Genomic DNA, 53,020 nt, shown 5'->3' on the forward strand with positions numbered 1-53,020 from the left:
AACTGTATTTATAATTAGTTCCGATACATTCCAGTGATAACATACGTTTATCTGATGTAAATAGAGATCCATTATATTTAGAAGTCGCATTGTAGGTATGATCATATCAAAACAACAGCAAAGTCTTCTGGTTTTGGTCTCATAAATTTTCAATGCTTTTTTCACTAGCCTCCCATAAACCCATTTTTTCAAACTTATTAAAAATTTTATCTATTCTATGCCAAATAAGCTCATTTGTTTCTTGCTGTTTTTGTAATACTATTTCTTCATTCTGAAATATTCTCCTCTAAAATCTCTTCCTTATAAGTTGGTCTTTTATTGTTTGTTTGTTTGTTTTTGACAGGCAGAGTAAGACAGAGACAGAGAGAAAGATCTTCCTTCCATCACTTCACTCCCTAAATGGCCACTACAGCCGGTGCACTGTGCCAATCTGAAGTCAGGAGACAGGTGCTTCCTCCTGGTCTCCCATGCAGGTGCAGGGCCCAAGCACTTGGGCCATCTTCCACTGCCTTCCCAGGCCACAGCACATAGCTGGACTGGAAGAGGAGCAGCTGGGACAGAACCCGGCGTCCCAACCGGGACTAGAACCTGAGGTTCTGGCACCACAGGCAGAGGATTAGCCTAGTGAGTTGCAGCGCCAGCCATATTGGTCTTGTTGATATCAAAAATTTCCTTTTCTACAAAGCTTTTTCATTCTATGTCAGTATATTCACTATCCCTCCGTTTGAGATCCAATAACCCAAATGAGCTACTTTCCATACTTTCTTATGTATCCCTTTATTTTCCATGTATTTTTAAAGCTTTATTTTATTTATTTGATAGGCAGTTTAAGAGACACAGAATTAGGCTCACAAACACACATAGAGAAACAGAGAGAAAGAGAAAGGAAGTGGAATAGGAGAGTGAAAAATTTTTCCAAACACTTTTTCACTCCCTGGTACAGGCGATGAAGAAATTGGGCCATCAGCCATTGCTTTCCCAGGCACTTTAGCAGGGAAGTGGATCAGAAACAGAGCAGCTGGGACTTGAAGCAGCACTCCAACACTGGATGCCAGCTTAACCAGCTGTGCCACAACACTGGCCCCTATCTTCCTGTATTTTAGTGTTTTTTGTACTCAAGCATGAGTAATACATCTCAAAGCACCTAAAAAAGTGCTGTGAACTCATACACATGTGTTGGATTGTGGGTCTTCGTAGTAACGTATAAATTTACTTAATCTTTACTTGTGGCCCTAGAACACCCATAACATACCTGATAACATGCAAAACTGAGGCTGAGACTTGAGTGAGAAATTCCTATGAATCATATGATGTAGAAATGAATTAGAATCAATACTGGACTCAAAACAGGAATTTTCTGTAAGTTACATTTCCCCTAAAGGAATAAATTGAACATGGCAAGATCTCACAAAGAGCTAATTGTAAAATTACTTCCTATTCCTGGTCCAATGATTTTGATTTGATTTTCTTTGTATTAGGTATTATGAGAGTATCAGATTGCTAATTCTTAGTATTCCAAAAAAAGACACATGTTACTGAAGAGACAAGATAGTATGTATTTAGCTTGAAACATTGCTTAGCACATTATATAAAATTTATCATTTAATACAGCAAATGAAAAGAGTAGACATTAATTTCATATTATAGTTAAGCTAACTGAGGTTTCTTAAAAGTGTCCTCTGATGGAATTCCTATGGAAATATAATCATTTTGTGACTCAAAAAGTCTTTAAAGATCTTTAAAAATGTGAGTTGCATTTGGCAAATTTGATTTTGAGGGAAATAATGGATATCATTTTTCATGAAAGTTTAAGCAGTCTCTTTATAGCTAAAACCTTTCGATGCATACATTTCTACCTAGAATCATATATTTGAATGAGTCTGAGCCAAACATCTCTTTATTTTTCATTTCAGAGTTTATGATCAAGGACAAAATAGTGCAAACAGACTGTGTATTTAGCCATCTGTTCAATTTCTTGTGGAAGACCTTTAAAAAGCTTTTAATAACTCACTTCTTCAGCTGTCTTTTTTTTCCATTGTTTTCCTTGGAGCTCTTAAATAATTTCTCCCGAAATTTCATGATTCTCAGCAACAAATTGAAAAGCACATTTTTTCATCTAGACATTTTTCTTATATTTGCCTTTCAAAGTTGCATGAGTCATTTAAAAATGAAACTGGGAAATTCAAACAAAACAAAAATGATTGAGACTCATTTAATCTATCTCTGAAATTTTTTCAAATTACTTTCAAAATTAAAGTTTATACCTTGATATATTTATTAATACAAACTATCAATAGTATAAAAATTGTCTTTGTGAATAGACATTTTTCTATCTTTTGCAAAATCTGTCTTGTTTTTTTCTTTATAATACAGAAATGATCTATTTAAACACTTAGCTTATTGAATGTAAGCGTTTTGTGGAAGTTCTTATCTATATTGATCTAATATCTGAGTCAATTTTTTTAAACTTTTATTTAATGAATATAAATTTCCAAAGTACAGCTTTTGGATTACAATGGCTTCCCCCCCATAACGTCCCTCCCACCCGCAACCCTCCCCTTTCCCGCTCTCTTTCCCCTTCCATTCACATCAAGATTCATTTTCGTTTCTCTTTGTATACACAAGATCAGTTTAGCATACATTGAGTAAAGATTTCAACAGTTTGCTCCCACACAGAAACATAAAGTGAAAAATACTGTTTGAGTACTAGTTATAGCATTCAATCTCAATGTACAGCATACTAAGGACAAAGATCCTACATGAGGAGTAAGTGCACAGTGACTCCTGTTGTTGACTTAACAAATTGACACTTTCGTTTATGGCCTCAGTAATCACCCTAGGCTCTTGTCATGAGCTGCCAAGGCTATGGAAGCCCCCTGAGTTCACTGACTCTGATCATATTTAGACAAGGCCATGGTCAAAGTGGAAGTTCTCTCCTCCCTTCAGAGAAAGGTACCTCCTTTTTTGATGACCCGTTCTTTCCACTGGGATCTCACTTGCGGAGATCTTTCATTGAGGTTTTTTTTTTTTTTTTTTTTTTTTTTTTTTTTCCCAGAGTGTCTTGGCTTTCCATGCCTGAAATAGTCTCATGGGCTTTTCAGCCAGATCCGCATGCCTTAAGGGCTGATTCTGAGGCCAGAGTGCTGTTTAGGACATCTGCCATTCTATGGGTCTGCTGTGTATCTCACTTCCCATGTTGGATCGTTCTCTCCCTTTTTGATTCTATCAGCTAGTATTTGCAGACACTACTCTTGTTCATGTGATCCCTTTGGTTCTTAGTCCTATAATTATGATCAATTGTGAACAGAAATTGATCACTGGGACTTGTGAGATGGCATTGGTACATGCCACCTCGATGGGATTGAATTGGAATCCCCTTGTATGTTTCTAACTCTACTGTTTGAGGTAAGTCAGCTTGAGCATGTCCCGAATTGCTCATCTCTTCCCTCTCTTATTCCCACTCTTATATTTAACAGTGATCACTTTTCAGTTAAGTTTCAGCACTTAAGAAGAATTGTGTATTGATTACAGTATTCAACCAAAAGTATTAAGTAGAACAAACAAAAAAAATACTTAGAGGGATAGCATATTAAGTTGCTCATCAACAGTCAGAGTGAGGGCTGATCAAGTCACCGTTTCTCATAGTGTTCATTTCACTTTAACAGGTTTCCTTTTTGGTGCTCAGTTAGCTGTCACCTATCAAGGAGAACAAGTGGTATTTGTCCCTTTGGGATTGGCTTATTTCACTCAGCATAATGTTTTCCAAATTCTAACAGGGATCACTTTTCAGTTAAAATTTAAACACCTAAGAATAATTGTGTGTTAATTACAGAGTTCAACCAATGGTACTAGAACAAAAAAAAATACTAAAATGGATAAAGTATTACATTGTACATCAACCGTCAGTACAACAGCTGATCAAGTCACTATTTCTCATAGTGTCCATTTCATTTCAACAAGTTTCCCCTTTGGTGCTTAGTTAGTTGTCGCTGATCAGGGAGAACATGTGATATTTGTCCCTTTGGGACTGCCTTAATTCACTCAGCATGTTTGCCAAATTCCTCCATCTTGTTGCAAATGTCCGGGTTTCATTGTTTTTGACTGCTGTATAGTATTCCATAGAGTACATGTCCCATAATTTCTTTGTCCAGTCTACTGTTGATGGGCATTTGGGTTGATTCCAGGTCTTAGCTATTGTGAATTGAGCTGCAATAAACATTAAGGTGCAGACAGCTTGTTTGTTTGCCAATTTAATTTCCTTTGGGTAAATTCCAAGGAGTGGGATGGCTGGGTTGAATGGTAAGGTTATATTCAGGTTTCTGAGGAATCTCCACACTGACTTCCATAGTGGCTTAAGCAATTTGCATTCCCACCAACAGTGGGTTAGTGTCCCTTTTTCCCCACATCCTCTCCAGCATCTATTGTTGGCAGATTTCTGAATGTGAGCCATTCTCACCGGGGTGAGGTGAAACCTCATTGTGGTTTTGATTTGCATTTCCCTGATTGCTAGTGATCTTGAACATTTTTTCATGTGTTGTTGGCCATTTGGATTTCGACTTTTGAAAAATGTCTATTGAGGTCCTTGGCCCATCTCTTAAGTGGGTTGTTTGTTTTGATGTTGTGGAGTTTCTTGATTTCTTTGTAGATTCTGGTTATCAACCCTTTATCAGTTGCTTAGTTTGCAAATATATTTTCCCATTTTGTTGGTTGCCTATTCACTTTCCTGACTGTTTCTTTTGCAGTACAGAAACTTCTCAATTTGATGCAATCCCAAAAGTTAATTTTGGCTTTGACTGCTTGTGCTTCTGGGGTGTTTTCCAAGAAGTCATTGCCGGTACCTATATTTTGCAGGGTTTTTCCAATGGTCTCTAATAATTTGAAGGTGTCAGGTCGTAGATTTAAGTCTTTAATCCCTGTTGAGTGAATTTTTGTTAAGGTGAAAGGTAGGGGTCTTGCTTCATGATTATGCACGTGGAAATCCAATTTTCCCAGCACCATTTCTTGAATAGACTGTCCTTACTCCAGGTATTGGTTTTGGATCCTTAATCAACTATGAGTTGGCTGTAGACGTTTGGATTGATTTCTGGTGTTTCAATTCTGTTCCATTGGTCTATCCATTTGTTTCTGTTCCAGTACCATGCTGTTTTGATTACAACTGCCCAGTAGTATGTCCTGAAATCTGGTATTGTGATGCCTCCAGCTTTGTTTTTGTTGTACAAGATTGCTTTAGCTATTCGAGGTTTCCTGCATCTCCATATGAATTTCAGCACCATTTTTTCCTGATCTGAGTAGAAGGTCTTCGGTATCTTGATTGGTATTGCATTGAATCTATAAATTGCTTTTGGGAGAATGGACATTTTGATGATATTGATTCTTCCAATCCATGAGCATGGAAGATTTTTCCATTTTTTGGTATCCTCTTCTATTTCTTTCTTTAAGGTTTTGTAATTTTCATCGTAGAGATCTTTGAGTGAATTTTATGTGCAAGGTTAATAGCAATAATCATAATCATTTTTAACTTACTTTGGACTGATACTGCGCTGATATCCACCTGGACTGCCCTTTGAGGTCAGTCACATTCTATGATTATAAGTCTTGTTATTCAGTTTTTATTTATAAATGAATATTAAATCATGAACAATAATCCTTTTCAACACAGAAGGGAATTTTATCCTCTGCATGAAAGACAAGATAAATTCCTCAGTAGTGACACAGATTGAATGAGTTCTTTAAATAAAAAGAATTAAAGGAGGAAACTTAAAGAATAAGAGGCTATGGAGATTGTATTAAGATGGCAGAGTAGGGAGGGAGCTTACTGCTATAGTCCAGGAGAAGGAAGTTTTAAGAAGTGGAGAGAGTACAGTCTCATGAAAGAGTTAATGGGAAAATGGCAGAAGAAACTCCACACAAATTAGAGGGATACAGTGGATCTATGTGGAGGGCATGGATACACACAACTCAGGAACCCAGCATCCGAGAGCCTCTGCACCAGCTTTGGAGAGTAAGGTGAGACCAGACTGCAGCAGCCCAAGCCACTGGCAATAAAGGTGCAGGTTGAACCCTGAGAATCCGTCTCAGAGCCCCATGGGGATAGTGTACCTTCCCAACTTGTGGAGAAAAAAAGGGGAGGCACATTTCCAACTCCTTTATCACCCTGTAACTGAATCATGTAACAAGCCTATGGAGAGGAAAACAGTGTAACCGGCATCATTTTGGACATATATAACAGCTGCACCAGCTGCTGTCCATGCCCAGCAACCAGCCGAGTGGAGACTCCTGTGTCTGGCAGGAAGAACTGACAGAGGGCTGATTCTCATGACTGTGGAAGGCTTGTGTACTAGGACTGCGAAAACAGTGAGTTTTCATGGGAGGACTCAGGGTGTGCTAAAACTTTGGGCAGTCACTATGGGAGTCTCCACATGTTCCAAGGCCCAGTGGTCACTGGTGAAGAACACTGCTGTGAAATCTGTGCTTAACCAAGGACTGCACAGATATATTCTGTGGTTTTTGTGAAGCGCAGATGATTATATCCACTGGGGCTAACAAAAGGCACTGGTCTTGAGGACAGAGGGTGAGCTGAGTCTATGCCAATAGAGCAGAACAAACCTTCCCTAGGATTAAAAAAGGAAGAGAGAGAGAGAAAGAGAGAGATTTCCGTGCCCAAGCTGGCTGTCACCTTAGACACTATCTTCAAACCGGAGCTCCCTGGCCATACTCACCACATGTCTCTAGTTATTCATTGAAAAAGTAAGCTCTCCACTAATCCACAGAGGTGTAGTACAAATATAAAATAGAGAAGAAACAAAGAAAAACCAATGAGTATTCCACAAATACTGAATAATAAATGCATCAATTCAAGAAACAAGAATAATGAACACTACATGAGTTCCCCTGAAGAATACAACATTTAATACTTAATTGTGAATATGAAGAGACTGAAAAATGCCAGATATGGAACTCAAAATATTGATCATAGGATTACTTAGAAGAAATGAGAAGCAAATGCAGGAACTGATGAATTCTATACATGATATGAAAGGAAATTTCTCCCATGAAATTGAGATCTTAAAGAGAAATCAAAATGGAGGCTTCCTCCAAGATGGCAGAATAGGGAGGGAGCACACTGATAGTCTGGGAAAAGATATTTAATAAAAGTGGAGATACTGTAGTTTCAGGGAAGAGTTAGGTAAAAAAACTGCAGAGGAAACTCTTCCAGAACTAGTGGGACATGGTGGACCTACGTGGAGGGCATGGGCACCTATGGCTCGGGACCCCAGCCACTGAGTCTACGCACCAGCGCTGGAAAGGGAGGTGAGGCAAAATGTCAGTAGCCCGAGACACTGGCGGGGAAGTGGCAGGAAGAGCCTAGAGGGAACGAGGCTTGAAGGCCAGTGGGGGAAAGTCCACCAGCCTAACTAGAGGAGAGAAAATAAATAAATAAATAAAAGGGATTGGTACAAACACAATTCTCTCTCTCCACTCACCTTACAAAGGCAAGCAAGACAAAGTACAGGTGCAATTTTGAACATATATAAAAGCTGTGCCCGCCATCAGCAAAGCAGAAAAACCTGATTCTGGTGGGGCAAAGAAACAGGAGGTTAGGAACTAGTGAATGTGTGGAACTAATGAACTGAGACTGTGAAAGAAAAGAAAAAAACACTGCGAGTGTGTGAGAGGACTCACAGAGTACCTGAGACATGAGTACTCTTGCTGGGAGACACCACAATCTTGGTAACCTTGGCAAGCCAGTAGGGGATTGCAGAGGAATTTCAGCTTACACTGAAGACTGCACAGATCCTTTGTGTGGTCCTTGGGACAGAGCAGACAAATATTATACCCACAAGGAGCAGATCTCAGAGCTCAGTACTGCGTTCAACTTCGCTCAGCTGTGCGGATTTACTTCCCTTCTGAATAAAAAAAGAGAGAGAGAGAGAGATTTACAAGCCGAACTTGGGTGTGTCAACTTTAGCACACCCTTTACCCTGAAGAACCAGAACTGACAGAGCTCGCTGGCCACAACCATCACTAGCCTCAAAGGATCCATCAAAAGCAGACAGTCCACATAATCTAGGGTCATAGTATACCGAGAAAACCCATCACAGCGATGGAAAAAAAAAGAAGAAAGCAAAGAATATCTCCACAATGCCAAGCAACAAACGCAGAAACCAAGGAAATAAGAACAAGGAAGACACTATGACACCCCCAAATGAACAAGACACCCCAATTCAAGATTATGAAGATTATGAGAGGGAAGAAATGCAAGAAACAGATTTCAAAAAATTGATGATAAGAACATCCAGAAGTTCTAAAAACAAATTATTGAACTACAGAAATCCTTAATGGACAAGATAGAAAATCTCTCTCATGAAAATGAAATATTAAGGAGGAATAAAAATGAAATGAAGAAACTAGTAGAACATAAAACTGTGATAGTGCAGAGAAATCATAATGAAATGAAGAATTCAATAGATCAAATGACAAATGCATTAGAGAGCCTTAAAAACAGAATCAGTGAAGCAGAAGAGAGAATATCAGACTTAGAAGACAGAGCACAGGAAAGTATACAGTCAAACCAAAGAAAAAAAGAGGAAATTAGAAATCTAAAAAATATACCAGAGGATTCCAATTCAATCCCATCAAGGTGGCATGTACCAATGCCATCTCACAAGTCCCAGTGATCAATTTCTGTTCACAATTGATCGTAATGATAGGACTAAGAGTCAAAGGGATCACTTAAACAAGAATAGTGTCTGCAAATACTAGCTGATAGAATCAAAAAGGGAGAGAACAATCCAACATGGGAAGTGAGATACACAGCAGACCCATAGAATGGCAGATGTCCTAAACAGCACTCTGGCCTCAGAATCAGCCCTTAAGGCATGCAGATCTGGCTGAAAAGCCCATGAGACTATTTCAGGCATGGAAAGCCAATACACTCTGTCAAAAAAAAAAAAAAATGACCTAAATGAAATCTCTGCAAGTGAGATCCCAGTGGAAAGAACGGGTCATCAAAGAAGGAGATACCTTTCTCTGAAGGGAGGAGAGAACCTCCACTTTGACTATGACATTGTCTAAGTATTATCAGAGTCGGTGAACTGAAAAAGCATCCATAGCCTTGGCAGCTCATGACAAGAGCCTAGGGTGATTACTGATGCCATAAGCAAGAGTGTCAATGTGTTAAATCAACAACAGGAGTCACTGTGAACTTACTCCTCATGTAGAACCTCTGTCCTTACTGTGCTGTACATTGTGATTTAATGCTATAACTAGTACTCAAACAGTATTTTTCACTTTGTGTTTCTATGTGGGTGCGAACTGTTGAAATCTTTACTTAATATATACTAAACTGATCTTGTGTATATAAAGAGAAACGAAAATGAATCTTGATGTGAAGGGAAGGGGAGAGGGAGTGGGAGAGGGGAGGGTTGTGGGTGGGAGGGAAGTTATGGGGGGGAAGAAAGCCATTGTAATCCATAAGCTGTACTTTGGAAATTTATATTCATTAAATAAAAGTTAAAAAAAATATTGTCAGGAATCTACAGGATGCTATAAAAAAACCAACATCGGGTTCTAGGAGTTCCTGAAGGCATGGAGAGGGAGAACGGATTAGAAGGCCTATTTAGTGAGACACTAGCAGAAAACTTCCCGGGTTTGGAGAAGGACAGAGACATCCTAGTACAACAAGCTCATAGAACCCCTAATAAACATGACCAAAAGAGATCACAACATGACATGCTGTAATCAAACTCACCAAGTGAAACATAAAGCAAAAATCCTAAAATGTGCAAGAGAGAAATGTCACATTACTCTCAGAGGATCTCCAATCAGACTCACAGCAGACTTTTCATCAGACCCTACAGGCTAGGAGGAAAGGGCAAGATATAGCCCAGGTACTGAGAGAGAAAAACTGATACCAGCCCAGAATATTATATCCTGCAAAGCTCTCATTTGTGAATGTAGGTGAAATAAAGACCTTTCATAGCAAACAGAAATTGAAAGAATTTGTCGCCACTTGTCCAGCCCTGCAAAAGATGCTTAAAGATGTGCTACACACAGAAACACAGAAATACGGGCATCAATATGAAAGAAGGTAAAGGAAGAAAACCTCACAGTAAAAAAATGCCAGGAAGTTCAAAGCATACACTATAAAACATCTTTAGGAAAATGGCAGGGCAAAGTCACTACTTATCCATAGTCACATTGAAGGTTAATGGCCTCAACTCTGCAGTTAAAAGACACAGACTGGCTGAATGGATTAAGGAACAAAACCCATCTATTTGCTACTTACAAGAAACACATCTTTCCAACAAAGATGCATGCAGAGTGAAAGTGAAAGGCTGGAAAAAGATATTCCATACCAACAGAAACCAAAAAAAAGCAGGTGTGGCCATATTAATATCAGACAAAATAAACTTTAATACAAAAACTGTTAAGAGAGACAAAGGGAGGCACTATATAATGATGAAGTGTTCAATTAAACAGGAAGATGTAACTATTATAAATGTATATGCACCTAATTACAGGCACCAGTTTATTTAAAAGATATGTTAAGGGACTTAAAGGGAGACTTAGATTCCAATACAATAGTACTCGGGGACTTCAATATTCCACGCTTAGAAATCGACAGATCAAGCAGATAGAAGATCAACAAGGAAACAGCAGATTTAATTGACACTATAGCCCAAATGGATCTAACAAATATCTACAGAACTTTCAATCCTACATTTAAAGATTTTACATTCTACTCATCAGTGCATGTAACTACTCTAGGATTGACCACATACTAGGCCATAAAGCAAGTCTCAGTAAATTTGAAAGAATTAGAATAATACCATGCAGCTTCTCAGACCACAGCAGAATGAAGGTGGAAATTAGCAACTCAGGATTCCCTAGAGCATATGCAAACACATGGAGGCTGAACAACATGCTCCTGAATGAATACTGCGTCATAGAAGAAATGTTCTCTCTTGCTTGCTCTCTCTCTCTCTCTTTTTTTTCTTTTGACTTAAAAGGGAAGTAATTCCACACAGTTGAGTGGAATTGAGGGTAGTCGATCTATGGAATCTGGCCCCTGTGTGTATTCCTCTGTTCTACCCGCAAGGACCACACAAAGTATCTATGCAGGCCTCAGTGTGGTCTCCAATTTCTCTGCAGTCTCCCATCAGGTTGCCAACATTACCGAGTTTGTGTACTCTGTGAGTTCTCTCGCCCACCCTCATATTTTCACAGTCTCAGTTCATTAGTTCCATACCTTCACTAGTCCTAATCTCCTGTTATTTCTCCCCACCAGAGTCAGGTTTTTCTGCTTGGCTGATGGTGGGCGCCACTTTACGTATGTCCAAAATGGCACCTGCTCTTTGTCTTGCTTGACTTTGTAAGGTGAGTGGAGAGAGAGGCTAGTGTCCGGGCCAGTTCCCCTAATTTATTCATTTTTTTCTCTCCTCCAGTCAGCCTGGTGAACTTTCCCCAGCGGGGCTTCAAGTCTTGTTCCCTCTAGGCTCTTTCTTCCATTTTCCTGCAAATGTCTCGGGCTACCGAGGTTTTTGTCTCACCTCCCCTTCCAGCACTGGTGTGCAGACTCTGAGGCTGGGCTTCCGAGTTGTGGGTGTCCTTGCTCTCCCTGTAGGTTCTCCATGTCACATCTCCTAGATCCGCAAGTGTTTCCTCTGCAATTTTTTTCCCGAGCCTTTCCCTGATACTACAGTAACTGCACTTTTATTAAACTATCTTTTCCTGGACTATCAGTGCGCACCCTCACTATTCTGCCATCTTGGCTCTGCCCACTAGGTTTCTGACTTTAGATTGACGCAACTCCAACCTATGTGGCCATTTGGGGAGGGAACCAGCAGATGGAAGATCTCTCTCCTTCTCTGCCTCTACTTCTCTTTTTCTGTAATTCTAACTTTCAAATAAATAAATAAATCTTTTTTTAAAAAATTGTATTTAAACAACAAGAGCCACTGTGCACTAACTTCCTCAGCAGGACCCATGTTCTCAAAGAACTATATCATGAGACTTAATAGTAATACTTACTCTCAAGAATCACTTTATTTTAGTTTATTAATTGGAGTATATTTTTAAGTATCATAAATTAGGTATGTCTAAGAACTCATAAAAGATGTATCATTCTTGGATTCTTCTTTAAAGACAAGTAAGTTTCTACAAGGAAAGAAGGAGGAGGAAGAAAGGAAAAAGACGAAGTCAAAAAAGTGAAATCACCTTTGAGAAGAAATAACATTGAACAGCCCTTGTCTAGAAGTTGAGGGGCAGTTTTAAAGGTTTTTTATCTTATTTTTTTCTCTTTTTTTTTTCCTTTCTTTTTTTTCCTTTTCCTTTCTTGGACTAAACAGGAGAAGCAGGAGACAGAGGGTTGGGAGAATGCATGGGAAGGTGGATAGGGTAGGTGAGGGGGTGGGAGTGTGGGTAAGAATTACTGTGTTCCTCTTTATTTTCAGTTTTCATGAATATTGTGTAAGGAAGACTGATATGGATGTTCTATGCTGTCCTGGATGATGTGAATTACACTTATGATGTATTTTTGCACATCACAAAGATTTGTGCCCATGACCATGTTGTCCTTTCTAGGCACATTTTTGCAGATGTTGTTGCAGTTTCCCTTTGAATTGTATTGCTTTGCCAACTGTAATTTGAATGAGATCTGAAAAATGTCCAGAACAAAATATAGTTTGATATTTAAAAAAGAATTATTACATTCCTAATGTTGTATTTATGAGATTCATATAAATAAAAAAAATACTAGTGGATTAGGAAGAAAATTCAGAGGACATGTCACAAAGGTCCTAGATGAACATCAATGTTAGAGAATAAGAGGAGTAAAAAGCCAAACAATCGTAAGTCAAAGCCATTCAGAAGAAAATGAAAAAGAGAATATAACTAAATTATTCCTGTTAATTAAACATGATACATTGTGTAATTTAGATTTCTTCTATTATTCAGCTCTACAACAGTGTTTTCACTTTGCACAAACAATACAGACTTTATTTCCATATAATCATTACTATACCAACTCTCTCTAAGTAATTGATAAAAGTACTCTATTATAGATACAGACATAAATTAGAGACATATAGCACGAAAAATAGGATTAATGACAACTGTATTTCTCAGGATATCATTCTGCATTCTTAGACATTCTGTTGAAAATAGATTAAAGTGATTTAAAATATCCAGCATGTTAACTGCAATTATTTCATTTATATTGTGGAATTTTTTATGCTTTTATAAATTTTTCAATTTGGATACTTATAGCTTTTTAAAAAGAGTATTTATTTATTTATTTATTTGAAAGAAAGAGTGACAGATACAAATCAAAAGGGTAGAAAGAGAAACACACACATGCACACACACACACATAAACACAGAGAGAGAGAGAGAACGCGCGCTTCCTTCCGCTGTCACTGACCAAATGTCCACAACAGCTAGTTCTGAGACAAGCCAAAACAAGAAGTGTCCACCATTGGATGGCAGTCAACAAAGGATATAGGCCACCTTCCACTGCTTTTCTAGGCACATTACAGGAAACCAGATAATAAACAGAGCAGCCGAGACCTGCAAGGCACTCCTGTATGGAACGCCAGCATCACAAATGGCAAATTAACCCATTGCCCCATGCTACCCCCTAGTTATTACAGATTCTACTAAAGATTAATGAGGAAATGGAACACAGTCATTGCTTTGCTGAATTCACTTTATTTGAATTTTATAATTTTGCACCAACATGAATTGCAATGAATGGATCTTCAGCAGAGTTGCTAATAGAAAAGTAAGCTTTGCCATCACTGGAAACAGAGACTTTAATTCCTGTGCAACTGTTACCACTTTTATCTCCAGAAATGACATCACAATACGTGCCACCAGGAAGACCAGTTTGCAAAGTTGAAGATAATGACCTGTAACATAAAATTGAACATTTACTTTCAGTTCACTGTAATTAAATGCAAAAATGCAGACCATCTCCCAAGCAAATAATTAACTTTGTGCCAAATAACTCTAAGTAGTCAAAGTTTCAATAAGAAAAATATCCAAAAAAACCACAATTCCACTATATGTGAAAAGCGCTCTCAGGACCAAAGGACTTCTAGCAGAAGAACCAGGAATTATGTACTCAGAAGAGAATGTCACTGAAAGACGAAGGCTGAAGAATATAAGTAAAGATTTGCAGAAATTGCCACCTTTATATAAATACTAACTGGTAAATATAAATATATTAAATTTTTCTTCAACAGAATTTAAGAAAATACTGCCAGGCTGGCATCGCGGCACACTAGGCTAATCCTCTGCCTTGTGGCGCCAGCACACCGGGTTCTAGTCCCACTCGGGGAGCCAGAATCTGTCCCAGTTGCCCCTCTTCCAGGTCAGCTCTTTGCTGTGGCCAGGGAGTGCAATGGAGGATGGCCCAAGTGCTTGGGCCCTGCACCCCATGGGAGACCAGGAGAAGTACCTGGCTCCTGCTGTCGGATCAACGCGGTGCTCTGGCCACAGCGTGCCAGCCGCGGTGGCCATTGGAGGGTGAACCAACAGCAAAGGAAGACCTTTCTCTCTGTCTCTCTCTCTCTCACTGTCCACTCTGCCTTTCAAAAAAAAAAAATTACTGCCATTTTTAAGAATTAAATGGGATTCTATCTTCAAAAGGTTCTTTGTTTTTCAAGATGCTAAAAATAATTTGTGTGGAGGTTAAAATAATCTAACATTTCTGTGAAAGACCTAGTTTGGAATATAAAGCTTTCCTGAATAATTTGGTTTTACACTACATAAATAACCAATATTAAAGAATTAGCTAGGGGCTCCTGTGTTGAAAGGAGAAAGGTTTGTCTTATTTATATAGTTATTTATTTCTTAGCCAGTAAATATAATTTAGGCTAGAGTGAGTTCAACATGGGTAGAAGTTGGCTTGGCTGAGACATTTCAACTGCTGACAAAGAAGTATTTCGAGCTGGGATTCTATATGTCAGGTCATCACTGTTTTAGAGGCAGAGGATTCAAGAATCACTAATACAAGGCCAACAATGAGAAGTTTCAGAACTGTAATACTTTATCCATTTTAGTATTTTTTTTTGTTCTAGTACCATTGGTTGAACTCTGTAATTAACACACAATTATTCTTAGGTGTTTAAATTTTAACTGAAAAGTGATCCCTGTTAGAATTTGGAAAACATTATGCTGAGTGAAATAAGCCAATCCCAAAGGGACAAATACCACTTGTTCTCCTTGATAGGTGACAGCTAACTGAGCACCAAAAAGGAAACCTGTTAAAGTGAAATGAACACTATGAGAAACGGTGACTTGATCAGCCCTCACCCTGACTGTTGATGAGCAACTTAATATGTTATCCCTCTTAGTATTTTTTGTTTGTTCTACTTAATACTTTTGGTTGAATACTGTAATCAATACACAATTCTTCTTAAGTGCTGAAACTTAACTGAAAAGTGATCACTGTTAAATATAAGAGTGGGAATAAGAGAGGGAAGAGATGAGCAATTTGGAACATGCTCAAGCTGACTTACCTCAAACAGTAGAGGTAGAAACATACAAGGGGATTCCAATTCAATCCCATCAAGGTGGCATGTACCAATGCCATCTCACAAGTCCCAGTGATCAATTTCTGTTCACAATTGATCATAATGATAGGACTAAGAACCAAAGGGATCACATAAACAAGACTAGTGTCTGAAAATACTAGCTGATAGAATCAAAAAGGGAGAGAACGATCCAACATGGGAAGTGAGATACACAGCAGACCCATAGAATGGCAGATGTCCTAAACAGCACTCTGGTCTCAGAATCAGCCCTTAAGGCATGCGGATCTGGCTGAAAAGCCCATGAGACTATTTCAGGCATGGAAAGCCAAGACATTCTGGGGGAAAAAAAAAAAAAAAACCTAAATGAAAGATCTCCGCGAGTGAGATCCCAGTGGAAAGAACAGGTCATCAAAGAAGGAGGTACCTTTCTCTGAAGGGAGGAGAGAACTTCCACTTTGACCATGGCCTTGTCTAAATATGATCAGAGTCAGTGAACTCAGGGGGCTTCCATAGCCTTGGCAGCTCATGACAAGAGCCTAGGGTGATTACTGATGCCATAAGCAAGAGTGTCAATGTGTTAAATCAACAACAGGAGTCACTGTGAACTTACTCCTCATGTAGAACCTCTGTCCTTACTGTGCTGTACATTGAGATTTAATGCTATAACTAGTACTCAAACAGTATTTTTCACTTTATGTTTCTGTGTGGGAGCAAACTGTTGAAATTTTTACTCAATGTATGCTAAACTGATCTTGTGTATATAAAGAGAAACGAAAATGAATCTTGATGTGAATGGAAGGGGAAAGAGAGCAGAAAAGGGGAGGGTTGAGGGTGGGAGGGACGTTATGGGGGGGGAAGAAAGCCATTGTAATCCATAAGCTGTACTTTGGAAATTTATATTCATTAAATAAAAGTTTAAAAAAAAAAAAACCTCTAGAAGCAAATCATTAGTCATAAGGTACTTCTTACATATTTGCTTGCATACTTCTTACATATTTGCTATAAAATATAAATTTGTCATAGAAAAGTAAAGAAGGGGTACCAATCATATTGAGGAGGCGTGGAGAAAAACTGCCAGGGAAAAAGATCATATTCCCGTACTAAAGAATAATTTTTCTGTGATAAAAATAATCAGGACTACATGGGATTGCAAAACTCCTACATTAACTATATTAAGAATTTGTAGATTATGTGTGTGTGTGAGCATTTATTGGATTTTTATATTGTATAAGCACATGATTTTGCAAGGATGCAGAAAATAATTCTTGAAAGAAAAAACATTATAAAAAGAGGAGAACAAAGGAGTAAGAGCCATCAGGATATTGTTTTCTTCCTACTTTATGTTTCCTTAAATACCACATTAAAAGAATTTTCAGATAAAACAAGTTAATAAGCACGAAACAGATAAACCAACAATACACAAGTTTAAGCTGCACTCTTAAATTGACATCTACTTACCAGTCATCATTGTTAAAGACAATGAATCCTTTGTTTCCTCTTCCAAAAGCCACTTGATTGCTACCATTATCCCACCAGTTACTGAAAGGCTGGCCATCGACTACATTACGGAAAATGACCATGTTCCTAAAAGCAAGCACAGCATCATTTAAAATGGTTGTATCCTTACACTGCTACAGCTTACATTTTACTATTAGAGAAAATCTCAACATAAATAGTCCCACCTTATTTGGCGCCACCGATGCTCACAGACCCAGTCATTGCCACAAGTAGTGTCTGCATTAATAGTCACTTCCTTAGTTACACCATTATTGTTTGGTGGCCCAATCCAATCGTTAGTATCCTTAATTAGAAACACAAATAGCAAATAATTCACAGTTTTAACAAAGTGTATTTTCTTTTTTATTTTCTATTATACCAAACCCAATCCGTCCTGATTCTTACGTCTCCTATTGTCTTTATTTAGAATATCAACCCTTTAGTTAGAGAAGCACATATTTTATTTCCTGATGTTTATCTTATTTTTAAATGTTTTTTTCTTACTGGGGAATGAATATTTGTCATATTTCTGTAACAGTTTCTACACTTTCGAAAATGGAAAACATGACTTACTTCTTTAATATCCACTATATTACAAAGATCCATGTACTACATTATGTTTATATTTAATAAATATTTAAAGAGTAAATTTCAATGCAATAGGTTCATGTAAAATCAAAACAAGTCTTCCTTTTTTCTAGAGAAAAAAGGTATCTTGAACAACTTAAAGCTTACTTGTCCATTCACAAAATTTCTTGACCACCGGTAGCTTGACATTACTCGTGTGACTCCATAGGGATGAGCAAGCATAAATCCAACTGCCATTTTATACAGTCTGAAAGTTACAAAATGACATTATCATGGGATACCATGTTAACAAGTGGGTTTAAAAATTAAAAACGTATTCTGTTTCCTACCTAGCATCCCAGAAGGTAAGAATAGATGCTCCTCCAGCGCCATGTCCTCGCTGATTGTCGTGGTTATCCACAAAGACAAGTGCTCTGTCAGAAGGCATGAAACCCCAGCCTTCTCCCCAGTTCCTAATTTTAAAGTAATAAGACATGTAAATATAAGTACTCCTTTACAATAGCTTTAGAGTAATCCAATTGAGTATCTATATAACACTGTCAAATAAATTTTCTCTAAATAAATGCATATTCTGTGAGTTTTTCTAATACACATGCAGGTTTAAAATATTTCCTATTTTGATACATATGTGAATTACCTATATTCCATTCTTGTCACAGAGACCATGTGTTTTGTTATTAAATAGTTCTTATAGAGGCTTCAGTATATTGCAATTTGGATAGGCTTCAGAAAGGTCAACATTCCTATCACATTATACAGATTACCAAAATGGGGTAGAATGAGACTTCAATTCTAATTTTCCATATATAAACATTTTTGTATATCAAAAAAATTGATATGGTACATTTCAATTCATAGTGTGGCCACATTTTAAGTACTTTAAAAATGTTATGTTCATTTTAATAATCCAGTTTTATTTTATCATGTATGAAAACATTACACTATCACTTCTCGGCCTTTTGGCTAAGATCAAGTGAAAACATTACACTAGTATACTCGTATCACATGTATGTAAAAAAAATGCAGGTAATATATTGTGTTTCTAGACAAACTTCTTTGTGATATGCATTCTAAATTTTAAAAAAAGATGATTACTTGCAGCTTGGGGAACACTAACCCTTAAAATAATTGACTCTTTGACATTTGTCCAAAATAGGGAGCTTCTAAGAAGATAATTTTCATTAGGCAGTAACACCAGTAGGTGTGAGACATGACTCAAGTGACAAATAATACGTCATTTACTTTAGGTAAGACATCTTCTCTCCATTCCACCGGCGAATAACCGTGCCTAGTTTTGCACCATACTTGAATTCTGTCACACGGCCATTTCCGAAGTACTCACTACTTTTAATTGGCTCACCACCCAGATCAATCACCTAGTAGAAATATAGGGGAAAATATTATTTACATGAGAAATTGAAGCATTTTAGAGAACACATTAACATTGATAGAGAAATGGTTAAGAATATGTAATTTTAATTGTCTAAAACGGTTATGCTCATAGGGTGATTCTGACTTTTTGGATAACACGTATGTTACAATATTGAAAGAAAAATGATAACAAGGTGATCTGTTGTCCTGAGAGAATACCGACCTAATTTAGTCTCCCACATAAATGATAATAAGAGTTCAAACTAACACAGCATTTATTATTTGACTGACAACAATCCTCAGGGTTTGATGAATATCAACTCATTGGTAATTCCCCAAAAACAACCAAGATAAAAACTTTATCATTAACCCAGTTCTTTATGGAAAAGAATTGTTCTCAGGAAGATTAGTAAAGTTGCCTAAAAAACATAAGGTTATTAGTTGCATAGTCAAGATTCCAACCCAGATAGACTGGCTTCAGACAAGACCTATTTGATTCTCTGCCTTCCATAATGTTTCCTGGGGGCTTGGAGGCCTCTTTAAATTGTTTGCACTTCCAATACAATGACTGTGAGAAAGAATTGCTGTCTCCGAGATAAAGAGTTTAAAGAACACTGCTGTATATAAAAGACCCCATCATCAACTGCCATACATTGTGTATTTAATTAAATCTGTTATTTAGTTTCTAATTAGACTATTTTATCTTCACGTGTATACGTGAAGTATACATACCTCTTGGTAAATGAAAGGTTTACTTCCTGAAGGGAACCACTTTGTGTTTAGATTGTTCAGCTTGTCCAAAACTGCCTTTATGTCTCCAGGCCACATATGCTTACATGCATCCAGTCTGAACCCTGCTACACCAATGTCAATGAGACGGTTCAAGTACGCAGCAAGAGTGGAACGCACATAATCTTTTTCCAATGCAAGATCAAGAAGACCAGTCAGACGACAATCTCTGACCTGTTGAGGTTGAAATTTTGTGATTCATAAAACATCACCTTTAACTTGAGAATCTATTTGGTTTTTGATGAACAGGTTCACCAACAGATACATCTATAGTGCCTTCTTTGCATTGGACACTACAGACATATCTTTTAAAAATTTCCTAGTATAAAAATGGGGAATTTATGAAATGTAGCAGATGAGATTTTTAATTGGGGTAACTTTTCAAATATTGATTTGAGTGTGTATTTTCAAACAGTCAAACTTGGTAACATGTTCTCCCAAAGAATCTACACTCATAATTGAAATGGAGTTCAATGAACTACATGTGTCTAATTTAAGATACAGATAATACTTTACTCATATTACTAATTTTTGAGAAATTACCTGATAAATGTCTTGATAGCTCTCAATGCCTCCACTTCCACTTTTACATTTACCATCATTAAAATCCCAACCAGAGTATGGGACAGCTGGAAAATCCCTGTTTTGAGCATTGAAGTAACTCCCACAGGTACTGTGTGTTCCTGCACCTCCACCTTCTCCACACATATGATTAATTACAGCATCCACATAAATACGGACCTGAAAAACAAGGTTTCCACTCCAGTTTGACTTACAGAGAGGCACTAATCGAAACCATTACTGAATATGAAATACAGCATACAAATAAAACTCAAAATTATTTCTGATATTTTATAAATTTTCTACAAAAACAAAGGTAAAATATGAAACAAAACTAATGTGAACTGAGGATCAACAACCCTTATCAACATTTGATCAACTGTGTATTTACATGAATGATAACTTGATAGATAAGAAACTGTCATAATAAAGAAGACATAAAAATTGCAATTTTTGAGAAATAGGTTTCAATTGTGACAGGTGAGATTATTAGAAAAGAAGAAGTTAGCCTCTACCCTTTACTGAGTACCTGAAAACAAGATAGTAGATATTAGTCTCTCATTACATTCCTCATTAAAGAGGGAAGATAACTATTTTGTATGAAAAACCAATGTTGAAAAAAACCTAGGAATTTCAGATGGAGACATAGTCATTTAAAAGTGATTGTAAAGGGAATCCATTTGCTAGAAAGACAAATGTTTTTAGAAATTGATTATGCTGGGGCCGGCGCCATGGCTCACTAGGCTAATCCTCTGCCTTGCGGTGCCGGCACACCGGTTTCTAGTCCGGGTCAGGGCGCCGGATTCTGTCCCGGTTGCCCCTCTTCCAGGTCAGCTCTCTGCTGTGGCCAGGGAGTGAAATGGAGGATGGCCCAAGTGCTTGGGCCCTGCACCCCATGGGAGACCAGGAGAAGCACCTGGCTCCTGCTGTCGGATCAACGCGGTGCTCTGGCCACAGCGTGCCGGCCGTGGCAGCCACTTGAGGGTGAACCAACGGCAAAGGAAGACCTTTCTCTCTGTCTCTCTCTCTCACTGTCCACTCTGCCTGTCAAAGAAAGAAAGAAAGAAAGAAAGAAAGAAAGAAAGAAAGAAAGAAAGAAAGAAAGAAAGAAAGAAATTGTTTATGCTGGGGCCGGTACTGTGGCTCAGCAGGTTAACACCCTTGCTTGTAACGAGGCATCCCACACGAACACCGGTTCTAGTCCTGGTTGCTACTCTTTGAATCCAGCTCTCTGCTGTGGCCTAGGAGAGCAGTAGAGGATGGACCAAGTCCTTGGGCCCCTGCACCCGTGTGGGAGATCTGATAGAAGCTCCTGGCTCCAGGCCTCAGATCAGCACAGTTCTGGCCATTGTGGCCATTTGGGGAGTGAATCAATGGAAGAAAGAACTTTCTCTCTGTCTTTACCTCTCACTGTCTGTAACTCTTCCTCTCTAATAAATGTATAAAATCTTTTAATAAAAATAAATGAATTCTACTTTAACAAATTTCTACTTTGGTAGATAAATTGTGGCTACAAAAAGATTTATGCAATTTGAACATAGCACAATGCAAATTTTGAGTTACAGCTAAGGTATGGAGTGAAATTTAACAGTTTAAAATATGGAAATCTTTCTGCTCAAAACAGCAAGAGATGACACAGAAAAATTACTTTCCTCCAAATTTTTAAAGGAAACTTTACTTACACCGACATTGTTGCATCTCGACACCATGTCTCTAAATTCAGCTTCATTTCCAGATCTGGTGCATAATTTATAACTAATTGGTTGGTATCTTTCCCACCAAGGTCTAAAAGGATTGGTAACTACAATGTTTTCATTGGGTGGAGAGACCTAAAATATAAAATGTATCAATAAGTATCAAATTATACTTTAAGGTATACTATTGAATGTTCCAGAAACTGGTCAACAAGTATTTCTCAACTTTTATGTAGCTGCATTTCTAAAGAAACAACAAAACTATTATTAGCACATTAAAGATATCCTGCTGGGGAAAGATTCTATCAGAAACCAAAAAAAAAAGTCACCAAAAGTACCAAATTTTTTCTCCTACACAAAACTGTTTTATTGAGAATACATTCACATAAAACTCCACAATACCCACTTTAGAGATGTTGATCAGAATACAATTCATTATAAGCATAGCAAACTATGCAATTGGTCCCATGAACAAAACTCACCTGAACTCCTCCATATCCATTGGGAGCCAAGTATCGCTCACATTCCTTGGCAATATCAACCCAGCGCCATTCAAACAGGTGGACAATAGATGTGCGTCCCTGTTGGGTATGTGGGCTATACTGTGCCCAGCAGAACCCAAGGGCAGAAAGCAACAGAAAGATCTTCATTTTGCTCTCAGGTGATAGATGTTCTTTCTAGGAGCTATTTATATTCCTGTAAAAGCACATGATGCAAAGTAAATATTAATATGAATAAATACTTGGAGTACAAGTGGCGTATTCATTCTCTGAAAAAGATTATCAATGATAATGTCCATGCAACAGCTGAAGAACATTCATAAGATCTCCCAGGAAAATAATCTAAATGGCTTCAAAGATCTACTGATTTTTCTTACACAGGGAATATTGGCTTTTTCAAACACCTGGCATTATGTATATCTAAAAAGTAATTATTCATGTTTTATTTAATTAGGATTAGATCATCCATTTACCTTCAATAACAGAAGGAAAATAACTAAGCCAACAGAAACATATTCAAAATATTGCTTTTACATTAGATTTTTTTAAACTTCAAAACATAGTCATTTATAACATAATTATTAAAACAATATAATTAATAAACATAAAAGAATAGAATATCCTATCTAATTCTTATTTCCACCCCAACCTAAATTTTTAGCTACTAAAATGTCTGCATTAGGATTTAGGAAACTACTTGGAATTTAAATGTTTATAAGAAAGAGAACAAGAACTTGGTTCTCTTGCATCAAATCATGTCTTTATTACTGGGGCTACAGTAGTAGGGTTTGTGGTGGAATTGGTTGTTTTCTTCCTATTGTCAAATATTTCTTGTACCTGATACAATACTAAATAATTGTATTCACATCCATCTTCATTCTTATAGTAATTGAAATCCTAGGAAACATGATAATAGTCCAGCTGAGAAAAATTTTATCCATTCATTCAACAAGCAATGCTCAAGTGTCTGCTTTTCGCCAAGGGCTGGGGATGGCATAAGGATACAATGATGGGCAGACAGTTTCCGTTTTCAGGAGCTTACAATCTAGTGAATGAGAATAAATACATGAGTAAATAATAAATACAATAGTAATAAAAGGGGAAATAAAATAATGTCAGGTAGTAAAAAGGATTAGTATGAAAAACAGTAAATAAAATGGACAGTGCTTGCACCATCAAGATATTTTACATTGGATCAAAAGTAAGGCATCGCTGAAGGAGATACTGTCAGCTGTGACTTGAATCATTTGATGGAGTCAGTCATTTCAAGGTCACAAAAAGAGCAAGATGGCAGAAGAAAGAACAAGAGGGGCAAGTGTCTGGGTGCAGTGGCGCAGTGGGTAAAGCTGCCTCCTGAGACGCATGCATCCCATGTGAGAGCTGGTTTAGTCCCAGCTACTTCATTTCCAATCCAGCAGCAGAAAAAGACTCAAAAACTTTGGCCATTGCCACATATTTGGGTCTCCCAGATGGAGTTCCATGCTTCTGGTTTTAGCCTGGCCCAGCCCAGAATATTGAGACCATTTAGAGAGTGAACCGGCAGATGGCAGATTCACTCACTTTCTCTCTAACTCTCCAATTTTATAAATAAAATATTTTTTTCTAAAGAGAAAGAGCAAGCATAAGCCTTAAGGTAAGAAAAAGATGAGAATATTCAGTGAACATTTAAAAAAAGATAACATAGCTGAACTTTGACACAACAGAAGTAAAATGGAGTGATATGAGGCAAGAGAGGTAGGATAGACCAGATGTGACTCTGTAGACCATGAAGAAATCTAGAGCCATGGAGTCTCTAAAATGGAAGCTGAACAACTCCACTGCACTTTAAGAATCAACCAATGTTTCTTCTGAAAAGAAATCAGAGTGTAGGAGAGCAACAGTGGAGAAAGAAAGATCAAATATTTGAATTTTGAGTTTTACCACTGTCCAAGAAAAGAAGAGTGGCTTGGACTAGGACATAGACAGGATGTATTTCAGAGGCAGACAGGCAATAGACTATGTCTAAATTAGCACTGGGGAATGAGGAAAAGAAAAACATTAAAGATAAGATCATTGGGTTGTCAAGTTATTTCTTACCATAAGGAAAACCAAGTAAGTACCAGCTTTGGGAAGGGTTTCAGGGTGCTATGGACCTTAATTATTCCTCTATCAATCTTTTTTAAAGATAACTTTTATTCATTTTGAAAGACAAAGTGTTTGAAGGAGAGAGGGAGAGCCAGAGAGAAAGATCTTTCACCTGCTGGTTTACTCAAAAAAGGCCGCAATGACTAGGGCTGTTCCAAAATGAAGCCAGAGCCTAGAACTCTATCCTGGTTTCCCATGTGAGTAGCAGGGGCCCGAGCCCTAAGACCATCTTTTGCTGCTTTCCTGGTACATTAGAGGAAGTTGGATTGAAAGCATAACAGCCAGAACTGACTCTATGACATGGGATGTGGTGTTCCAAGTGGCAGCTTAACCCACTGTTCGACAATGCCAGCCACTCTCCATCAATCTTAATGCTCTTCTTTGCTCTTTCCCCAACCAACCATATGAGAACAATCCATTGCAGAGCTAGAAGTTCATCAGTTCATTATGTTTTATGCACAATTTCATACCTCCATGACTTACCAATTGCTTCCCTTCATCCTGTAATTTCCTCCACCATCTTTGAGAACCTGTCAGATACCGTTCCTCCCACATTCAGCATGAACAACATTGTTTTGAAGATTGCCTATACATGCTCAGCAAAGTCAATAACTCTTCTACTATATAATAACTTCAAGCACATATGACATTAGTAAGCTGATTTGATTTGAATTACAAATTTTTCTATATAATTGAATGTTTATATGCCCACCATTTGATGTTAACTTCTCAAAAGTAGATTTCCCATTTTATAACTAAAGCTAGGAAATGATTGTTGTAATCCCTTAGGTGCCAAATAAACAGCTATAACATACAAATTGTAGGTTTCAGGTATTGTTCAAGAATATGGCGTAACATGGGTTACATTTTAATGGATTTTTTGGAAATAAGTGAAGACTATGGCAGAAATTCTGTAATGCATTTAACTTCAATCATTGCAAGTACTTTGTAAACATGAAGGAACTAAGATCTGGAAGACTAAAAAAAATTTAATTATAAACTTGAATTTACTTTCCTTTTTGCTTCTTTTAATGTCTCATAAATTGTTACATTACATATGTGAATTATGTTAGATTTCTCTTATGGCTATTCTACAGGATATTTTATGTCAGATGTACTGAAACTGGGTTAACAGTCCTCATAAGAGGGTCAGGTGCATAGACCTTCCAACCCTCTGAGTTAACCAACCAGCTACAGGTGGATCAAGTAACAGCTACCCATGGTTAAACCAGCAGAAAATTCACCTGGTAAACCTGCAGATCTGTGAGACATGAGCTTTTATCATTATTCCCCAATAATTCAATAATACAGATACAAGAAACACTGTTGAGTTGGTGGGCATTGTCTCTCTAGGAAATGCTCATTAATCAGGAAATAGAAGAAAGATCCAAAGTAGACTCTGATTGGAAGTTTGAGTGTGTGAAAAAATGTTTTTGTCACTGATACTGCAAATTAAGGGTTATTTTGCTTTCGGCAAACTAAGTAACAAATATGTGAGGCATACTTAGTTTAAGGTACCACTTTACAAGTAAAAGGAAGTATAAAAGTAATAATTAACAAAACAACAAGTATGAGAAAATGAGTAGACAGCTTTGTTAATTTTCCACAAAGCAATCATAGTCTGGGAAAAGGCACACAAGGTATAACAACTGATTTAGCACAGACGTTGATCAAAGCAAGTAGTATGTACAAGCAGCACTACTAAGCAAGTAGTATGTACAATCCAGTGCACACAGGCAATTATGAGGCCTGGAGAGTTGAGTCCTTGACTTCTGACAAGAGAGACTTCAAAGCTTCAACTTTGGGAAAAGTTATCAGTTTCTTAAATGATGAGGTGGAGTGAACAGGAACAAGAGGACAAAGATGTGCCTTTTAAATAGGGAGGAATGTTTCATTTCCAGAGAAAGGCTTTAAATCAAAAATGGAAAGGAAATTTTACAAGAAGTGAAGGAAAATAACGGGATATTTGTGAGTTCTAGAATCGAAGTAGGAGAGAAAACTGACAGTGTTTCAAAGATGGATGTGTAAAAGCCCAGAGAGAAAAAAAAAAGAGGAGAGGGGACAGGAGGGAAGGGGAAGAGAAAGGAAGGGAGGGAAGGGAAATGGAAAGGAAGGGAAACATTGTTTGAACTTCACACTTCCCTCAGGGTTCCAAAGACTGAAATGTAAAGGTTGGGAAAAATGAACTTAGGAGTCAGAAAAACTGCAATATAAATACTGAGCCTTCTATCTGTCCAGTACCTGCTTTATCTATTTGAAAACTAACTGCCTTAGCTATGATCTAGAAAAAATAACATGAAGAATTTACAAAAGTTCTGTAAATGTGTGTTATAAAAAGTGTTTATGGATTTCACAGTTTTTTGCACCAAAGAAACCTTATCTTTTAATTTTATTTTTCCATGAACTTTTAGATACCTTGTAGGTGTCTCATAAAGTTATCAGGATTAAACAAATTAATGTACTTGGCCATTCTCACTTTTGATTTCTTTCCATTCCTTTCTTCCCAACTTCTAATAACACTTTCTACTTCTCCGAATTATGTTCATATCACTTAGAACAGGTAGAGATAAGAAGAAATCAGCCATATTTTCCACCTGTAATTTTCCACATTTTTCCCTTTCTTCTTTTTGATATTTCCCTCTCTCCATTCTGCTCTGCTTCCCTCCTGGCACTACCCTTCCTTCTCTACATTTGCCTGCTCTCCCCCACCTCCTTCCTCCTTTTACTCCTTCCTCCCTCTCTGCCTCTCTCCTTTACTCTTTTTTTCCTTATTTAGAATTTCTGGTATACTCAAGTTGGTTTTGAAATATACTTCTCAACTTGCCAATTAAACTTTGGACTGTTCCTTTTAATAGCAGAGCATGTTTTTCACAGGTGCATTCAGGATACTTTCAAAATAAGAAGAAAGTAGCAGACTTGATTATTATTTTCAGATTCATTTTAGGCTTAATTAGCATCACAAGATAAGTGATGTACAAACAAATAACTTTCTACCAGGTTTCACATATCATCATATATTTTCTCTTTCAGCCTTAAGTTTCACCTAAAAAGTATTATGAAATGCTATAAATATCATAGCAAAGATATTAAAACAACAAATATACATTTATTGCTTTAAAAGTCTGCAAATAAAGCTTTGATGTTTTTGCTATCAAAAATAAGATAAAAGTGTTCAATTTAAATTATTGCATTTGTTTTTTGCAACAGTTACCCTTACAGAGTTCTCCACAGAGAAGCTGTTATAGTTATTAATATTAATATCAATGTTCTATGACCTGTGTATTGCCTACAGGTTTCCTACTGTTTCAAATGAGATATCTTGGGAATTCCGTAAGAATATAAAATAGGACATTTGGTAATATCATAAAAAAAGCAATATTGCTGAAGCTGTATATATATATAAATATATATTTTGAAGTGTCAGTACACTATATTGATTGTTAAAAATAAAAATTTTAACTCAAAAGTACAAAATATGGTGTTCTCAAAAAATGTCTCAGCAATCAACATAATATGAAAGGTATCTGGAATTTAATTTAATGTTCACAATATGAATGACATATAAGGAAAATTCTGTACTCAAATCCAGTTTTTATCTTAATACATTGAGTAACATAAATTTAATTATATAATAATGATTTAATTATTATATAAAGTTGTTATGTTATATATTATATAAATATTATATTATATAAAATTATTATATAAAAATAATTTAATTATTTCTGAAATCACATAAGACAGATTTAGAAAAATGAAAGAACACTATCAAAATGTTAACCAAAAAATAAAAGCTCCATAAAACTTGTGTTTCTGTGTCTTTCTTTGCATACACATGTATGCATACACACACACACACGCACGCATAACTGTTATTTACAAAGTTTTTTCTTATTTTAAATGTAGTCTTACATCTGTGTCAGATAAAAATAATTTTAACATATAAGTAAATTAATATGGATCAAGAAGAGGCAAGTTACTCATCATTCATAGCTCTTAGTTTAGGTGTCTTTTATATAAATTTTCTTAGAGCAAATAAGTAATAGTAACATAATCAAAAATCTTATAGAATTAATTTTCATGTCACATCTCTCCATGTTATTTTATCATTTCCATTTATCTCCAAGTGTGTTGATTTAATTGTTGTCCACTTTCTTGGTTTCAATATACTAAAACTTCAAATATTGATTTCATTATAGATTCATTCAAGTAAATGGTTTTTTACTGGATAAAATTCCCAATCTCTTTAAATTTTATATTCATTGTGTACATTTTTTTTCAAGAGATTTGCCAGCCCCAACCAAAAAACTAAAATTCAACAAGCGAATAGATGTGAGCTCATGATCTCTCATATATGAAGATTAGAGAAAAAAAGACAAGCATAATAAAATTTGTCTGCCAAATCATTGGAATCAATCAAAGAAACATTTTGAGCCACAGCTGGACGTATTTCAAATATTAACAGTACATTTTGTGCTGCTAGACTGAAACATGAGTTGTCAACAAACCTAAAATAGATTGTGCAACTCTGAACTGTATCAAAACATATGAAAGAAACCACTTATCTCAACAAAGGAGAGAGGGAGAGAGAGAGAGAGAGAAAGAAGGGAAAAAGGAGACCTTTATGATACACAAAAAATATATTATAATAGCTTACCAGATTTACTGATTTAAGTCAACAATATTCTAAACTCATATTTTTCAGTCATGAAATAACACAATTCACTGTTCTGGGTTTGCTTTCTTCATCGGTGTAAAAATAAGGAGGGATTTAGTATTTCACAGATTTCCCATAACCTCTTCCTTGTAATATGCACTGTTACAGCAGTACTCCAATTCCTTAAACATGATTTGCAGAGTTTAAGCTGAGCCTCACAATGACATCAGGTTTGGCACTATCACTTCTGTTTGCTTGGCAAACTGCTGTCTCTTCTCTTCGCTCAATTTGCTGTCCTACAACCTCTTCCAGCTATACTGTACCCCTTTAGTTTGTTTTCTCTTCCTACAATAATCTCTTTCCTACTCTCCACTGATCTTATTTCCTTCAATTATTTGTATCAGTATGTAAAAAAAAACTTTTGTTAAAATAATCTTAGAGAACTGAATAGCATATAAGTGAGTCAAATTAGTTTAAATAAAATGTAACTAGAATATAAACAAAGTCACTAAATAAAAAATGTAATTTAATTCCAAGCTTTGTCATTTATTATATGAACCTTAGAGAAAACATTTAAGTAAATAGGCTTAATTGAGGTTCATATTTCAAAATGAGGATGATAGTAATGTGGATATTATGATTAAAAACCCATTTACAGTACTAACAATGACTATTCAGTGTTACTCTGTGAATTTTCCAAGCATTATTTCTCTGACCACATACATCCTGAAATGTAGAATTATTATTATACTCATTTATAAGATGAAGAAACTGAGGCAGTGACAAATTAGTTAATGAAATTTTTCCATGATAAAATTACAATAAGTATTGCACTAAAATTTAAAGTAAAGTAGTCTAAATCCTCAGTGGGTTCTTTAACCATTATTCATTCTTAGAGTTTCACTAATTAAATTTTTGGGAAAATCACATAAAATATTGTGTGGAAGTATTTTTTAACCTAGAAATTGTCTTTAGCTAATATGAATAAATTTAGAAGATTGTAATTGTAGTATGGGATAGTCTCATGTTTCTTACTTTTTAATGTTCCTACCTGATTAGATTATTTATGTTTCTACAGCAGTGCATATTTCAGATCTCATATTTACACACAGAAACATTTTATAAAAATGTGGGGTACCCCGTGCAGATGAAGTATGCACCCTGATCTGTAGAATTTGGGAGTGTTCGTGTGATTTGTTTTAACACTGAAATATAAGCAGATGTAGTATAATTTTAAATATATGTTTCCTAGATTCTTCAAGCATACATCACAATGCTTTTGTCACATATTGCAAAGGAAATAATAGGAAGTTGCTAGCCTCTTGAATAACCCTAATTTCCATGCATCAATCCTACCTGTCATTTTTTGACCCTTGAGCAATAAGCAGCCTGGATCTCTGTATTGTCGTAGCAGCGACAATTTGGTTTCTACCTTCCTTATTCTTTTAGTTTGCCTTATTCAATTAGCTCGAGCCAGAGCCACAGAGAAACAAGCCATTGTAGGGAAACCTCAGAGTCTGTATGAAAGTCATCCGGGTACATGGCAATAGATCCCCAGTGAAAATCCTCAGCAACAAGGAAATCATTAGTGTTGGGAAATCCCCTAGTCAGCACTCTGCCTCAGATATGTGTCTCCCCTCTTATCATCCATACTCTGCCTCAGCTATGTGTCTCCCCTCTTATCATCCATACTCTGCCTCAGCTATGTGTCTCCCCTCTTATCATCCATACAGCCCAGGTGTCCAGTTTCGGCTGTCCTACTGGCCTGCTGCTGCCTGGCAGCATACTGCAGCAGTTGTCTGCAACCAGCTGTCCTGCTTGTTACACTGTTTGCCTGCAGCACACACGAGCAGCCAACTAGCCTATAGCTATTCTGACTCCTGCTGCAGCCTTGCCGTGAATTTAATAAATCTAACTCTGCTCACTCTTTCATTCTCCCTCTATCTGACAGCTGGTGAACTGGATGATGCCAGCTGCAGTAGTTAGCTTCCATCACAGTCTGCACAATCAAAATTTTCCCATATACTTGGTCTAAAATACAAACTCAGCAAAAAAAAAGTTGCTTTTTGAGGAAATATTCTCCGAAAAAAATCTGATGCATCAGTCCCTTTTCGAAATTACTTTTCCCCAATAAATAAAAATTGCTTCATTGATTTAATAGCTTTAGAGGAAAAGACAGAAAATATTTATTCCATGCAATATTTTTCATTTTCATGAAAATTTGAAGCTTACTCTCAGAGAGGTTAAAACTGTTTCTCTACCTCCTAAATTTTATAACTGAAATCCCAAAAATAGCCAAGATGGAAAAATAAGGAGGGAGCTTACTGATAGTCCAGGAGAAGACAGATTAATAAAAGTGAAAATAGTATAGTCTCAGGGAAGAATTGGGGGAAAAAACAGCAGAGGAAACTCTTCCGTAATTAGAGGCACATGATGGACATACATGGAGGGCATGGGCGCCCCCAGCTTGGGACTCTAGCTGCCAGCACTGGAAAGAGAGATGAGACGAAAGTGCAGTAGCCTAAGACACTGGCAAAAAAGTGGCAGGAAGAGCCCAGAGGGAATGAGGCTTGAAGCCCCATGGGGGAAAGTACACCAGCCTAACTAGAGGAGAAAAAAAAAATAAAAGGGACGGTACCAATACCATTCACTGTCTTCAATCACCTTACAATAGAACATGACCTGATAGAGCAAGTGCAATTTTGGACATATGTTACAGCTGGGCCAGCTCAGGGTTGCATCTGGAAATCAGCCAAACAGAAAAACCAGACTCTGGTGGGGAGTAATTACAGAGACTAAGACCTAGTGAATCTGAGAAGTTTATGAACTGGGACTGTGAAAAAAAAAAAAAAAAAAACCTGAGGGTGAGTGGGAGAACTCACAGTGTGGCTGATATGTTAGTAGTCTCAGTGGTAGATGCCACAAGCTCAGGCAACCCTGGCTACCCAGTGAGAGACACTGCAGGGGAATCTGAGCTTACACTGAGGATTGCACAAATACTTTGTGTGGTCCTTGGGACAGAGCAGATGAATATGATACTTACTGGGGCTAACGTTCAGGCACTGATTGCCATTGCAGAGAACAGCTCAACTGAATGGAATTACTTCCCTTCTGATTAAAAAAAAGAGAGAGAAAGAGAAAGAGAGAGAGAAGATCTACCATGCCAAACCTGGGTGTGTCACCCTACGAACACCCTTAACCATGAAGAATTGAACAGAGCTCTCTGGCCACAGCTACCACAAGCCTCCAGATAGTCACTGAAAGTAGACAGTCCAATTAGAAATGCCAAACAACAAAGGCAACAACCGAGGAAATAAGAACAAGGAAGACAACATGATGATCCCAAAAGAACATGACAAATCAATACAAGATTATGAAGATGACAAGATAGAAGAAATGCAAGAAATGGAACTCAAAAAATTTATGTTAAGAACGTTTAGAAGTAACCAAAATCAAATGCATGAACTACTGAAATCCATGCAGGACAGGACAGAAAATCTCTTTCTTGAAAATGAAATCTTAAGGAGTAATCAAATGAAATGAGGAATTTAATAGAACATAAAATTGAGATATTCAAGAAAAATCAAAATGAAATGAAGAATTCAATAGAACAAATAAAAAACACAGCTGAGATGCTTAAAAACAGAATCAGTGAGGAAGAAGAGAGAATATCAGATTTAGAGTAGAGCCCAGGAAAGTATACAGTCAAGCCAAAGAAAAGAAGAGGAATTTAGAAATCTAAAAAATATTTTTGGGAATCTACATGATACTATTAAAACACCCAACATTCAGATTCTAGGAGTTCCTGAAGGCATGGAGAGAGAGAAAGAATTAGAAGGCCTTTTAGTGAGATATTAGCAGAAAACTTCCTGGGTTTGAGAAAGAAAGAGACATCCAAGTACAGGAAGTACACAAGACTCCCATTAAAAAGAACAGAAGAGATCCTCACCATGATACATTGTAATCAAAGTCACCACAATGAAGCATAAAGGGAGGATTCTAAAATGTGCAAGAGAGAAATCGCAGATTATTCTCAGAGGATCGCCAATTAGACTTAAAAGGAGGCTTAGACTCCAATACAATAGTATTGGGGGACTTCAATACTCCAATTTCAGCAATGGATAGACAGAAAATCAACAAGGAAACAGTAGATTTAAATGACACTATAGCCCAAATGGATCCTACAGAAATCTAGAGAACTTTTCATCCAACACTTGAACAATAAACAATATTCTCAACAGTGCATGGAACCTACTCTAGGATTGACCACATACTAGGCCATAAAGCAAGTCTCAGCAAATTCAAAAGAATCAAAATCGTACTATGCATCTTCTCAGACCACAATGGAATGAAGTTGGAAATTAGCAACTCAGGAATCCCTAGAGCATATGCAAACACACGGAGACTGAACAACATGCTTCTGAATGAACACTGTGTCAAGAAGAAATCAAAAGAGAAATCAAAAACTTTCTGGAAGTAAATGAGGATAATAACACATTATATCAAAAGTTATGGGATACAGCAAAAGCAGTGCTAAGAGGAAAGTTTAGGAGGGGAGCCAAGATGGCGAATAGTGAGGGTGTGCACTGATAGTCCGGGAAAAGATAGTTTAATAAAAGTGGAGATACTGTAGTTTCAGGGAAAGATTTGGGGAAAAAACTGCAGAGGAAACCCTTCCAGAACTAGGTGGACACAGTGGACCTACATGGAGGGCAAGGGCACCCATGGCTTAGGAGCCCAGCAGCAGAGTCTACGCAACAGTGCTTAAAGGGAGGTGAGGCAAAACTTCAGTAGCCCGAGATGTTGGCAGAGAAACAGCAGGAAGAGCCTAGAGGGAACAGGCTTGAAGCCCCACTGGGGAAAATTTACCAGGCTAACTAGAGGAGAGAAAAAATAAGTAAATAAAAGGGACCGGCACAGACACAAGTCTCTCTCTACACTCACCTTACAAAGGCGAGCAAGATAAAGAGCAGGCGCCATTTTGAACATACGTAAAAGTGGCACCCGCCATCAGCCAAACAGAAAAACCTGAGAATGGTGGGGAGAAATAACAGGAGGTTAGGACCTAGTGAATGTGTGGAGCTAATGAACTGAGACTGAGAAAACCTGAAGGTGTGGGAGAGAACTCACAGAGACGTGAGTACTCTCAGGAGAGTACACAAACTCGGTAACCTTGGCTACCCTGTGGGAGACTGCAGAGAAATTTGAGCTTAGACTGAGGAATACATAGATCCTTTGTGTGGTCCTTGGGGCAGAGCAGACAAATATTATACCCACAGGGGCCAGATTTCAGACATTGACTACCTTCAGTTCTGCTCAGTTGTGCACTTCCCTTCTGAACTAAAAAAAAAAAAAAAAAAAAAAAAAAGAGAGAGAGAGAATGAGCGACAGAGAGAGAAGATTTACCACTCCTAACTTGGGTGTGTCACCTCTGGCATACACTTAACCCTGAAGAACCAAACAGAGCTCTTTGGCCACACCCATCAAAAGCCTCTAAGGATCCATCAAAAGCAGACAGTCCACTTTTCCTAGAGTCATAGCATAATGAGGAAAAACCAATATAGCGAAGAAACCAAAGAATATCTCCACAATGCCAACCAACAAATGCAGAACCTGAGGAAACAAGAACAAGGAAGACATTATGACATCCCCAAATGAAAAAGACACCCTAATTCAAGATTATGAAGATGATGAGATGGAAGAAATGCAAGAAATGGATCTAAAAAATTGATAAGAACATAAAGAAGTTCTCAAAAACAAATTCTTGAATTACAGAAATCCTTATTGGAGAGGATAGAAAACCTCTCTTGCAAAATGAAATATTAAGTAGGAATCAAAATGAAATGAAGAAACTTGTAGAACATGAAACTGTGATAGTGCAGAGAAATCATAATGAAATGAAGAATTCAATAGATCAAATGACAAACACATTAGAGAGCCTTAAAAACAGAATCAGTGAAGCAGAAGAGAGAATATCGGACTTAGAAGGCAGAGCACAGGAAAGTATACAGTCAAACCAAAGAAAACAAGAGGAAATTAGAAATCTAAAAAATATTGTCAGGAATCTATAGGATACTACTAAAAAACCCAACATTCAAGTTCTAGGAGTTCCTGAAGGCATGGAGAGAGAGAAAGCATTAGCTTTTTTAGTGAGATACAAGCAGAAAACTTCCCGGGCATAGAAAAGGACAAAGATATCCTAGTACAGGAAGCTCAAAAAACCCCTAATAAACATGACCAAAAGGGACTCTGCACAAAACGTTGCAATGAAACTCACCACAGTGAAACATAAAGAAAAGATCCTAAAATGTCGAAGAGAGAAATGTCAGATTATGCTAAGAGGATCTCCAATTAGACTCATGGTAGACTTCTCATCAGACCCTACAGGCTAGGAAGGAGGGAATGGTGAGATACAGCCCAGGTACTAAGAGAGAAAAACTGCCAGCCCAGAATACTATATCCTACAAAGCTCTCATTTGTGAATGTAGGTGAAATAAAGACCTTTCATAGCAAACAGAAATTCAAAGATTTTGTCACCACTCGTTCAGTCCTGCAAAAAATGTGTAAGATGTGCTACACACAAAAACACAGAAACATGCCATCAGTATGAAAGAAAGTAAAGGAAGGAAACCTCACAGTAAAAGATCACAGGAAGCTCAAAGCATATACAAGAAAATATCTTTGGGAAAATGGCAGGGCAAAGTTACTACTTAGCAATAGTCACAGTGAATGCTAATGGCCTCAAATCTCCAGTTAAAAGACACAGACTGGCCCAATGGATTAAGGAACAAAACCCATCTATTTGCTGCTTACAAGAAACATCTTTCCAACAAAGATGCATGCAGAGTGAAAGTGAAAGGCTGGAAAAAGATATTCCATACCAACAGAAACCAAAAAAAAGCAGGTGTAGCCATCTTAATATCAGACAAAATAAACTTTAACACAAAAACTGTTAAGAGAGACAAAGAGAGGCACTGTATAATGATTAAGGGATCAATTCACAGGAAGATGTAACTATTATAAATGGATATGCACTTAATTACAGGGCACCAGTTTATTTAAAAGGTATGTTAAGGGACTTAAAGTGAAACTTAAATTCCAAAACAATAGTACTGGGGGATTCAATACTCCACACTCAGAAATAGACAGATCAAACAGACAGAAGATCAATAAGGAAACAGCAGATTTAAATGACAATATAGCCCAAAGGGATCCTACAGATATCTACAGAACTTTCAATTCTACATTTAAAGAATTTACATTCATATCAGCAGGATTGACCACATACTAGGCCATAAAGCAAGTATCAAAAATTCAAAGGAATTAGAATCATATCATGCAGCTTCTCAGACCACAGTGGAATGAAGGTGGAAATTAGAAACTCAGGAATCCCTAGAGCATATGCAAACACACAGAGACTGAACAACATACTTCTGAATGAACACTGGGTCATAGAAGAAATCAAAAGAGAACTCAAAAACTTTCTGGAAGTAAAGAGGATAACAAAACAACATATCAAAATTATGGGATATGGCAAAAGCAGTGTTGAGAGGAAAGTTTATAGCAATAGGTGCCTAATCAAGAAATTGGAAAGTCACAAAATAAATGAGCTTTCAGTGCATCTCAAGGATCTAGAAAAACTGCAGTAAACCAGACTGAAATCTAGTAGGAGAAGAGAAATAATTAAAATCAGAGAAGAAATCAACAGGATTGAATAAAAAAATGACAAAAAATCAGCCAAACTAAGAGCTGGTTTTTTGAAAAAATAAACAAAATTGACACCCCATTGGCCCAACAAATTAAAAAAAGAAAAGACCAAAATCAATAAAATCAGAGATGAAAAAGGAAACATAACAACAGACACCACAGAAATAAAAAGAATCATCAGAAATTACTACAAGGAATTGTATGCCAGCAAACAGGGAAATCTATCAGAAATGGATAGAATCCTGGACGCATGCAATCTAACTAAATTGAACCATGAAGACATAGAAAACCTAAACAGACCCATAACTGAGACAGAAATTGAAACAGTAATAAAGGCCCTCCCAACAAAGAAAAGCCCAAGACCAGATGGATTCACTGCTGAATTCTACCAGACATTTAAAGAAGAACTAACTCTAATTCTTTTCAAACTATTCAGAACAATCAAAAAAGAGGGAATCCTCCCAAATTGTTTCTATGAAGCCAGCATCACCTTAATTCCTAAGCTGGAAAAAGATGCAGCATGGAAAGAAAACTACAGACCAATATCCCTGATGAACATAGACACAATAATCCTCAATAAAATTCTGGCCAATAGAATTCAACAACACAACAGAAAGATCATTCACCCAGACCAAGTGGGATTTATCCCTGGTATGCATGGATGGTTCAATGTTCACTAATCAATCAATGTGATACACCACATTAACAGACTGCAGAAGAAAAACCATATGATTATCTCAAGAGATGCAGAGAAAGCATTGGATAAAATACAATAATCTTTCATGATGAAAACTCTAGGCAAATTGGGAATAGAAGGAACATTCCTCAATACAATCAAAGGAATTTATGAAAAACCCACGGCCAGCATCCCATTGAATGGGGAAAAGTTGGAAGCATTTCCACTGAGATCTGGTACCAGACAGGGATGCCCACTCTCACTACTGCTATTCAACATAGTTCTGGAAGTTTTAGCCAGAGCCATCAGACAAGAAAAAGAAATCAAAGGAATACAAATCAAGAAGGAAGTAGATAAATTATACCTCTTTGCAGATGATATGATTCTTTATTTAGGGGATCCAAAGAACTCTACTAAGAGACTCTTGGAACTCATAGAAGAGTTTGGCAATATAGCAGGATATGAAATCAATGCACAAAAATTAACAGCCTTTGTATACACAGCCATGCCATGGCTGAGAAAGAACTTCTAAGATCAATCCCATTCACAATAACCACAAAAACAATCAAATACCTTGGAATAAACTTAACCAAGGACATTAAAAATCTCTATGATGAGAATTACAAAATCTTTAAGAAAGAAATAGAAGAGGATACCAAAAAATGGAAAAATCTTCCATGCTCATGGATTGGAAGAATCAATATCATCAAAATGTCCATTCTCTCAAAAGCAATTTATAGATTCAATGTGATACCCATTAAAATACCAAAGACATTTTTCTCAGATCTAGAAAAATGATGCTGAAATTCATATGGAGACACAGGGACCTCAAATAGCTAATGCAATCTTGTACAACAAAAACAAATCTGGAGGCATCACAATACCAAATTTCGGGATATACTACAGGGCAGTTGTTATCAAAATAGCATGGTACTAGTACTGAAACAGATGGATAGACCAATGGAACAGAATAGAAACACCAGAAATCAATCCAAACATCTACAGCCAACTTATATTTGATCAAGGTTCTAAAACCAATTCCTGGAGCAAGGACAGTCTATTCAATAAATCGTGCTGGAAAAACTGGATTTCCATGTGCAGAAGCATGAAGAAAGACCCTTACCTTACACCTTATACAAAAATCCACTCAACATGGATTAAAGACCTAAATCTATGAACCGACACCATCAAATTATTAGAGGACATTGGATAAACCCTGCAAGATAAGCACTGGAAATTGATCATAATGATAGGACTAAGAGTCAAAGGGATCACATAAACAAGACTAGTGTCTGCTAACACTAACTGGTAGAATTAACAAGGAAAGAACGATCCAACATGGGAAGTGAGATACACAGCAGACTCATAGAATGGCAGATGTCCTAATAGCACTCTGGCCTCAGAATCAGCCCTTAAGGCATTTGGATCTTGCCAAAAAGCCCACGAGAGTTTCTCAGGCATGGAAAGCCAAGACACTGTGCCAAAAATTAAAAAAAGTCCTATATGAAAGGTCTCTTTGAATGAGATCCCAGTGGAATGAACGGGCCATCAAAGAAGGAGGTACCTTTCTCTGAAGGGAGGAGAGAACTTCCACTTTGACTATGAGCTTGTCTAGATAAGATCAGAATTGGCAAACTCAAAAGGCTTCCATAGCCTTGGCAACTCATGACAAGAGCCTAGAGTGATTACTGATGCCATAAACAAGAGTGTCAATTTGTTAAGTCAACAACAGGAGTCACTGTGAACTTACTCCTCATGTAGGATCTCTGTCCTTAAGGTGTTGTACATTGTGATTTAATGCTATAAGAAGTACTCAATTAGTATTCTACACTTTGTGTTTCTGCGTGGGTGCAAACTGTTGAAATCTTTACTTAATATATGCTAAATTGATCTTCTGTATATAAAGATAATTGAAAATGAATCTTGATGTAAATTGAAGGGGAGAGGAAGTGGGAGAGGGGAGGGATGTGGGTGAGAGGGAAGTTATGGGGGTTAAAAAGCCATTGTAATCCATAAGCTGTACTTTGGAAATTTATATTCATTAAATAAAAGTCAAAGAAAAGAGGGAAGTTCATAGCAATAGAAAATTGGAAAGGAAGCAAACAAACGAGCTATCAATGCATCTCAAGGATATAGAAAAAATACAGCAAACAAAACCGAAAACTAGTAAGAGAACAGAAATAATGAGAATTAGAGAAGAAAGCAACTGAATGGAATCCAAAAAAAAATTACAAAAGATCAGCAAAATAAAGAGCTGGTTTTTTTTTTTTTGAAAAAAAAATAAGCAAAATTGACAAACCATTGGCCAAACTAACCAATAAAATAAGGGAGAAGACCCAAATCAACAAAATTAGAGATGAAAGGGGAATGTTACAATGGACACCACAAAAATAAAGAGTCATCAGAAATTACCACAAAGAGTTGTATGCCAGCAAACAGGGAAATCTATTAGAAATAGATAAATTCTCAGACACATACAAACTACCTAAATTGAACCAGGAAGACATAGAAAACCTAAACAGACCCATAACTGAGTCATAAATTGAATCAGTAATAAAGACCCTGCCAACAAAGAAAAGCCCAGGGCCAAATGAATTCAGTGTTGAATTCTATCAGACATTTAAAAATGAACTAACAGAGGGCTCCAAGATGGCGGAATAGGGAGGAAGCTCACTGATAGTCCAGGAAAATATAGTTTAATAAAAGTGAAGATACTGTAGTCTCAGGAAAGATTTAGGAAAAAAAAAACTGTAGAGGAAACTTTTCCTTAATTAGAGGAACAAGGTGGACTTACGTGGAGGGCACAGGCACCCATGGCTCAGGATCCCAGCTGCCGAGTCTATGCACCAGTGCTGGAAAGGGAGGTGAGGTGAAACTGCAGTAGCCTGAGACACTGGCAGAAAAGTGGCAGTAAGAGACTAGAGGGAATGAGGCTTGAAGCCCTGTGGGGAAAAGTACACCAGCCTAACTAGAGGATAGAAAGAAAAAAAAAGGGGACCACTATGGTCATGATTCTCTCTCTCCACTCAACTTACGAAGGCGAGCAAGACAATAGAGCAGGCACCATTTTGGACATACGTAACAGCTGCATCAACTTGAGGCTGCGCCCGCTCTCAGCCAAGCAGAAAAATCTGACTCTGGTGGGGAGAAATAACAGGAGACTAAAACCTAGTGAATGTGTCGAGCTTATGAATTGGAACTGTAAAAAAAAAAAAATACTGAGGGTGTGTGGGAGAACTCACAGTGTAGCTGAGACATGAGTAGTCTTGGTGGAAGATGCTACAAATTCCGGCAGCTTTGTCTACCCGGTGAGAGACATTGCAGGGGAATCTGAACTTACACTGAGGACTGAACAGATCCTTTGTGTGGTCCTTGGGGCAGAGTAGACAAATATTAAACTCACAGGGACTAGCGCTCAGGCACTGATTGCCATGAAGGAGAAGAGCTCAGCTGAGCAGAATTACTTCCTATCTGAATAAAAAAAAATAAAGAGAGAAGATTTACCATGCAAAATGTGGGTGTGTCACCCTAGGAACACCCTTTACCCTGAAGAACTGAACAGAGCTCTCTGGCCACACACAGCACAAGCCTCAATATATTCACCAAAAGCAGATAGTCCACTTACTAGAGCCATAGTATAACAAGAAAAGCCATCACAGCGAGAAAAAAGAAAAAGCACCTAAAAGAAACCTGTAGAAGTGAAACTGACACTATGAAAAACAATGACTTGATAAGCTCTTGTCCTGACTGTTGAGGAAAAACTTACTACTTTATTCCTTTTAGTATTTTCTTGTTCTACTTAATACCATTGGTTGAATTTTATTAACACACATTTATTCTTTGGTGTTTAAAGTTAACTGATATAGCAATTGGTGCCTACATCAAGAAGCTGGAAAGGAACCAAACAAATTAACTCTTCATGCACCTCAAGGATTTAGAAAAACAGCAGCAAATCAAGCCCAAATCCAGAAGGAAGAAATAAATACTAAAGATCAGAGAAGAAATAAACAGAATTGAAACAAAAAAAAAATACAAAAGATCAACAAAACCAGGAGCTGGTTCTTTTAAAAAAATAAACAAAATCGACGCACCATTGGCCCAACTAACCAAAAAAAAAGGAGAAAGAGGACCCAAATCTGTAAAATCAAAGATAGTAATGGAAATGTAACAACAGACACAACAAAAATAAAAAAAATCATCAGAAACCACTACAAAGAGATGTATGCTAACAAATTGGGGAACCTGGAAGAAATGGATAGATTCCTGGACACATACAACCTTCCTAAACTGAGCCGTGAAGATATAGAAAATCTAAACAGACCCATAACCATGGAAGAAATTGAATCAGTAATAAACACACTACCGAAAAAGAAGAGCCCAGGACTGGTTGGCTTCACCACCGAATTTTACCAGACATTTAGAGAACAACTAACCCCAGTTCTTCTCAAATTATTCAAAACGATTGAAAGGGAGGGAATCCTCCCAAATTCTTTCTACGAAGCCAATATCACCTTAATTCCTAAGCACGGAAAAAACACAACAGAGAAAGAAAACTGCAGACCTATCTCCCTGATGAACATAGATGCAAAAATACTCAACAAAATTCTGGCAAACCGAATCCAACTGCACATCAGAAAGATCGTTCACCCAGACCAAGTGGGATTTATCCCTGGTATGCAGGGATGGTTCAATATTTGAAAGTCAATCAATGTAATACATCACATTAATAAATTGAGAAACAAAAATCATACGGTTATCTCAATAGATGCAGAGAAAGCATTTGACAAAATATAACACCCTTTCATGATGAAAACCCTAAGCAAATTGGGGTTAGAAGGAACATTCCTCAACACAATTAAGGCAGTCTATGATAAACCAATGGCCAGCATCATATTGAATGGGGAAAAGTTGGAGGCATTTCCATTGAAAACTGGCACCAGACAGGGATGCCCACTCTCACCATTGCTATTCAATATAGGCCTAGAAGTGTTAGCCAGGGCAATCAGGCAAGAAAAAGAAATTAAAGGGATACAAAAAGGAAAGGAGGAAGTTAAACTAACCCTCTTTGCAGATGACATGATACTATATATAAGGGACCCGATAAACTCCGATAAGAGACTATTGGAACTCATAGAAGAGTTTGGTAAAGTAGCAGGATACAAAGTCAGTGCTCAGAAATCAACAGCCTTTGTATACACAGATAATGCCAGGGCCAAGGAAGAACTTTTAAGATCAATCCCATTCACAATAGCCACAAAAACAATAAAGTACCTTGGAATAAATTTAACCAAAGATGTCAAAGACCTCTATGATGAAAATTACAAAACACTAAAGAAAGAAATAGAAGACGACACAAAAAAATGGAAAAACCTGCATTACTCATGGATTGGAAGAATCAATATCATCAAAATGTCCATTCTCCTGAAAGCAATTTACAAGTTCAATGCAATACCAATCAAAAAACCAAAGACATTCTTCAAAGACCTAGAAAAAATGATGCTGAAATTCATATGGAAAAACAGGAGACCCAGAATAGCTAAAGCAATCCTTTACAATAAAAACAAGGCCGGAGGCATCAAAATTCCAGACTTCAAGACATACTACAGGGCAGTTATAATCAAAACAGCCTGGTATTGGTACAAAAACAGATGGATAGACCAATGGAACAGAATAGAAACACCAGAAATCAATCCAAACATCTATAACCAACTCATATTCGACAAAGGACCTAAAACCAACCCCTGGAACAAGGACAGCCTCTTCAACAAATGGTGCTGGGAAAACTGGATGTCCACATGTCGAAGTATGAAGCAAGACCCCTACCTTACACCTTATACAAAAATCCACTCAACATGGATCAAAGAACTAGAGATGTGCCACGACACCATGAAACTAATTGAGAGCATAGGGGAAACACTTCAAGATATTGGAACAGGCGAAGAATTCCTGGAGAAGACCTCAGAGGCACGGGTAATCAAAGATAAAATAAACAAATGGTATTACCTCAAATTGAAGAGTTTCCTTACAGCAAAGGAAACAGTCAGGAAAGTGAAGAGGCAACCAACAGAATGGGAGACGTTATTCGCAAACTGCACAACAGATAAAGGATTAACAACTAGAATCTATAAAATGATCAAAAAACACCACAAAATCAAAACAAACAACCCAATAAAAAAATGGGCCAAGGACCTTAACAGACCTTTTTTAAAAGAGGAAATCCAAATGGCCAACAGACACATGAAAAAATGCTCAGGATCCCTAGCCATCAGGGAAATGCAGATCAAAAACACAATGAGGTTTCACCTCACTCCAGTTAGATTGGCTTGCATACAGAAATCAACCAACAACAGATGCTGGTGAGGATGTGGGGGAAAAGGGACACTAACCCACTGTTGATGGGAATGCAAACTGGTAAAGCCACTATGGAAGACAGTTTGGAGAGTCCTCAGAAACCTGAATATAACCCTACCATTCAACCCAGCCATCCACTCCTTGGAATTTTCACAAAGGAAATTAAATTGGCAAACAAAAAAGCTGTATGCACATTAATGTTTATTGCAGCTCAAATCACTACCACAGGACCCAGCCATCCACTCCTTGGAATTTACCCAAATGGAATTAAAGGGCAGAAAAAAAGAGCCATTTTCACCTCAATATTTGTTGCAGCTCAATTCACAATAGCTAAGACATGGAATCAACCTAAATGTCCATCAACAGATGACTGGATAAAGAAACTATGGGATATGTACTCTATGGAACACTATACAGCAGTAAAAACATTGAAATTTGGGCATTTACAACAAAATGGAAGAAGCTGGAAAACATCATGCTGAGTGAAATAAGCCAGTCCAAAAGGGACAAATATCATATGTCCTCCCTGATCGATGGCAACTAAACGAGCATCTGAAATGATACCCATTGAAGTGAAATGGACTATGAGAGATAATGACATAATCAGCCCTTGTCTAGACTGTTGAGGAACAACTTCCTATTTTGTTCCTTTTAGTATTTTTGTTGTTGTTGTTGTTGTTGCTCTGTTTGTTCTACATAAGACCACTGGTTGAACTCTGTAATCAATGCACAATCATTCTTAGGTGCTTAAAATTAACAGAAAAGTGATCTCTGTTAAACATAGGAGTGAGAATAAGAGAGGGGGGAGATATATAGGTCAGCACATGCTCACTCAGAATTACCTCCAATGGTGGAACTAGAAATGTGCCAGGGGATTTCAGCTCAGTCTTACCAAGGAGGCAGGTACCAATGTCAGTGCACTTGGTAAAGTGATAAGTATAAATACACAATCGATCAAAAAGATAGGGTAAGTGTCAAAGAGATTTCACAAATAAGCCCAGTGTAAGCAAATAATGAAGGATAGAATTAAAAGGGAGAGAATGATCCTGTGGGGGAAGCAGGACACACAGCAGACTCATAGAATGGCAAATGCCCAAAACAACACGCCTGTCTCAGAATCAACCCTTGGGACATTCGGATCTGGCTAAAAGGTCCATGAGAGTCTCACAGGCATGGGAAGCCATGACACAGTGGCAAAAAACGATCTAAATGAAAGATCCTGGTGAACAAGACCCCAGCAGAAGGAACAGGCCATCAAGGAGGGAGGTGCCTTTCTCTGACAGGAGGAAGGAACCTCCACTGTGATATGGCCTTGACTAAACAAGTTCAGAGTTGGTGAACTCAAGGGGCTTCCATAGCCTAGACAGCTCATAGCAAGAGTCTCGGGTGATTGCTGATGTCATAAATAAGAGTGCCAATTGTTAAATCAACAACAGAGTCACTGAGTACAGGCTCCCCACGTAGGATCTCTGTCCTTAATGTGTTTTACTATGAAACTTAAAAACAACACAACTAGTCGAACAATGCCCCAGCCTATTGAAATCCTTGCTTAGTGTATACTAAGTTGATCTTCTGTATATGAAGGTAATTGAAAATGAAACTCGATGAAGGGCAGGATGGGAGAGGGAGTGGGAGAGGGAGTGGGAGAGGGGAGGGCCGTGGGAGGGAGGGAGGTTGGGGGGAACCACAACAATACAAAAGTTGCACTTTGTAAATTCACATTTATTAAATAAAAAAAAATAAAAAAGAATAAAATTCCAGACTAGTGCTTCACAAAAAAAAATAATAATAAAAAATAAAGTTAACTGAAAATTGATCCCTGTATAAAATAAGAATGGGAATAATAGAGGTTTGGCATGCACTCACTTGGACTTACCCCAAAAGGTACAGCTAGAAACATGCCATGGGACTCCAAATCCCATTAAGTTGGCATGTGCCAATGCCATTTTACTAGTTAAAGTGATCAGTTTAAGTTCATAATTGATCATAATGATAGAATTAGGTGTCAAAGGGATCGCATAAAAAAGACAAGTGTTTGCTAATAATAATGGATAGAATTAAAAAGGAGAGAATGATCCAACATGGGAAGCAAGATACACAGTAGATTCATAGAATGGCAGGTGTCCTAAATAGCACTCTGGCCTCAGAATCAGCCTTAAGGCATTCGGATCTGGCTGAAGAGCCCATGAGAATATTTTAGTTATGGAAAGCCAAGACACTCTGGCCAAAAAAAAAAAAAAAAAAAAAAAGACCTAAAAAGATCTCTGTGAGTGAGATCCCAGAAGAAAGGAGGGGCCATCAAAGAAGGAGGTAACTGTCTCTGAAGGGAGGAGAGAACTTCCACTTTGACCATGGCCTTGTCTAAAAACGATCAGAGTCAGTGAACTCAGGGGGCTTCCATAGCCTTGGCAGCTCATGACAAGAGCCTCGGGTGATTACTGACATCATAAATAATAGTGTCAATTGTTAAATTAACAACAAGAGTCATTGTACACTTGTTCCCCATGTAGGATCACTGTCCTTAATGTGTGTACCATGCAAATTAATGGTAAAACTACTACTCAAACAGTATTTTGTACTTTCTGTATATGTGTGGGTGCAAACTGTTGAAATCTTTACTTAATATATACTAAGTTGATCTTCTGTATATAAAGATAATTGAAAATGAATCTTGATGAAGAATGGGATGGGAGAGGGAGTGGGAGATGGGATGGTTGCAGGTGGGAAGGAGGTTATGGGGGGAAAAGCTGCTATAATCCCAAAGTTGTAATTTCCAAATTTATATTTATTAAATAAAAGTTTTTTTTATAAAAAGAACCTATAAAAATAATAAATCTGAAAGCCCATGAATAAAAACTGATAAAACATTGATTAACAAAAAATACATTTAATTACATACATACCCAAAGATTCAATAAAGTGTCTACAAAGAGGTGGCAGAATATGCAGCCATCATGATCCAGAGTCACTCCTAGAAATACTTAAAGAAAGAAAGACTGAGATGAATCCTCATCCAAGAGAGCTGGCTCATATGGGTAGACCAGCAGCAGCAGCATTGGATGCAACCTACAGTTTTTTCTGACCATTAAAGATCCTTAGGACCCTCAATCTCATGCTAGGTAGGCCGACAGAATAGCTTGTATCCCCTCACCAGGTAGGAGCCAAACTAAGCTCTCAGGACACAAAATGAGACACATTAAAGCACAGGCTGCTTCTGAGAGGGAAAGGATCAATATTCAATAAATAGTCCAGTGAAATTCACCAGTTACAATCCAAACACCCAGTTCTTAAACATGTTTTTCTCTTGCTAATCTAAATTTGGACAGGAAAAGACAAAACAACTGTTAACAGTCTTTATTCCATTGGACACTGCAGACAGAAATCCAGGAGGATGATTCTGTTGCTAAACAACACCCCAAACTAGTCACTGCAGTTGCTTTAGAACTCCCAAACGTATCTGCTCACCCAATGTGTGAAAGCCAAGTACTGACATCAGGGTGTTGGAGGAAAATAGGTATAAATTGCAAAGTACAAAGCAAGGAACCAGGCAACTGTTGGATAATTCCTGAACTCTCTGAGGAATTAGAAATAAAGTTTTTTATAGATGGAAATTGAGGCTAAAACATACATGTTCATGTTGAATTCTTGTTCAAGTTCCTGGTTGGTCAGTGGTGCTCATGACCTTCCTTTGGTTGGTTGGTGAATTTTTGTGATCATCAGATGGGCTTTAGTTTATCTAGCAGCTGGATGGGGGTGACATGTAAGTGGTAGTTAACTATTGGAGAAAAATGACTTCTGGAGTCTAGTGATTAGGATCTAGAATGGCCAACTATATTCCTCCCTCAACTCCAGGAATTCATTTAGTAAAAGACAGGCAAGGACACCCTGGGCTAAGGGAGACACCTGGGCTATTGAGACTTATTTAAAATATTTCTGAAATTTTTTCAAGTTACTTTCAAAATTAAAGAATTTACATTGATATACTTATTAGTACAAAGTATCAATATTCTAAAAATTGTCTTTCTGATTAGACATTTTACTATCTTTTGCAAAACCTGACTTGTTTTTTTCTTTATAATACAGAAAGTGATCTATTTAAATATTTAGCTTATTGAGTGCAAGTGATTTTGTGGAAGTTCTTATCTACATTGATCTAACATCTGAGTAAATTTTATGTAGAATGTTAATAACTAATCATAATCATATTTAACTTACTTTGGACTGACACTGCGCTGATATCCACCTGGACTGTCCTTTGAGGTCAGTAACATTCTATGATTATAAGTCTTGTTATTCAGTTTTTATTTATAAATGAATATTAAATCATGAAAAATAATCCTTTTCAATACAGAAGGGAATTTTATCCTCTATATGTAAAGGAAGATAAATTCCTTGGTAGTGGCACAAGTTGAATGAGTTCTACAGTTTAAAAAAAGAATTAAAGGAGGAAACTTAAAGAATAAGAGGCTATGGAGATTGTATTAAGATGGCAGAGTAGGGAGGGATCTTACTGCTATAGTCCAGGAGAAGATAGTTTTAAAAGTGCAGAGAGTGCAGTCTCAAGGACATTTAATGGGAAAATGGCAGAGGAAACTCCACACAAATTAGAGGGACATAGAGGACCTATGTGGAAGGCATGGATATGAACAACTCAGGACCCCAGCAACCGAGAGCCTCTGCACCAGCTTTGGAGAGTGAGGTGAGACCAGACTGCAGCAGCCCAAGCCACTGGCAATAAAGCTGCAGGTTTAACCCAGAGATAATCCATCTTAGAGCCCCATGGGGATAGTGTACCTTCCCAATTTGTGGAGAAAAAAAGGGGAGGCACATTTCCAACTCCTTTATCACCCTGTAACTGAATCTTGTCACAAGCCTATGGAGAGAAAAATGGCATAACAGGCACCATTTTGGACATATATAACAGCTGCACCAGCTGTTGTCCATGCCCAGCAACCAGCCGAGTGGAGACACCTGAGTCTGGCAGGGAGAACTGACAGTGGGCTGATGCTCATGACTGTGGAAGGTTTGTGTACCAGGTCTGTGAAAAAATGAGTCTTCATAGGAGGACTCAAGTTGTGCTGGGATGTTGGGCAGTCAGCGTGGGAGCCTCCACATGCTCAAGGCTCCATGGTCTTTGGTAAGGAACACTGCTTCAGAATCTATGCTGTGCAAATTTGTTGTGTGGTTCTTTGGCAGTGGGGAAGATTATACATACTGGGGCTAACACCCAGGCACTAGTCTCTTGAGGAGAGGAGGTAAGCTGAGTCTATGCCAACAGAGCAGAAAAAACTTTCCCTATGATAAAAAAAAAGAGATTTCTGTGCCCAACCTGGCTGTCACCTTACACACTACCTTCAAATTGGAACTCCCTGACCACACTTACCACATGCCTCTAGTTATTCACTGAAAAAGTAAACTCTCCACTAATCCACAGAGGTGTAGTACAAATATAAAATAGAGAAGAAACTAAGAAAAACCAATGAGTATCCCAAAAAGCTGAATATTAAATGCACCAATTTAAGAAACAAGAATAACGAACACTACATTAATTCCCCTGAAGAATACACTTCAATACTAGATTGTGAATATAAAAGATTGAAAAAATGCCAGATATGGAACTCAAAAAATGATCATAGTATTACTTAGAAGTAATCAGAAGCAAATGCATGAACTGATGAATTCTATACATGACATGAAAGGAAATTTCTCCCATGAAAGTGAGATCTTAAAGAGAAATCAAAATGAAATCACAGAAATGAAAAATTCAATAGAAAAATAAACAATACAGTGGAAAGCCTTAACAACACAATCAGTGAAGCAGAAAAGCACTATCTAGCTTAGAAGACAAATTGCAGGAAATTATATAGTCAGACCAAAAATAATAAGAAGAAATTAGAAAACTATAAAACACTGTTGGAAATGTACAGCATACTATCAAATAACCCAACATATGGGTTCTAGGAGTTCCTGAAGGCATGGAAAGAGAAAAAGGATTGCAAGGCCTTTTCAGTGAAACAATAAAAGAAAACTTCCATAATTTGCAGAAAGAATGGGACATGCAAGTACAGGAAACACATCAGCTCCTAATGGACATGATCAGAAAAGATCTTCACAAGCATTGCAATCAAAGTCCCCAGAGTAAAAAATAAAGAAAAAATTCTATGGGGCTGGCACTATGGCATAGCAGGTAAAACAGCCGCCTGCAGTGCCGGCATCAAATATGGGCAACAGTTCGAGTCCCAGCTGCCCCAATTCTGATCCAGCCCACTTCTATGGCCTGGGAAAGCAGTAGAAGCTGGCCCAAGTCCTTGGGATCCTGCAACCATATGGAAAAGCCAGTAAGAAGCTCCTGACTTCAGATCGGTGCAGCTCCAGCGATTGTATTTTTAGGGGAGTGCATGAGCAGATAAAAGACCTCTCTGTATCTCTCCCTCTCTCTGCCTCTCCTCTCTCTCTGTGTAACTCTCAATTTCAAATAAATAAATAAATATTTTTTAAAAAGAAAAAGATCCTAAAATGTATACGAGAGAAATGCCAGATTAGTTTCAGAGGATTTCCACTGAGATTCAGAGTAGACTTCTCATTAGAAACCCAATAGATTAGGAGAGAATGGTGAGATATAGTCCAAGTGTTAACAAGAAAAAACTGTCAACAGAGAGTATTATACCCTGCAAAGCTCTCATTTATGAATGAAGGTGAAATAAAGGCCTTCCATAAAAAACAGAAATGGAAAGAATTAGTAGCTACTCACCCAGCCCTAAAAAAAATGCTGAAGGGTATGCTACACACTGAAATACGGAAACAGGAACATCACTATGAAAGAAGGTGAAGGCAGAAAATTGCCCAGTAAAGGTACAAAGGAAATTCAAAGAAAAAAATAGGACTGCTATTGGAAATATGGCATGGCAAAGTCGTTACTTACCAATAGTCACCTTGAATGTCAATGGCCTCAAATGTTCAGTTAAAAGACACAGACTGGCTGAATGGATTTAAATCAAACCCTTCTATTTGCTGCCTACAAGAAACACAACTCACCAACAAGATGCACATAGACTGAAAGTATTGAAAAAGATAATCTATACTAAAAGAAATCAAGAAACAGCTGGTAGAGCCATCCTAATATCACACAAAATAGATTTTAACACAAAAATGATTAAAAGAGACAGAGAAGGGCACTATATTCAAAAAGGGATGAATTCAACAGGAAGATGTGCTAACATAAATGTTCACGCACCTAATTACAAGGTACCTAGCCATTTACAGTAAATGTTAATGGATTTAAAGGGAGACATAGACTCAAATACAATAGTAATGGGGGACTTCAATACCCTACAGTCAGCAATGGACAGATCAACCAGAGAGAAAAACAGAAAGTAAAAAACAGAGTTAATCAACAATATAGACCAATGAATCTAACAGATATCTACAGAGCTTTCCATCCTACAGCCATTGAATCCAACTCTTCTCACCAGTGCATGGAAATTTCTCTAGGATTGACCACATGCTAAGCCATAAAACAAGTCTCAGTAAATTCAAAACAATCCAAATCATACCATGCATCATCTCTGATCACAATGGAATGAGGTTGGTAATCATGAACTCAGGAATCCCCAGAATATATGAAAACACATGAATACCAATCACTATTCACCTGAATGAACAGTGGATCATTGAAGAAATCAAAAGAGAAATGAAAAAATTTCTGGAAACAAATGAAGACAACACAACATATCAAAACTTATGGAATACAGCAAAAGCAGTGTGAAGTGGAAAATTTTCAGCAATTACATCAAGAAACTAGAAAGGCATCAATTAAATGAGCTATCCATGCATTTCTAGGATCTAGAAAAGCAACAGCAAATCAAACCCAAAACTAGTAGGAGAAAAGAAATAATTAAAATTAGAACAGAAATCAACAAAATTGAATCCAAAATAATACAAAATATCAGCAAAATGAAGAGCTGGTTTTTTGAGAAAATAAATAAAATTGACACACCATCAGCCCAACTAACCAAAAAAAGGAGAATAAAGATTCAAATTAATAAAATTAGAGATGTAAAGGAAAATTAACAACAGACACCACAGAAATAAGAAGAATCATCAGAAAGCACTACAAAGAGCTGTATGCCAACAAAATGGGAAACCTGGGAGAAATGAATAGATACCAAAAGATTTCAGGACATATATAACCTACTTAAAATGAGCCATGAAGACATAGAAAACCTAAACAGGCAAATAATCAAGACAGAACTCTAATAACCATAAATATCCTCCAACAAAGAAAAGCACAGGACTGAATGACTTCACTTCTGCATTTTACCAAACATTTAAAACAGAACTAACTCCAATTCTTCTCAAGCTCTTCAAAATGATTGAAGGAAGAGAATCCTCCAAAATTCTATGTAGCTAGCATCACTTTAATTTCTTAACCTGAAAAACATACAACAGAGATTGAGAAGTACAGACTAATATTCCTGATAAACATAGATGCAATAATGCTCAAAAAATTCTAGCCAATCAAATCCAACATCACATCTGAAAGGTCATTCACCCAGACAAAATGGGATTTATCCCAGATATACAGGGATGGTCCACATTCTCAAATCAGTCAATGTGATACATCACATCAACAAATTGAAAAACAAAAATCATATTATTATCTCAATAGATACAGAGAAAGCATTTGCCAATATACAACACCCTTTCATGATGAAAACATTAAGTAATTTCCTAATAGAAGAAACATTTCTCAACACAATCAAGGCAAGTTATTACAAACTCAAGACCAGCATCCTAATAAATGGGAAAAGATGGAAGCATTCCCTCTGAGATAAGCAACCAGACAGGGTACTCACTCTCACCATTGCTTTTCAACATAGTCCTGGAAGTTTTAGTCAGAGCCATTAGACAAAAAAAAAAAATCAAAGGGATACAAATAGGGAAGGAGGAAGTCAAACTATCCCTAT

At 37.3% G+C, this 53,020-nt stretch overlaps 1 protein-coding gene across 1 annotated transcript; it reads right to left on the bottom strand.

Annotated features, from left to right (window-relative positions):
- Positions 1 to 13,690: 13,690 nt before the first annotated feature.
- Positions 13,691 to 22,702, bottom strand: LOC100343481 (pancreatic alpha-amylase). The gene is made up of 10 exons (XM_002715824.6): positions 22,522 to 22,702; positions 22,028 to 22,174; positions 20,328 to 20,525; positions 19,728 to 19,958; positions 18,867 to 19,000; positions 17,954 to 18,076; positions 17,772 to 17,871; positions 17,222 to 17,340; positions 16,998 to 17,123; positions 13,691 to 13,910 (listed from the first exon to the last, which is right to left on the bottom strand). The coding sequence occupies exons 1-10, from the start codon at positions 22,687 to 22,689 to the stop codon at positions 13,721 to 13,723; spliced, it is 1,536 nt and encodes a 511-aa protein (XP_002715870.1). The 5' UTR covers positions 22,690 to 22,702; the 3' UTR covers positions 13,691 to 13,720.
- Between the last annotated feature and the right edge of the window lie 30,318 nt (positions 22,703 to 53,020).

The sequence above is a fragment of the Oryctolagus cuniculus genome, chromosome 7 (assembly GCF_051225735.1).
Source record: "Oryctolagus cuniculus isolate XC-2025 breed Fujian yellow rabbit chromosome 7, ASM5122573v1, whole genome shotgun sequence".
Taxonomy (NCBI): domain Eukaryota; kingdom Metazoa; phylum Chordata; class Mammalia; order Lagomorpha; family Leporidae; genus Oryctolagus; species Oryctolagus cuniculus.

Excerpts from the sequence above, each read along its gene's own strand:
- LOC100343481 (XM_002715824.6), bottom strand. The coding sequence starts at position 22,689 with ATGAAGATCTTTCTGTTGCTTTCTGCCCTTGGGTTCTGCTGGGCACAG. Across the intron at positions 20,526-22,027 it reads CGAGATGCAACAATGTCGGT|GTCCGTATTTATGTGGATGC; the intron begins GTAAGTAAAGTT and ends CTTGTTTTTCAG. Across the intron at positions 17,124-17,221 it reads CATCGGTGGCGCCAAATAAG|GAACATGGTCATTTTCCGTA; the intron begins GTGGGACTATTT and ends GCTTGCTTTTAG.